At 43.7% G+C, this 70,689-nt stretch overlaps 7 protein-coding genes across 8 annotated transcripts; 5 read left to right on the plus strand and 2 right to left on the minus strand.

The window, feature by feature from the left end:
- Positions 1–7,420: 7,420 nt before the first annotated feature.
- LOC133911700 (alanine--glyoxylate aminotransferase 2 homolog 1, mitochondrial) lies at positions 7,421–10,539 on the plus strand. Its single transcript, XM_062354069.1, has 9 exons — positions 7,421–7,746; positions 8,060–8,290; positions 8,365–8,535; positions 8,908–9,051; positions 9,177–9,356; positions 9,449–9,674; positions 9,849–9,962; positions 10,051–10,137; positions 10,220–10,539. Exons 1-9 carry the CDS (start codon positions 7,504–7,506, stop codon positions 10,261–10,263), a joined length of 1,440 nt encoding a protein of 479 aa, XP_062210053.1. The 5' UTR covers positions 7,421–7,503; the 3' UTR covers positions 10,264–10,539.
- Positions 10,540–11,094: 555 nt separating this feature from the next.
- Positions 11,095–16,349, plus strand: LOC133911701 (nuclear pore complex protein NUP96). 2 transcript variants are annotated; one of them, XM_062354071.1, is made up of 6 exons: positions 11,095–11,575; positions 12,016–14,650; positions 14,780–14,903; positions 15,142–15,287; positions 15,360–15,457; positions 15,807–16,349. In XM_062354071.1, the coding sequence occupies exons 2-6, from the start codon at positions 12,185–12,187 to the stop codon at positions 15,997–15,999; spliced, it is 3,027 nt and encodes a 1,008-aa protein (XP_062210055.1). In that variant the 5' UTR covers positions 11,095–11,575; positions 12,016–12,184; the 3' UTR covers positions 16,000–16,349. The 2 variants fall into 2 exon arrangements, with proteins under 2 accessions (XP_062210055.1, XP_062210054.1); XM_062354070.1 differs by having other exon boundaries at positions 12,093–14,650.
- Positions 16,350–25,169: 8,820 nt separating this feature from the next.
- LOC133910446 (uncharacterized) lies at positions 25,170–26,363 on the plus strand. The gene is made up of 2 exons (XM_062352841.1): positions 25,170–25,709; positions 25,890–26,363. The coding sequence occupies exons 1-2, from the start codon at positions 25,170–25,172 to the stop codon at positions 26,361–26,363; spliced, it is 1,014 nt and encodes a 337-aa protein (XP_062208825.1).
- Positions 26,364–26,918: 555 nt separating this feature from the next.
- On the plus strand, positions 26,919–28,178 carry LOC133910447 (ATP-dependent DNA helicase PIF1-like). Its single transcript, XM_062352843.1, has one exon. It carries the CDS (start codon positions 26,919–26,921, stop codon positions 28,176–28,178), a length of 1,260 nt encoding a protein of 419 aa, XP_062208827.1.
- A 5,199-nt stretch (positions 28,179–33,377) lies between these two features.
- Positions 33,378–33,996, plus strand: LOC133911702 (uncharacterized). The gene has a single exon (XM_062354072.1). The coding sequence runs from the start codon at positions 33,488–33,490 to the stop codon at positions 33,755–33,757; it is 270 nt and encodes an 89-aa protein (XP_062210056.1). The 5' UTR covers positions 33,378–33,487; the 3' UTR covers positions 33,758–33,996.
- Positions 33,997–42,683: 8,687 nt separating this feature from the next.
- On the minus strand, positions 42,684–45,963 carry LOC133910448 (putative MO25-like protein At5g47540). The gene is made up of 11 exons (XM_062352844.1): positions 45,811–45,963; positions 44,950–45,117; positions 44,709–44,827; positions 44,437–44,511; positions 44,110–44,203; positions 43,820–43,879; positions 43,567–43,635; positions 43,298–43,396; positions 43,024–43,068; positions 42,836–42,938; positions 42,684–42,751 (listed from the first exon to the last, which is right to left on the minus strand). The coding sequence occupies exons 1-11, from the start codon at positions 45,961–45,963 to the stop codon at positions 42,684–42,686; spliced, it is 1,053 nt and encodes a 350-aa protein (XP_062208828.1).
- A 2,721-nt stretch (positions 45,964–48,684) lies between these two features.
- Positions 48,685–49,212, minus strand: LOC133910449 (vegetative cell wall protein gp1-like). Its single transcript, XM_062352845.1, has one exon. It carries the CDS (start codon positions 49,210–49,212, stop codon positions 48,685–48,687), a length of 528 nt encoding a protein of 175 aa, XP_062208829.1.
- Positions 49,213–70,689: the final 21,477 nt, after the last annotated feature.

The raw sequence follows: 70,689 nt of genomic DNA on the forward strand, positions 1-70,689 counted from the left end.
AGACATGGTGGCGTCGCATCGGATCGCCGCTCCCTACGAGTTAGTTGAAATCGCAATCCAGAGACAATATGCTTGGGGTTTCATATTTGGAGACAAGATGCTCTGACGAGGCGATGAAATTAGACTACGGCTTTCTCGGCTAAATTTCAGTCGAGCTAGACTCGATTAGACATCTGAAGGCGCCAAATTGTTGAGTGGCTCTTAGGTCAAGCCGTCTTGTTTTAACGACACGAGGTCCCGTCATACAAAAGTGACATGCTTTTCATCCTTGTAAACAAAATTATGAAAAGTGCATTTCATTAGTCGCGTTCCATTTTTGTCCTGCTTGCTCACGTTTTGGCTGTGTGGTTTTTCACATATTTGTACTGTATCAACACCTGCTCAAATCACAACAACTGTGCAGGAGCATCCGGGCCTTCGTTCTCAACATCAAGTTGGATCTCAAGGGCTGTACACTACAGATAATGCATCCAAAACCTTCCATCCACCAGGACAGATTATCCTAATGCATCAGTAGCGATTACTCCCGCGCTTCAAGACATTGGCGCATATAAAACCGCACGCTTGGAAATGGCTCACTCGCAGTTCCAAGAGCTGTGCAGGAGAACGTGCACAGGCTGGCCGTTTCTGCACCAAGACTCCAAGATTTCTAGCTTGAGAGGAGGGAGAGGCTCAGTCTGCATCGAAACGATGCACACAAAATAAAAGTGCGGTGTTTGTTTATGAGTTCCGAAACCCTGGATGGAAGGGATTCAGTCCAGGGTCATGCAGCATGGAAAGCAGATCTGAAAATCCGCCCAGGGTGTCTGCAGGAGGAAACAGGGTTGGAAATGGTTTGGGAGCGATTTGAGGAGGGAGCAAACTTTCTGTCTGCGATGTGAAGGGCGCTCGGCGGGTAGGCGGCCAGGCCGGTGCCCACATAATGAGGAGCAGTGTCCTGGAACGCCCTAGAAATGTGCTTCACTTGTCTTGTCAGGTCAACCGACGAGCTCCAAGCAACTATACTAAGACTATCGATGCGCAAATAGTGCAAAGGATTCGTCCCTCAAGTCCTCAACGTTTCCGGCGGCTAAACTTTCTAGGCAGCGCGCAGCGGTGCAGGGGGCCGGCGGTGGTATGGTACGTGCTCGGTGCGGCCCAGCCGTCGCTGTCAGTGCAGCAAGAACCTGCCGTTGGATCGGACACCAAGATCCGAGTGGCGAATCCCAGCTTCTGTAGGGACTGGCCGGCCGGGCAGGCACGCGTTGCTGATAAGATGGCCCTCGCCTCATCTCCAACAATCACACGCGCCTCCTGCGTTGCACTGGACCACTACAGCGACTGGACTCTCGGGCAGCACCACCGCAGACCGCGCGTAAGAAGAACCACCAGCTTCCATGGGCTCACCGCGGCAACAGATCGCAAAAACGAAATGGCGCCACGAACTTTTCACGGTGCCCTACTGTGGCGTTCGGTCCTCCTCGATGTGCCCCGGCAGCGCGAGACACCGAAGGACGACGCCCTGTTTCTGGAACGATCGGAAGCGCGAGCTGCTAGTCGGCAAGAACGAGCGATACCGCGGCGCAGTGGCGGAAACTAAGCGCGGGCGCCACCCGCGCGCGTCGTTATGTAACTATGTAAGGGGCCTGACGCCTGCGCGCATTGCGCGGTGAGCATGTGTGTCCAATCGCTGCCGGATCTAGTCCCCCGCGCCGGCGACGCGACTGGCCCGCTGCCGCGCCCGGCCGGCGCTCGACATGGCCCTAGGCAAGGGGGCGGCCTGAACTCCGCGCGGGCCGGGCGCAGACCCCACAATCACTTGGTGCAACGCGGTGGAACAGCACACCATATTCATTGGGCCGGAGTGTGTGTACCAAAGTAGCCCAGTTCTAATGCATGACCGGCCGGCGACAAGCGCCCGCCGCCCGCCGTGACGGGACCGTGATTAACTAGCGAACGAGCGTCGACGCCCGACCCGGCATGTTCATGTAGAGGGAAGGGATTTATTCTCGTATGAATTTCTTTCGGAGAGTCTATAGACTATAATAGAAGCCTAACGTGCCTGTTGCTAGTGGAGTCGAAGGTTTTGTGAATTTCTTCAGTAAAGCTTTGTAAATCTTTTCAGTAAGATGTGTGTATAGGTTTTAAGTATAGAGATGTATGTAGTTGTGAGCACGTGTTGATGTGATGTGAGTTGAAATAATACAACTTGTACCCAGTGTTAAGGCTGAAAAAATGGTAAGTAGCCTTGGCAAGCAACAGCCGAGAGACTTTTTTATTTTTATATTTCAAAAATAAAAAAATTACAAAAGTAGACGTACATTTGAAAAAAAACTACAAAAATAGGTTATTATCACCCGAACGGGCGACACCTTTTAAAAAATAAAGATGTTGCTCTTTCAATGGGCGACAGGTGGCGACGGAGAGGCTGGGTGTTGGGGAGGCTGCGCGAGGAGATACAAGGTCGGGCGTGTGACAGAGAGAATTGGGCTGGCCTAATGGGTGAGTTGGGATGGCCTTGGGCTAATATTTTGGACGGCCTGTGGGCACCCGCGGGTGAAACTAAAAATTCAAACCTGATCCGACCCATTTTCGGTACTCGACCCGTCAAACATGTAGGCGAAAATCTAGACCCGAACTTGGACCCGTCGGGTGCATAACTTGTGAGTACTCGGATCCACGGGTCCAATTGCCATCCCTAGGTAGAGAGGTCTTTGCCAGACAACAATAGGAACAAGATCCGGACTCGACGGAGCTTGAGGCGATGGGGAAGTCCAGGACACCAAGAGTTCCTGAAAGGGATATACATCTTCGTTGAAGACCACATGATGGCTGATGATGACTCGATGGGTAGAAGGATCATAACAGTGGTACCCTTCGGTGTTTGGTGGATAACCTAGAAAAACGCACGCGACCGAACATGGAGCAAGCTTGTGTGGTGTGGTGGCAGATGTGTTCGGATAACAGCGGTAGCCAAACACGTGAAGTTCATTGTATGAGGGAGGACTACCAAAGAGGAGTTAATGTGGAGTGGTGAATTGTCGTCGACGATAGGGGCAATAATTGATTAGCAATGTGGCGGTGGACAGGGCTTCAGGCCATAACAGTAGGGTAACGGAGGCATGGTAGAGAAGGGAGCGCATACTATCATTGATAGTCTGAATGATGCATTCTATGCCTCCATTTTGCTAGGATGAATAAGGGCAAGTTAGGCATTCTGCGCGTCCATTTTGCTGGCACGATAGGCATTGTTGTAGAACTCCTTTCCATTGTCAGTTTGGAAGCTATGGATTGAGTGATCAAACTGAGTGTGCACAAAAATATGGAACGATATAATTGTAGGAACAACATCACCCTTGCGATGCAAAGGAAAGGTCCAATCATAGTGAGTACAATCATCAAGTACGACCAAATAGTAGAGAAGGCTGGAGTTGCAAGCCACTGGAAATGTCCATACATCACTTTGTACAAGATCAAAGGCCGCAACGGCAATATTATCGGACAAGGAATACGGCTGATGAACATGTTTGCTAATGTGGCAAGCATGACAAGAATGAATAGACGATTTATTACAAGTAAAAGGAAAGGTGCTTATAATGCGTGAAAGAGAAGGGCGACGTGATTATGCCAAAGATTAATAGAAACTACATGGAAGCTATGATCGAGTTGAGGAATCATTGCTGGATTGAAGGGGTAAAGGTCACCGGTGCTGTCACAGCGGAGTAGAGTCGCCTTGTTGCGAAGATCTTTAATAGAGAAACCATTGGCATCAAATTTGATGGAAACATTGTTATCTTTGGCAAAGGAATGAACAGAAATGAGATTCTTGACGAGTCCTGGGGAGACAAGGACATGGCGAAGATACAAAGGAACAAGAGTATTGTTGAATGAAAAGGTGCTAGTAAGAGTGACGGGGAGATGTGAACCATTGCCAACAATAATTCGAGAGGAGGTAAGAGGTGCAGAAGAAGAGAGTATACCAGCATCCAAAGTCATATGAGAAGTTGCGCCGGTGTCAAAGAACCAGTCACCACCTTGGTAAGGAGCAGTGATGGACATGTCGTGCAACACGGAGTGGAGAGACAGATTGTAGACAGAGGCACTGGACATAGCATGTGACGGAGGAGTTGTCGTAGGGAAGTGTGCAACAGTTATGGCCGATGGCGGCATCAGGCTCGGGCGTGGCCTGAGAAGGCCGGAGCCAGGCGCACTCCAAGGCGGTACATACCATGTCTGGACAACACCCGTCCATGGCTACAGGCCTATTGAAAGTGCATCTAGGCCCCCGTTGTGGTTTTGATGATCGATGATAAGTGATTAAGGGACTGATGCGTTCAATTGAGTATATGAACAGGTGAAAGTCCAAATGATGTAAGGGCAATGACATTGGCGACCCTCAGAAAAGAAGAAAGAAAACGACAAGTGACTATTCTTTGGGATACACTCTTTCATCTTTAGTTGAGTGTAGGAAAAGGGATGCAATATGGCATTGCTCAGACATGTCTCGATGCTCAAAGTGTCCATATCTTGTGCTTAGATGAGAGACACAAGTCACAACATGAACACCGATTTGAAAAAGACTAAAATTTACTTAATCGGAAGTTCCGATGAGGTTGGATTGTCTGATATTCTACATCTTGGGGTTCTCGGGTTCCTATTTTTTCCTTTTATTTTGTTTTAATCGAAAGTTCCAATATAGGTTGGACTATCCATTTCTTTCAAACATAGGGTTCTCGGGTTCCTGGTTTTTCAATTTAATCGGAAGTTCTGATATTTTGGTCAGAAGTTCTGATTTGGGTCAGACTATCCGATTTTCCCAAACACAGGGTTCTCGGGTTGGATTTATTTTATTAATCGAAAGTTCCGATTATTTGTGTCGGAAGTTCCGATATGTGAAATCTTCCAGTTCTGGTTTAGATAAAGTTGGTCGATGTTGTTATTTTTTGAACACTGAAAGTTCCAATCGGGGGTATCAAAAGTTCCGATGTGATCTGAGTTTGACCATAATGGCAAGTTTTTGGGGATTCTCTATATATACCCCATCAGTTGTTTTTAGAAGGGTTGTTGTTGTTGATACTACTCTTGAGAAAAACATTCCTAGAGCCAAAACTTCACATCATCTCCCTAGCTTTTGATACATCTTGTGGAAGGGATTTGAGTTAGAGATCAAGTGCAAGTGAACTAGGGTCGACCTTTGAGCACTTGAGTTCGTCTCCAAACTTTGCTTCATACGCATTTATTACTCTTAGAGATTGAGGTCTCCTAGACAGCTAGGAGTTGATCACGAGCCACCAATTCATTTATGGTGCGTCATGAGAAGTTTGTGAAGGCTGGATTTCACCTCCGAAATGGAAGGAATACCAAGTGGAGCTGAGGAGTACTTTGTGCACCCTCGAGAGAAAAATAGTTAAAAGAGACTCAGCTCAAGTTCGATCGAGTCCCTCAATGGAGACATAGGATCCCCTCAAGAATTTGAACTTCGGAAAACAATTCGATGCATCTCCCCTCTTTGGTTATTTCTTATATTTTTATGTGATTTTGAACAATTCGTTTATTATCTTGAGTTATACTTTGTGTTTGCTAGTTCTATATTAAATTGAGTAGCATTATACCCTGCTTCAACTAGCAATTTGTAGTTTAACTCATCTTTGCTTGAAGATCTAACTAGAGTTTAAATTCAGTTGATTTGGAAGTTCCGATAGTTCAACCGGAACTTTCGGTTATAGTCGAAATATCCGATCATATATCGGAATATCCGACCAGCTTCCGCATTTCTATTTTTATTATTTGAAAAAGCGTCTATTCATCTCCCTCTAGGCCGCTATCTCGACCCTTCACCCGACATCCATGATGGAGGCTGCGGCGGAGGAGAACGACTTTGCTCGCTGCCAGAGGATGTGGACGAGTGAATAGGCTTGGTGGGCTTCTTCTTCTTCTTGCTGCAATCAAAGGAGGTTGATGGCGCGGACAAGGTGGAAGAGGATGACATGGACCCGTTCTAACTACTGGCATATAGAGCCGAGGCGGTAGCCATTTTGGTAGTGTGAGCGAGCCGGTTCTCTTCTTGCAGAAGGTAAGAGCACACCTGAAGGAAAGACATTGGAGGGTCTTTGAGGTTGATGTTGCTGATGGCGTTGCTGAAGTTGTTGTTTAGTATGGGAAGGGTGTTGATGACGAGCGCCTAATCAGTGACTAGAGAGCCGACGTCACGAAGCGTGTTGGCCATCATTTTGAGATGAGTGCAGTACTGCATGATGGTTATGGAGCCTTGGAATAGGCTGTGAAATTCTTGTTGTGTGTAGACAATGCGTTGGAGGCGAATGCCCGAGGAAGAGGTTGCCGATTGTCGTCCATACACAATAGGCGTTGACTGCCAGCTTGAGAATGATGACGAGAATGTTAGATGACACCATGGAGTAGAGCCAAGAAACGATGCAAAAATCGTTTTGGATCCACTCGGCGTCTGCAAATTTGGTGGCGGCATCGACAGATTCATCGACGTGATCAAGAAGATCAAACCGGCGGAAAGTAATATCAAAGAATGTGCTCCATGCAGAATAGTTGGACTCCACGAGATCGAGCTGCACGTGCACATGATTTTTGATGTTGATGAGTTGAATTGTGGCGGCTGGAAGAGTGATTCGATCAGTAGCGACAAAGGGATTGGAGGAGGAGCTGGACACCATTGGCATTGGAAGCAGCGGAAGGGTAGAATCGAGTAGTAACTGATACCATGAAAGAGATGTGTTTGAAAATCGACAACTAAACCATTTTATTGATGGTGTATAAATAGAGTACAAAGTTTACAAACGGTCAAGCCTAAAGTCTAGGATCTAGCTGAAGAATAGCTATTGTGGTTTGTCTATGCTGTCGTGGTCAGTCAAGAAGACAACTACGTGGAGAGAAGCTAGGCTTGAGCCGTTGCTTCAACACACTCCATGCATATGTACAGAGCAATACCTGGTCACGAACTCACAATTGCAGATCCCGGTGTCTGTTTGGTGAAGCAAAATCCAAAGCCTGCACCCTACGGTAAGGTAGACACGCCTCTGACGACGCGTGCAAACGCTTCAGGAAAGGTGTAATTCGCGAGAGTGTGTGTGGAAGAGAAAGGCGTACTGAGGTCTAAGGCTACACGTAAAAGGTTTTCGAGAAGATCCTGAGCCGTATCGAGACCGTAACAATTTTTTAAAGAACATCCCAAGCCATGCTCCTCGAGGAGATCCACCGCGCCAATATCCTGCACCACCAACCGGGTTCTCCGTGACGTGGACCCACATGTCAGTGACGGGTTCCACGCCGTTCCACGTCGCTATGACAAAGATCCCACGAGATGCACGCGTCCCTATCGGAATCCTGACCTCTGCCACGTCACTGCCACTGCGGCGGCCCCTCCACGCACTAATCCTCCCACCCTCCCGTGCCAATCCCACTCCCAGTCTCCTTCTCATCTAACCAACCAGCCCAAGCGAATTTTATTCTGCTCGATCCGACGATTCCTGGTTGTTCCGCTGCGCCTGACCCATGGCCGCGTCATTGCTTCGCCGTGGCGCCGTAACCAGCCGCCGGCGGTGTCCGGGGGACGTGCTGTGGAGGCTGGTCTCGTCGGAGGCGGCGCCCGAGGGGGCCCCGTCGCGGCCGCCGCCGCCGGAGATGCCGCCGTTCGAGCACCGGCCCCGTCCGTACGCCGGGATGGGGGCCGCTGAGATCCTCGAGAAGAGGAAGAAGTTCCTGGGCTCGTCGCTCTTCCACTACTACAAGAAACCGGTACGGCTCCCTCAGATTTGATCATATCCGTGGCTCCTCTCTCTCTTTTTTTTTTCCGGTCGCGAACGGTTGTGATTATGCGTGTGATGAAATGTTCCAGAAAATGTGGGGTTTTTGGAGAACAACTGTTTATGACATAGCAGTGTCCTCGCTTGCGTGATACGATGCTTTTAGCTTCATCATGTAGGACTTGAATGGAACTAAAAATGATAAGAAATCTGGCACTAGGACAACCACTCTGTAATCTTACACCATAAACAATGAAACGATGCACGTGATGTCTGAATATTTTCCATTTTAATTGTATTCGCAGCTGAACATTGTCGAAGGGAAGATGCAGTATCTGTATGATGAGCATGGGAAGAGATACCTCGATTGCTTCGGAGGGATCGTGACAGTGTCATGTGGCCACTGCCATCCGGATATTGTGAATGCTGTGGTGGAGCAGACCAAGTTGCTTCAACACACAACCACCATATACCTGCATCAAGCCATCGTCGAGTTTGCAGAAGCACTTGCCTCCAAAATGCCAGGCAATCTCAAGGTAAAAAGTACTGCTCTGGTGCAATCTTATGGATTTGTACAAGTAAGACCATTTCATATTTTGGGATGCCACAGGTTGTGTATTTTGTCAATTCTGGGACTGAAGCGAATGAATTGGCAATGTTGATGGCTCGGCTGTACAGTGGGAATCTCAGTATGATTGCACTCAGAAATGCATATCACGGTGGAAGTGCTGGAACGATAGGACTGACTGGTTTGCAGACGTGGAAGTACCCGATTCCTCAGGTTTGTGTTTGATTGCTACTACTGCATTATTAATTAGTGCACGCATACGCAGGCTTAATGATGGTGTGCAAATAAAATTGACTTCATCATAGCACCATTTTAGATCAAAGGTCATCGTATGGCTTGTCTCACTAGGTTAAGCTTACCTTTCTTGTGTGAAGTTGTGCTGTTATAAAGAAAACGAGAAGTTTACAGGATATTATTTGCACAGTTTTGTTTCATAGTCCATGTTGTTGCAGAAGCTGATTCAGGTATATGGTGGTTGTGTGTTGAAGCAACTTGGTCTGCTCATTGTCTCCCTAATACCGAGCAAAATAATCTCTATTTGTGTTTTAGATCTAAATGATCATAGCCTCATCAAAAGTTTTGTAGGGTGAAATACATCATGTCATGAACCCTGATCCTTACCGGGGAACTTTCGGGTCAGACGCTTCAGCTTACGCCAAGGAAGTCGAGGAACATATAACTTATGGAAGCTCAGGAAGGCTTGCAGGTTTCATTGCAGAAACTTTTCAGGTCTGAATTTTGAACAGCCCATATCACAAAATATTATAGTGATTTGAAACAAAGATGTCTTTTAGCATCACTCCAAAATAACTTACCCATGTAGCAATCTTATTGATACATTGTCGTGGCTGTAGGGTGTTGGAGGTGCTATTGAACTAGCTCCTGGATACCTAAAGTTAGCTTATGATATTGTGCGGAAGGCTGGCGGCGTATGTATAGCTGATGAAGTCCAGAGTGGTTTTGGTCGTACTGGAAGTCATTACTGGGGATTCCAGACACAAGGGGTCATTCCTGACATCGTAACAATGGCAAAGGTCTCTTTAAGTACTCTAACATGCAAGCATGTCCTTGTAGACCCTGGGAAAAATACTGATGTGATGGTTTCTTTTTATTTCCAATGTTTCAGGGAATTGGCAATGGTCTACCATTGGGGGCTGTTGTAACGACTCCTGAGATTGCAAGTGTGTTAGCTCAAAAAATCCAATTTAACACATTTGGTGGAAATCCAGTTTGTTCTGCTGGTGGATTGGCTGTGCTTAAGGTTCTTGACAAGGAGAAACGCCAGGCACATTGTGCTGATGTCGGATCTCACTTGGTGGAGCGTCTAAAATCGCTTCAGCAAAAGCATGAAAGTGAGCGCCTATTTTAGATCATTTAATCTACCGAGCACTTTTACATTCGAACTGACTCAGAATAATCAGTAGTTCTCTGGGGATGTCTTTCTCTGGCCTAAACTTTTCAGTTAACTATCTTTTCTTAAACTCTTAATTTATCTAATTTATCTACTTTGGTCTTACTGTTGTCAGTCATAGGAGATGTTAGAGGAAGGGGACTGATGCTTGGTGTGGAACTCGTTACTGACAGAAATGAGAAGACCCCTGCCAAGGCGGAAACTACTGAACTGTTTGAGAAACTCAAAGGTGCTGTCTCTCATTCTCTCCCTCCATGATTGTACATTGATCTCTACATATGCCCTGACAATTTTGCTTCATAATCCTTGCTAACCAGATCTCGGAGTCCTAGTTGGGAAAGGTGGTCTGCATGGTAGCGTCTTCAGAATAAAACCACCAATGTGCTTTTCAAAGGACGATGCAGGTTTGAACAGTCTGAGATCTAAACAGAATCTTCCATTACTGCGTCGCGCATACAGACTAATAAAACATGCTGCTTATTACAGACTTCTTGGTGGAAGCCATGGACTACGCAATGTCAGGGCTCTGAGAGACATGCTCCAAATTCTGAGACCTCTTCTGCGTCGAGATATCATCGCACGCTGTGCAAGATGCATGCCATGGTACTGAATGGCAGACAGTTTCATGGGCGTGTTCCCGGGTGATGTGTTTCTGTCATGGTCATATAGAATCCCCCAGGAATAAATGGATTATTAAGGGGGAGAAAACATAAGAGATTCAGAATGTAATTTCTAGCTTTGCCTGCTGTTTGTACAAGAATCCTGTGATCCATTTGCACGTGTGCATTTTCCAGCATTTACACCAACAGCATAATCTCGCAAATTATAATTTTCTTTGGGATGGCCAGCTAACAGGTCCGGTGATCCAATCTAGGGCTGTCAAAAAAAGCAAGCTCGCGAGCTACTCCGGTTCAACTCGTTTCGATTCGAGCTCGATTCAATATCAAAACGAGCCAAACTCGAGTCTGGGCCAAAGACTAGAAAAGGAGAGATTATCCTCAAGCCTAACTAAGTGATCACATCACAACAACCAACCATGGCAACAAGACCGAGTGCTTGACTCAGAGTCAAGCTCGAGCCCATCCCCGAGCTTGGCTGCCATTGTAGCCTCACTCGAACTCGTGTCGATCTTTTGTTGAGCTCGACCCGACAGACAAGTTTGCTTGAGCTCAGCTTGTTGACAACCCTAATCCGATCTTTCATAGAACTACTCTGATAAGCAGGGGCGGGCCAGGCCCACGATTGGTTTTGTAGCGCCAGGCTGGCCCAATGGTCCCATACAGCACTTCCGCCCGCAGCCATGTAATGATGATAGCTAACCTGTTAAGAGAAGAGCAGTCAGCCCAACCCCTGAATATTCGCAGGCCCATCCTCCCTGCTCGGACCCTCGGCGCTCCCGCTGTTCGCGACTCGTATCGGGCAAGGGCAGCATCTCTGCTCGGCTGCTACCCCGCCGCCTCCTCCGTCCTCCCCGTCCCTTAAACCCTAGATCGGGTCCCGCCGCCGCCGCCGCAGTGAGACCCTGGGCGCTGGCCACCATTGCTTCCTTGGCACCTCCTTCCGTGGCTGGGATCGGCCCCAAAACTGGCCGAGACAAGCACTGGGCTGCCTCAGAGTCTCCCTCGGTAAACACCGACCGCGCCGCACCTCAGCTCCCACTCGATTCGGCCGCTCCGTAGCCGCCGCGAGCCTCCTCCTTCCACCGAAGAAGAAGAGCGGCAGCCGCCAGACTCTGGTGGTTCCACCGAAGAACGGCAGCCAGCCAGTCACACTTTCCCCGCCGACGTGTCGATTGGATTGGATTGGTGATCCATCCCAATTTAGGGTTGTTTTCTTTCGTTGGTACGGAACCCTAACTTGCTTGGATGCAATTTGTTCTGGGAGATAGATCTCTTACCTGCTTTGTGAGCTATCGAATCCAAATTTTCCAAAAAGGAAGAAGGATTGGGTGTTCAACTGAGCACCCATGCCCAACGCTAAGTTCGCCCCTGCCTCTTAGAAAAGTTTAGCAACTAAAGGTAGCTGTGTTGAGCGAGAAAAACCCTGTATGAGCTTAATATTTGTGATATTCTTCTTGACCCGGAGCTTTCGAAGCCAATTTATGAGTTTGATCCTAATATTAGAGATGATATTTGTCTAGTTAGAATGCATTTTTTCATGGGCGTTTGTGTATTTCACTTTTATATTGTTGTTGTGTTAGTGGTTATGTATATAGCTTAACTGCAATCTATCAAGACTTCTACCTTGTCATTAGTAAGCACCCCCCCTTGCTCCATTTCTAGGTCTGCCACTGACGTTAAGTCCACCCCGTCATATGCGTTGTCTCAACTCACCATGAAGTATGTTTCCTGTGGAGCAGGGCTAGCTGCATATGGAGCTATGATGTCCACTGTGCCAAGGCAGGGATCCCTCGCTCGCTGCTGCTGACTCTGGGTTACCTCACTGCTGTCCATGGCTGCCGGTGCTGTGTTCCCTGTGCTGCGTTCCCTTGATTATTTTGCGAGGCCATCGATCAATGAGTTGGTTGAGCAGGAGGCGGCTGATCCTGGCTTCTGCAGCAGGGTTCCGGATTTTGTTATTGGGAGGACAGGATATGGGCAGGTTAGATTCCTTGGCAACACCGATGTGAGGGGGTTGGACCTGAATGAAATCATCAGGTTTGACCGGCATTCCGTGGTGGTCTATAAGGACGAGGCTGATAAGCCGTCAGTAGGGCATGGTCTTAATAAAGCAGCAGAAGTTACGTTGGTGCTGGATTTGAAGAGACTTCCAGAGCCCAGTCTACTTGTTGAGGTGCTAAGGTGTCGAGCTAAGAAGCAAGGTGCTAGGTTCCTTTCGTTCAATCCAGCAAATGGCAAATGGAAATTCGAGGTTGATCATTTCAGTAGATTTGGACTTGTGGACGAGGAGGAAGAGGATGCTGTAATGGATGAGACAGCTGTTCGGCAGCCGATTGCTGAAGTAAGAGACCCACCTTCAAATGGTTATGAACTTGAGCTCTCACATTCATTACCTGCTCATCTTGGGCTTGACCCCGCAAAGATGCAAGAAATAAGGATGGCGATGTTTTCCAATGAGGAAGTCGATGAAGATATGGAGGATGGTTTCCCATCTGATCACAGGTACCTTAGCAGAGAAAGGATGAATGTGGATTCACCCACCTCAAGTGCTAAAGGTTCGAGGTTGAGGTCTGTCTCTCCTTTGCACGCATCTTCCCAGAAGGTCGGTAGGAGATCTGGTATGCTTGCTAATGCTAGGAAAGAACCACAGGCACTACTGGAATACAGTGTAAATTCTTCAGAGCTTGGTCCATCTTCGCAGGGTATTCTTATGTCTGGGCAAAACAAGGGATTTCCAGTGAGAATGACCAAGGTGGAAGGCTTTAAGATGCCAGCTGAGCAAGAATCTCCTGTTGCTGGAAACATATACACCAATTGTGTAGTGGATGCTGCTTTATTTATGGGTAGATCGTTTCGTGTTGGTTGGGGACCAAATGGCATACTTGTTCATTCGGGTAGTCTGGTCAATAGTCCCGGAACTGGTCTATCTTCCGTTATTCACTTAGAGAAAGTTGCAGGTGATAAAGTTGTGCGTGATGAGAAAAACAAAGTTAAGGAGGACCTAGCAGAACTATGTTTCTCTGATCCTATGGACCTCCATAGGAGTCTTGATCATCAATTTCTGGAGACTGAGTCTGACTCTTTTAAATTAAAGCTTCAGAAAGTTGTGGCAAATCGTTTGGTTTTACCAGATATCTGCAGGTCTTATATTGACATCATTGAAAGGCAGCTTGAGGTCAGCGATTTATCTATGTCTTCCCGTGTGCTGTTAATGCATCAAGTTACAGTCTGGGAGTTAGTTAGGGTCTTGTTCTCTGAAAGAGCAGCTGCTAACCAGTTAGAGCCTGTTGGCGATGATGATCAGGAAGGCATGCTTCTGGACAAGAAAGAAGGCTCTGTCAACATAGACCTTGAAGCACTCCCTTTGGTTAGGAGAGCAGACTTTAGCAACTGGTTACAGGACAGTGTTTGTCATCGGGTACAAGAGGAGGTGGGCTCCTTAAGTGAGGCCAGGTACTTGGAACATATTCTTCTTCTTTTGACTGGTCGACAATTAGACACAGCCACAGAAGTTGCAGCTTCCAGGGGTGATGTACGGTTGGCAATCTTGCTAAGTCAGGCAGGTGGATCAATGTTAAATCGATCTGACCTTGCTCAGCAACTGGATCTGTGGAAAATGAATGGTCTGGATTTTGATTATATTGAGGAAGACAGGCTAAAGGTATATGAGTTGCTTGCTGGCAGCGTACAGGCTGCTTTACTAGATTCACCAATTGACTGGAAAAGGTACCTCGGTTTGATCATGTGGTATCAATTATCACCTGATACACCCCTCGATATTATCATTCGCTTTTACCAGCAACTCCTTGGTGAGGGCAAAGTTCCTTATCCTGTACCTGTATATATTGATGAAGGACCTCTTGATGAAGCACTTAAGTGGTCCCCAGGTGACCGTTTTGACATCTCTTTTTACCTAATGCTCCTTCATGCCAATCAAGGTGAGAAGTTTGGGCTGCTAAAAACTATGTTCAGTGCATTCTCATCTTCATACGATCCCTTGGACTACCATATGATCTGGCATCAGCGTTCTATTTTGGAAGCTATTGGTGCTTTCAGTTCAAATGACCTTCACTTGCTAGATTTGAGTTTTGTTTATCAATTACTTGGTCTTGGGAAGTGCCATTGGGCTATCTATGTCATTCTACATATGCCGCATCTTGATGACGCCCCATACATCCATGAGAAGTTAATAAGGGAAATTTTATCACAGTATTGTGACTCATGGAGTAAAGATGATGCTCAGAGGCAATATATTGTAGAACTTGGTATACCAGAAGAATGGATGCATGAAGCTCTGGTAAGTATAAATTTCTTTGCTTTTTACAGATGATGTGATACACATATTTGCTCAATATGTGACCCCTAATAAGCATCATATTTTAAACCTTACACCTCAACAATGTTTAGTAATGAGCTGTATATACAGGCTCTTTATCATGAATACTATGGAGATCAGCAGGGCGCACTGGAGAATTTTATTCAGTGTGGCAATTGGAGGAAGGCTCATACTATTTTCATGACTTCTGTTGCTCATTCCATGTTTCTTTCATGTAAGTTTTTCATTCAACGAATTAAACAAATAATTTAATGATAGCCTTGATTCAATGTATCGCCTGTCCTCTGCATTAATATACAGCTATACCTAATAGTCAAAAAACTTATCTGGTTAAGCTTCATCATGTTTGATGATGGTGTCTTGTCGATTCTCTGCTGCTTTTGTTCATAAACATGGCAACCTTCACATTGTGACAGAAGTATGTGATCACTTTTTCTCAATACATGTTTCAGCAAAACATCAGGAGATCTGGGACATCACAAGTGCTTTGGAGAATCACAAGTCTGAAATTGCTGACTGGGACCTTGGTGCTGGGATATACATAGATTATTACATCCTAAAGAACTCACTGCAACAAGAAAGTGCCATGGATGATTCAGTAAGAACTTGTTCATCAAAACAAAAGCATTTCTTTGAAGATCTGTGAATGACAGCAGCCTTTATCTTTCAGGATCCACTTGAGAAGAAAAATGAGTCATGCAGAAGTTTCTTTGGCTGTTTAAATGATTCATTGCTAGTTTGGGGAAGCAAACTACCTGTTGAGGCGAGGTAAGATTTGATCCTTGAATGTTACTGATCCATTATGTGAAGTAATCAAGGACCAATCTTTGGTTGAAATTGTTTCCTTCCATATCTTGTTTCAACTGAACTGGTCCCTATTTGAACATGATCTAGTGTTGATAAGTCGCATGCAATTAGGGAAAAACTTCAATTGCACCTGGATTGTATAACCTTGTGCAAATCCAAGCTACCAGAAGAAGTTCATTGTCAATATATTATTGATACAAAGTTATGCTGATTTGCTCCCTTTAGGACTAATCAACATACATTTGCGTTTATTCAGATATTATTCAGATTATTTTCTCTCTGGGCTTGTTTAAGTTCTTGAGTGCGGCAGGGCATGCTACTCGAAGATGGCAGAGGACCTATGCGATCTTCTAGTGAACTCCCCTGGTGAGGGTTTGGCGCCGGATCTCCACATGGACTGCTTTCAGACGATGTTGAATGCTCCTGTCCCTGATGACCACAAGTCATCATACCTGCAGGAGGCAGTCTCTGTTTTCACCGAGATACTGTGCAGTGATTCATGATGCAAGACCCATGGCTCTGTTCCTGTACGATTTCTGGGATCTCCCTTGATTGATCGGCAGTGTTTAAACCGCATGGCAGTCCCAATCGTCCCTGGAATCTGGGGGCACTAGAGCTCGAAGCCTGTAATACACTGAAGGAATTTGCACGTCTCATGTGTAGTACAATTGTATAACCTGCTGTTGTCCCAAAGAATTGTCGTACTCTGCAAACTCCTGAAGAATTGTCGCAGGATAGATTTTGTAAACTGTTCACTCGTGAGGTGTACCCATCAACTTTGTCCGCAGTTCGCTCCACCCGTGTCCGGTGTGTACTGAAGAGTGACGAATTCATCTGAATTTTGTTTGTCCCAGGTTGAGTGGTGTTGTTGCTATGGTGTGCACGCCACTCGATGATCATGCGGTTCGAGTGGACCAAAACTGGTTTTGCGGGACCCTGTGAATGAATCTGTTGTTTGATTTGCGATGGCAAGTGGTTCAGTGGCCTAATACCGTGGACGGATGGCGACGGAAAGTAACACTGCCCACATTTTCTCTTCTGGTTTTCCAGTACGCAGTTCGCGTCTCAATTTGCGTTTCCTCGTCGAAGGCCGCATTTTTGTGGAATTAGTTAGCACTGCATATGCTTCTTTTGTTCTGCAATTCAGCTGGTAAACCACGTTGTTTCTGCAAACGGGTTAGCTCGAGAAATCGTCCTTGGTGTCACAAGCAAGATATGCAGCTTAAATTGCTGGGTAGCCCAGTTCCCCAAGGAAACAAAAATGATAAGACGATGACTCAGCCTAGGGCCTAGGCCTGGAATTCTGGATGCATCTATTTATCCGGCTAAACCGCGCTTTATCAAAGAAAATCTCCATCAAATGCTCTAAAATAAAATAAATAACGTGCGTTGTGATGGAAGCACAAGGGATGCACGCTATCATCTAGAAAGGCCAGAATCATAAATAAATCACGCAAATGTGCTTACTGCTCACGGACGAACCAAACAAGCGGACTGTCACACCTCAAAATTTCAATTTTAGGATGTGAACGTTTCCAAATAATAGAATAACATTTTATTATTTATTTAAAAGTCTTTTCTAATTTTGGCATTTTAAAAAGAGTTTATTTTTTATGATAAAATATTTTATTTGGTTTCAAAGCTTTCCAAAATGCCTCTATGAAATTTTCCTAGATTTATTTAAGTGTAATTACTATTTAATTGGATTTTATTTTTGCTTTGTTTTTTAAAAACACTTTAATTTCTAAAACCCTAAAATCCTTTGGGCCCAAACCCTCATTCTATGCCAAGCCCGAACTCTAAACCCAGCCCATCTAAATCTCTACTCCTTTAAACCGGCACTTTCGTCGTGCGTTGTCGGGCCCAAAAAAAACCTAAAAGCCCGTCGGGCCCAACGCTCAGGCCAAAACCTTGAGACCCCCGAGCCGCAGCAGCCGTCACGCTCGAGCTACCGATCTCCTCGCGCCGCAGCCGCCCGCCGACCGCCCACGCACGCCGCCCGCGTCCCCTTCTGGTTGCAGCTTCCACGCATGACGCTTGCGTCGTCTGCAAGCCATGGCCTCCATGCTCTCCCACGCCATGGCCGCCGCCAGAGCCGCCGCGAACTCACTTGCCATGGCCCACGCAATGTCAATCCCTACCCTCCGTCTCCCCCTCGCAACTCCGGAGTTCCGCTGGTGGTGCTCGACGGCGGGGCGGAACAAGGCGAGGGGGTGGTTCTATGGTCAAATAACTGCCATGGACACAACACGTCTCCAGCTCCTGCAGCAACTGCTCGTCTCCGTGGCAACCGCCGAACAATATGCATTACAAAAAGGTTTGCCCGCTCCTTCCATTCTGCTACTAAAACCTGTTTCCACTCTTACACCTGTTTGTCGTGGAGAGTAGGCGGGAGGAGATTTCTTCCATTCTGCTACTAAAATTGGTATGATTGCTTGCTCCTTAATTTCCCCCTTTTGTATGATTAGCACGCTTTTAGTCTCCAGCATCAAATTTGCTTAACCTTTTGGAAATCCTCATATTTTGCTGAAAACCCTAGCGTCATGTTTTGCTGTTTACCAACATGAACCAGTCTTCAGATGAATTGATAGTGAGGAAATGCTTGTCATTTGGATTTGGACCTGTTAGCTTAATGTATTACTACTGCACATACTTGCATCATGAGTTGAAAATCATTGGTTCAAAACTCTTATGTTTGCTCACGTGAGTTTGATTATTTTTGCATATTATGTTTGTATTAGCTTGATTACATATCAGTGGTCTAATGAGATAAAAATTTTCACTCAGAAATGCAATGAACATGTATTTACAGAAAAATCAAACTAAAGAAACCTTTGGAAATGAATTGAAACGTGTAAATATAAAATAGTGTGGCAAGATTATCATTGATTAGTTTTGCATATTATGTTTGTACTTAGCTTAATCAAATGCCAAATTCTTGAAAAAGAGTTGGACAGTTGTCCTTGTTGCAGTTTTAGATTACACATCAGTGGTCTAACAAGATAAAATTTTACACTCAGAAATGCAATGAATTGAAACGTGTAAATATAAAATACTGTGGCAAGATTATCATTTAGGATCACTTACAAAGCAGATCCTTTCTTTTATACTTAAGCCATCATCCATAGCTGCAACTTTCAAAGTTAGTCTGAATGCTACAAGAAAAATGTTCAGCCCCAGCTAATTGAACAAAACTTACCAACTCAGCTGATTGCTTTGAGGTACATGAAGCTGGCAAATTCATAGTCAGGTAAATTGTGCTCTTCAATCCAATAGATATGGCACTTTTGTCAGCTGTAAAAGCTGGCATATTTGTGGTGCAAGCTGCAGGAAATACTGGTCCTTCCCCTAAGAGCATGTCTTCCTACAGTCACAACTGCACATAATTACCTTTTTATAGTTGTAACTTGTGTTAATTAATTGTAAATACAGCTGGAACAGATGGTGATTGTATGTACACTCTAATTGCTGCACCTCATGCACTGAAAAACAATACAGCAGCCAGTCCTACTGAAATGTCCCTCGGGGAGTGCCAAGATTCAAGTGACCTAGATGAAGATTTGATAAGAGGAAAGATTATCATTGATTAGTTTTGCATATTATGTTTGTACTTAGCTTAATCAAATGCCAAATTCTTGAAAAAGAGTTGGACAGTTGTCCTTGTTGCAGTTTTAGATTACACATCAGTGGTCTAACAAGATAAAATTTTATACTAAAAAATGCAATGAATTGAAACGTGTAAATATAAAATACTGTGGCAAGATAATTTACCAACTCAGCTGATTGCTTTGAGGTACATGAAGCTGGCAAATTCATAGTCAGGTACATTGTGCTCAATAAATAAACATTGTTATGTCAAATGTAGCTACATTCATAGTCAGACAATTTATTCCACTACTGTCTGCTGCTAGCACACAACAAGCCATTTCGTTTTTGTTCCCAATTATTTTGTTACAAAAATGAAGCAAGTTGATGTCATAATTTGATGTTATTTTATCATGGTTCGGTTTTTACTAAACTGAGGCTGTAGAAATTCACTTGCCTCACATAATTGGTTATGCTGTGTTTTTCTGGGATGTAAAAACAACTAACAAATCATTTGAACTGTGTGTACAAGTTCACTTGCCTTACAAAATTGTTTGCACTAATGCAATTCATTTCAGTTTGTCGAGGAGGAGGGGAGAAGGATAGCGACCGAGCTTGGTTGCCCGTTGCTTTGAAATCATTTGAACGTGTCAGTTCGTTTCAGTCACAGGTAAATTATTCTCCCAAGCAAGCTGTCTAGATCACCACTGTTATTCACGATTCAGACTGTAGGATGATGATCACCTAATGATGATCATGTATCTGATGATGCTTTGGATGCGTGTATGCTTACTGATATGGCAATGTTGTCATGATATGCTTTTGCTTGCTTGTACTATCGCTGTTGGTTTTAGGAGATCAAATAGTATCATGTGCTCTCTGAACAGTACTCAGTGCTGAAGCAAACCGAAAAAAAGCATCACCATATTCAGATTTGTTATGTTCTGGGCTTTGAGATTGACAATTCTGCGTTGGTCCTGTTTCGATTAACTTTCTAATTGTAGTTGTGTGTGTATGCTTGACTGATTGTGCGTGTGTACAACACTGCTGTTAAAGGACCGTGCTTCTTTTTTAAACACAGTAGCTGCTAAATTTCTTCCTGTTAGATTTCTTCTTTGTAAGTTCCAGGATAGCTGCCATTACATTTTAAAGCAATTCTTGTATGTCAGAGCTCATCTGAGATGTACAACGAAGTTCAGCTGGTTACTTGGTTGTAGTGTGCTACCAAGTTTGAACTTAGAATCTTAGATAATTTTGGACGATTGTATATTGAGTCTTTTTCCCCTAAATACTTCTGGAATGTGATACCCTAGATGCTAATCCACATTTATCTTCTGTAAGCACACAATAGCCCTTATCATAACTTTTCCATCTATTTTCTGTTATAAAATATATGAAGCAAAGTGAGGTAATAATTATGATGTTAGTTCCATAATGATATGGTAACAGTGAATCGAGTTTGTACAAAATTCACTTTCCTTACAACAATCTTTAATTTGTGATATTAATATAATCGACTTGCTTAATTTTGTGTGCTAACAGACTTGCTAAAAAAAGTTGTTGACAACTTTAGCCATTCTCTGCAGCAACGCTTCGGCTCCTCTTTCATTTTATTGGTCAAGGGCTGCTGACAATTTTAGCTGTCTCAAGGTATGCATCCACCTGATTCTAACTCAACCTTGTCACAAGCATTGCCTTGATGCTTTCTCAGCTGAGACATTGATCTTGTGTGATTTACCTGAAATGAAAGTGATTCTGAAAGATATGTTATCTATGAACGATATACTATTTTAAAACACATTGTTCTTCCTTTCTTTTGCTTGCTTGTACTATCGCTGTTGGTTTTAGGAGATCAAATAGTATCATGTGCTCTCTGAACAGTACTCAGTGCTGAATCAAACCGAAAAAAGCATCACCATATTCAGATTTGTTATGTTTTGAGCTTTGAGATTGACAATTCTGCGTTGGTCCTGTTTCGATTAACTTTCTAATTGTGTGTGTATGCTTGACTGATTGTGCGTGTGTACAACACTGCTGTTAAAGGACCGTGCTTCTTTTTTAAACACAGTAGCTACTAGATTTCTTCCCGTTAGATTTCTTCTTTGTAAGTTCCAGGATAGCTGCCATTACATTTTAAAGCAATTCTTGTTTGCAAATTTAATCTATGACAATTTTCTCTACAATGTGTGAGCATATGTACAATGTGTGTCAGTTGTTTTTTTAAAGAGACGTTGAGACTTTGTTTCCAACCAAATATATTTTATCACTTTTTCACTTTCCAAAGTCATCAACTTGTACAGCTAGCTCAATGGCGCCGGTTAATGTTACCCGAAAGAGAACTTTCGCAAACTTTTTCCATCGCCCAGTGGTTTCTAGGTGAGTTCAAATTCACCGGTCAAATTTAAACTAAATGATTTGTTAAGAAATAAAGATAAAATATATTTTTATGATACAAATTCAAATTATTCGATGATATTGATATTTTGGACTTGGAGACATCATGGAGTGTCGTTGTTACGATAGATGTCAAGTTCCCTGTCCAGCCTCGTTATGGTGATAGCCAACACTTTATCCTCATGGATATCTGTGTAAGTCACTTGTATTAATTGATTCATATAGAGAATAAAAATAGTGTAATAAGAAATTTTCATCACTACATAACATTGGTTGTTATTAAATTTTAAAGGGGTCCAAAATGGAAGCAATTGCATCGAACAACAACGTTGAAAGATTCAATGCTTTACTTGCTGAAGGATGTGTTTATACCTTACATGAAGTAAGATTCGATCCTAACTGGGAGGAGGCGTTGCAATTTCAAAATATTAAACATCGATATGAGTGTGTCTTGAACAATCGCACTAGGGTTGAGCCGTATATCATGTCTATTCAGTTTCCGCTCTACCCAAAGCACCTTATGCCATTCCCTGAAGTGTATCGCCGTCCTAATAAGACTTTTGTAGGTAAGTTTCAAGCCTTCCATTTTAGACTTATAAAAAAGTAAAGAAAAATTGAATTTACACAAAAAAACCTGACCAAGAATAATGGTGCAGATATAGCTGAAGTAGTTGTGCATTGGGCGGCAATTGAGCACATTGGTTGTAGCCTCTATAGAGAGGTCACACTCATGGACACAAGGTACCTTTGAGTTATGTTAATAATTTTGTTAGTACAAAAAGGTGCATCAAGATAAAAAATGCTATAACATAATATGCAGAAAAATAACTAAAAATTTTCTATGTTTAAAGGTGCAACTTGATTGTTGTTGGGGTTTGGTCCCACCATTTGACCCGACATGCGTGTAGCTGGTCATTGGCTAATGCTAACAATGACATAGTCTTGTTAACTATGCTTCAAAATAACAGGAGACATGGTAATTGGTTTCTTATTAACCAAGGCATACTTAACCATTATACTTGTTAAGTTACTTCATTAACAACAAATTTTCAAATCAGGGTGCTTGGAGACTTCAGAGCATACAACTTTTAAATTCAACCCAAGTCATTGCGCTACACGTGCACTGCAGTGTGAGTAATACATGCACAAATATTCTCACTAAGAAATTAAGAAATATATACAGTTTCGTCAAATATTAATTGAAACAATCCTATTCGGACATGCAGGCGTGCGAGGATCGGTGATCACAGGATCTATGGATCCCCGTTTTGTTAACAGATTTCTTGAGAATAGATGGGCGTACCTAGCAACCGTGGTTTGAGTGTGATGGCTACAAGTACTAATAGTTCTTAGAAGACTACTATAGCTAGACATTATTCACACATGTTAATGTGTCTATCGGTTATCAAGTTTTTAGTTTCATTGTGATTTTTGTGTTGTTTAAGTAATTATACCAATGGATACTGGCAACTACCTTTCTCATCATGGTGTTTTTATGTCTGTAATATATCCTACTACCTTTCTCGTTATGGTGTTTTTATGTCTATAATATATCCTATACGTTTGTAATGATGTCTTGTAATTATGATGTTTTTATATGTCTGTAATATATCTTATTTCTAGACTACTTTTCAATGGATATGTATTTGGGACTGAAATTAAAAAGTGCTTTGAGATGGTTCAAAGTATGTTGAGATGGTCCAAAGTATGTGAAAATTCTCAATGCATAACTTACTCTTTAATATGCCATACCTAAATAAACAATTAAGCATAACTATGTGAACAAAAACAGAAGTATGTAATTTAATATTTTCTGTTTATAACCTAATAAATCTAGCACTGTAAGATACGTTTCTGAAATATTTTCTAAACTATTAAATTGTAAAATAATATTAGGGTATATATATCACATTACCAACAAATTGCCAAAATGTCGGAAGACCGAAACCAGTCAAGAAGAAAAGGAAAAGAAGGTATGCATTTTAACACGACTAATTGTAATGTTAGCTATATAGCCCATGCTACAACGTTAAACTAATATAATAAAAACATATGTGCTACTCTCATTTTAATTTTTTTTATATATAGTTATAGATGGACACCGCACAAGAAAGAGATCTTGCAACAACTATATGCCACATAGATCTTCTGGAATTTCTATTCAAGAACCATCATATGCTTCATGTGATAGTTCATCAAACGATGAAGATGGGACACATCGACTACCATCCTCGTTTTTAATTCCAACCCAAAGTACCCTCACATCAGAGGGGCTATTACGAGGCGAAGGCTCTAATGGTACAAGCTTAGTATGAATTGTAGTAATGCTACTAGCTTAAATATGCCTTTGAATATGTGGGAAACATAACCTTGATTTCATGGCAAATCTAGCCATTGCTACACTAGAGCAGCAACGACAGACACAGTCAAAACAAACAAACACTCATGGGAGGACAGTGGACCGTGCAGAAGCAAGGCAACAACGTGATAGAGCACGCCGTGCAAGCATGACGCCCGAGCAAGTTGCAAGCAGACGGGCTTGTGCTCGGCAACGTTATGCAAATATGACGCCTGAGCAGAGGCATGCAAGGCGAGATAAACAGAACCAACGAAACATGGCAAGACGAAGCACTCCCCGTGCAAATTGTGTCATGGGTACAAGTATTACCGATGCAACAAATGGCTCTGTGGTTGGCTCCAACAATATTGATACTACAGAAGCTATCTATCAGAACCTACCAGATAGCACTCATATGTTGAAACCTCAGCCAAACTGTCACTATTGTGGTGCGAGGAGGTTCGAATATGAGTCATTGGGATTTTGTTTCAAGGATGGGAAAGTCAAACTGGAGATGCCAGAACCACCTGAAGAGCTTCGACTGCTGTACACAAGTGGGGATCCTGAATCACAACATTTTCAGGACAGCATTAGATTTTTCAATGGTCATTTCTCATTCACCACACTCTATTGTGATTATGACAAGGAACTCGCAAATGCAAGAGATGGAGTGTACACATTTAAAGCTCATGGACAAATGTACCACAATATACACTCATTCGGACAACAAGATGATGACCCGAGCCATTTGCAACTATACTTCTATGATGACAATCCTTCCTTATCACATCGTTTTCGACGCGCCCGAGATGAAACATATAGAGCAAGAGATAGGAGTGTCATTAGAAGTTTGGTGGGCATCCTAAGAGACAACCCTTACTCTGAAACATTCAGGAGCCTAGGACAAGTTGAAGATATGGACGAATATTGTATTGTGCTAAACATTGAATACAAACTAGACCAGAGAGTATATAACATGACATTAACATCAGAGGTGGCTGCTGTGTGGGTCGAGGGGAGCGAGTTGCACAAATATTTTGATTGCAGCATAACTCTCTTTGCTAATAATGACACATATTATTCAATCAGACCTCATCATGGGTGCTATGACCCTTTGTCATATCCTCTCCTTTTCCCGAGTGGGGAGCTTGGTTGGCATCCAGAGATACCAAAATAAGGTGTTGATATTAGACAGATACGAAGGTCTCAGTCCATAAATCCCGATAACCCAGATTAGTTAAGTGATATATAGTTGCATTACATCCATTTTCTCATGGTACTTATCAATCTTCTACTAATTAACTGATCATGTATACTCTTTTCTTGATAGACACTAATAGCACGTTGTGCGTCACGATGCGCGAATATTATTGCTACAAGTTCCAGATGCGCCGTGGAATGTTCAACACCATCTTGCATGGGAAGCGCCTATTCCAGCAATTTGCAGTTGATACCTATATAAAGCTTAAAACATCGCGTCTGAACTATATTCTGCACAACCAATCAAGAATACGTGCAGATCTTTACCAGGGCTTAGTGGATAGTGTATCTGCAGGGGAGAATCAAGCGAGTGCAATGGGCAAAAGATGGGTCCTTCCAGCGTCATTTATTGGTGGCCCGAGGGATATGAGACGACAATACATGGATGCTATGGCCTTGGTGCAGAAGTACGGTAAACCAGACATCTTCCTCACCATGACTTGCAACCCTAACTGGGAAGAAATACTTAGGGAGCTTGAACCTGGCCAGACACCACAAGACCGTCCTGATCTTGTTGTGCGAGTATTTAGAGCTAAATTAGATGATCTCAAGTTTCAGCTCTTCCATAATCACATCCTTGGAGTTGTTGCGGCGCATGTCCATGTCACCGAGTTCCAGAAAAGGGGTCTACCGCATGTACACTTCCTCCTTATCATGAAGTCAGGCTATAAGCTTACATGTCCAGAATAGTACAACACTGTCATTTCCGCAGAGCTTCCAACCAAGGAAAGGTATCCTGAGCTTCATGAAATGGTTGTCAAACATATGATGCATGGTCCCTGTGGTTCGTTAAATCCTGGTAATGTATGTATGAAGAATCAAAATCGCACATGCAAGAGCTATTATCCACGCCAGTTTACTGATACAACTCTCCAAGGCAAGGACTCTTACCCCATCTACAAAAGACGGGATGATGGGCAAAAGGTACATGTAAGAGGGCATGTCTTGGACAACAGATGGGTTGTACCATATAATCCTAAGCTACTAAGGAGGTATGACTGCCACATCAACGCCGAGGTTTGTTCAAGCATTAAGACTGTCAAGTACCTTTACAAATACATCTACAAGGGTCATGACAGGGCATATGTTTCTACCAATGATGCCAATGGCAATAATGAGATTAATGAGATCGATGATTACAGGGAAGCTAGATGGGTAGCCCCACAGGAGGCATTGTGGAGAATCTTTGCCTTCGATCTTAGTGGGATCTTCCCCCCAGTGCTCCAGCTGCAACTTCATCTCCCTGGCATGCATCTCGTGTCCTACAGGGATAACGCGGATGCACGTTAGGTTTTGGACCAACAAGGTGCCTCTGAGACCATGTTAACTGGGTATTTTAAGGCGAATTGTGAGTTCCCGTGGGCACGAAGCATACTATATAGGGAATTCCCAGAATATGCAGTTTGGAACCCTACATTAAAGAAATGGAAGAAGAGAAAACAACGCACACAGGTTGGAAGGATCATCTCAGTGCATCCTACGGAGGGAGAAAGATACTATCTAAGGGTACTACTAAACCACATGGCAGGTGCTACTTCATATGAAAATCTAAGGACATTTGATGGTGTTGTCTACCCTACCTTCCGAGAAGCTGCTGAGAAAAGAGGTCTTATTAAGTCAGACAATAACATCGATGATTGCCTAACAGAGGCTGAAATATTCCATATGCCATCATCTCTCCGAAGGCTGTTTGCCACAATATTGGTTTTCTGCGAACCCAACGATGTCTGTGGGATATGGAACAAGCACCTAGAGGCAATGTCCGAAGACTTCCGATGAGACCAAATGAACTCACATGTAGTTGAACAAATGGTTTTGTTGGATATTAGAAATATGCTACAGTCAATGGGTAAAGACATATCATCATTCCCTCTTCCTGAGATCGAAGTGGAGCATGACACCATGTATGGAGAGGTAAGGGAAATATTTAAAGAGAGATCTATAGAGGTAGACCATGAATTTGCCTCGGCCGTGTCATCTCTCAATCGTGAACAACGGTATACTTATGACAAAATATTATTCTATGTTGACAGCGGTAATGGAACTGCATTCTTTGTTGATGGTCCTGGAGGGACCGGAAAGACATTCCTATACAAAGCTTTGCTAGCGAAGGTCCGTAGTGAGGGAAAAATAGCTGTTGCTACTGCAACATCTGGTGTTGCTGCCTCAATCCTGCCTGGAGGCAGGACTGCACACTCAAGATTTAAGATATCACTGGGCATACAAGAAGGAGGAGTGTGTAACTTTACAAAGCAGAGTGAGACTGCGAAACTTCTTCGAATGGCTTCACTTATATTATGGGATGAGGTCTCTATGACAAAAAGGCAAGCAATTGAGGCACTTGATAAAAGCCTGAGAGACATCATGGAAAAGCCTGATCTACCATTTGGAGGAAAAACGATTGTTTTTGGAGGCGACTTCAGGCAGGTCCTTCCAGTTGTGCGAAAGGGTACAAGAGCACAAATAATAAATGCAACATTACTCAAATCTTACCTATGGGAAAACATGCAAAAGCTGAGGCTTGTTCGTAATATGAGGGCTCAATCAGATCCATGGTTCTCTAAATACCTACTACGTATCGGGAATGGCACTGAAGAAACTGTGAAAGATGACTATGTAAAGATACCCGACGAGATATGTGTGCCTTACACTAGTGCAGAATCTAACATTGATAATCTTATTGATAGAGTGTTTCCTATGTTAGCAACACACATATCCAATTCAGACTACATCACATCTCGCGCTATTTTGTCAACAAGGAATGAGAACGTCGATGACATAAACATGAGACTTATCGAACGATTTCCTGGTGATGAGATGGTCTATCACAGCTATGATCTTGCAATTGATGATCCAAACAACTACTACCCTCCCGAATTCTTGAATTCTCTAACCCCAAATGGATTACCACCGCACATTCTCAAGCTAAAGGTCAATTGCCCTGTGATTTTGCTCAGAAATCTAGATCCAGCTAATGGTTTGTGTAATGGGACAAGGTTGATAGTCCAAGCATTTCAAAGGAACACTGTCGATGCAAAAATTGTGCTAGGTCAACATGCTGGAAAAAAGAGTATTCCTACCAAGGATACCTTTGTGCCCATCTGATGATGAAATGTTCCCCTTTAAGTTTAAGAGGAATCAATTTCCTATCAGAGTGAGCTTCGCAATGACGATCAATAAAGCACAAGGACAAATGATCCCTCATGTTGGAATCTTTCTACCTAATCCAGTATTCTCTCATGGTTAGCTCTATGTCGCCCTGTCGCGAGCAACTGCTAGGAGAAATATCAAAATACTTGCTGCATCGGAAAATGATGCTAGCGTAGATTCAGCCTGCACACTAACCAAAAATATTGTCTACAAAGAAGTCCTCACCTCGTAAATACATATCATGTTCGACACAAAACAATTTATTTGTTTCTATGCCTATGTAATCTATGAATGATATACTATTTTAATCACATTATTCTTCTTTTCTTTCATGCTATCGAAAAAATAAAACACACGTTCGAAAATATTTATACCATAGCAATGCACGGGTACCTTACTAGTCTAACTCAACGCAACACTCAATCCTCACCCCTCTCTCTGCTTGGGCCGAAGCCCAACCCCTCTCTTGACCCGCATTCTCTCCCTCCTCTCTCTGCCATACTGGGCCCACCCGTCATCACCCTCCTCCCGCCTCTCCCTAACCGCCGCCGAGCACGATCTCCGCACGCGCCCCACGTTGCCCGCTCCGTCTCCCCTCTATTTAGGCCAGCTTTGTGCATAGCCATGCGGTTCCGCACCCCATCTCGTCGCTCTTGTCGTCCCTCCAAACCTGAAGCGATCGCCGCAGATCCTTGTCTCGGTCGCGCGCCACCGCGCCGGATCCCTGTCCTCGGTGAGCCCCGCACCGTACCCTCGCGTCCAGAGCACCGCGCTAAGGTTAGGAGCTTGCCCACCTGGTCGCCTACGCCCCTTGTCCACCAGAACACCACCGCGACGGCCATCTCCGCCGACCACCATTAAGCTCCGTCGCGCCGCCTCCTTGCTACACCTCCGACCAAGCCGAACTCGGCTACGGATTCCTCGAGGCCATGCGATGCCGAGGCGCCTCCTCCCCGACAACCCCGACCACTGCGACCCCTCTACTGTCGGCCGCAGTGAGCCGCCGCCCGCCATCCTCGCCAGCACGTTCATATTTGCGCACCACTGCCAAGGGAGAGCACATCCACATGTCCACCGCGGCACAGGGAGCCTCGTCTGCACCACCACCTCGAACCCCCGAGCCGTGAATCGCCGGTGACGCCGAGAGCCCACCGTCAGCCATCGTCGATCCCCTGTGCTCTCTGTTGGTATACGCCAAATTGCAGAATCCCCCCTCTATTTTCTTTCTTTCCTATTTCTTTTAATTCATGTTTAGGATTCTTTGAAGCAAGCCCCTGGATTTTGTGTTTATTCTGTTCTAGTCCATTCATTCAATTCTAATAGAATTAATACGTTCAAATCTTGTTCAATGAATTTCATCTAGAATCTAATGCTATTTTGTAAATTCATCTAAATTTGGTAAGCTTCCAACAAATTATTCTTGTTCATGTCTAATAATTAATTGGTCACATGGTACTATATAATTCTAGATGTTATTTTAATAGTTGGATGCATATCATATGACTTCGATGGGTAGAGCTCACATATTGTTGCGCATCAGATATGAATTCAATATGAAAATAATATTTATAAAATTATATAAGACCTCATATGTTAATATTCTCAGACATCTTTTTACATCCATCTCCAATAAAACCCTAGTTTCCATCGTCTTCATGTTAAATCCACTCAATCATTTCTTTCTTCTTCAAAAGCCACAATTCTTTGTTCTTTTCTCTGATTTGCAAATTGGGTTTTATTTTATATTTATTTAGTTTTGCATTTTTTTGCGCGAGTAGAGTACGATATGTCTAGAAGAATCGATGATATACAAAGTTAAAACCTCGAGATATTTCATGACCTAGTTTACAAAGATCACTGAGAAACATCAAGACAAGTGTCCTTGACCACTTTGATCATATTGTATGAAAGTGTGTCTTCTACTTGTTAAATTGCATGCTTGTCAATATGAATCTCATGTTTAGAGTTTACTAGTACTTTTCAGATTATCCTTTCACCTGTGTTAGAGTTGGGATGTAAAGGGTAGACTTGCTTAGCCATGTTGTCAAGTCAGGTGGTTTAAATATTAATCTGTTTAATGATCTATGTAACATGAACCGGTTGGGTAATCTTTTTTACCAACATGGATCATACGGGATCTAGATAGGTGAGTTTGGTTCGTATGAATGTTGTGTGTGCATTAGGTAATGTGTGAGTACCTGTTTTAGATCCTAAGGACCGGTTCATAGGCATGTAACCCGACACAACAGCGCGACCACGAGGTTTATATGTGTATGACCTGACCAATTAATTAGATGTTCTTCTTATTCTGTACACACCAGTTAGCTGATGAGTGGCACAAGAGTGGGCCTTTGCAGTGGATTGAATCCCTGTTAGCGGTGAAATCTTAGTGGGTGTAAATAGATTTGGAGACACTTTGTAAATGCATTGTAGTGAGATCCTAGCTCTACACCCCAAAAGTGTGAAGCAACACAGGAATCACGACTCGTGGGTAAAGTGTGCGACCTCTACAGAGTGTAAAAATAATATATTAGTCGTGCTCACGGTTAAGAGTGAGCTTAGACTTCTTCATGATTAGTGGGGATCGATCTTGGATGGTTGGTTCTGGTAGTCGGGTGATGATAACTCGATGAGTTGGTAGACGAATATAGGATATCTGGTTAGTTTTGGTAATCAAATGGAATCCAATGTGCTGTATTTTGTAAAGTCTTGATGTCACACATAGTAAATATGACTACTAAGTCTTTTTGAGTTCTATAATAGGATGGCATAGATGCAGTAAAACTGAGTTACGCCTTTCTTGTCTTAAGCCCTTATGTTATATTTTCTCACACTTGCGGTGTACGATATATACTCGTACTTGCTATTTTCAATAATAAATGATGCTCAATTAGAGAAGACTACGTGAAGATCAAGAAAGCTAAAGACTATAATGAAGACGGAATGTCCTAGGTAGCGTTGTCCTTAGTTGATTTCTTGTGATGCGCCCTGAAGCTTTCGTTGGTTGTTTAAAACTCTGGTATTTATTTCAATAAAATTGTTTTTATACGATATAGTATTGTTTATCACTAATGATGTCACTACATATATGATAAAACTGATCCTGTTATATATGTAGTTTACATCTGATTTAGTCTTATAAAATCAAATATGACATGGATACCACAGAAACACACACAGGGTAGCACGAGCCCCTATGGGAAGAAGATATATACCATGAGCCCATGATTTCACCCCGTGAAGTAAGAGGTGCACAGTTTTTCTATGAGAGGAGGTACACAACTAATAAAATATGCAGTCGAACCTTGTTCCCATACACCTGGCACTAGAGCTAGGCCAAATTTGGGTGGCCTGTGGCATGATGATTTGGCACGGCCCATGGCACGTCACGAGAAAATTTGGGCTGGGCTGGCACGACACGGATACGCGAGCTGTGTTGTGCCTAGGGTCTGGGCACGGTGGGTGGCCCGACCTGGCCCAAATATTGGGTCGTGCCTGGGTCGACATGGCACAAAAATAGCCCATCGGCATGCAAACAGCCCATTGGACAGTCGGCACACAAACAGCCTGTCGACACGTAAACGACCTGTTGGCTCGTTGGAACCCACTCACCAATTGGCTCAGCAGCAGATGCATCTCGCTGCCTTAGCTTGCCTCAACCCAAATCATTTTGAACATGCCTAGCCTAGGACGTACTTTTTCCACAGGTTGGCGGACATACGAGACGACGTGTGGAGCCTCGGTTCGCGTGCGGTTAAAGCTGGCAGCAACGCCAGGCCAGGCCAGGCATGTTCGCGTCTCATGCACGTCGTGTCGAGTCATGTTGGCGCAATAACATGAATGCGCAGTGGCGGTAAAATTCCAGCTTATTTGCCCACGTGCGCTGTAAAGACAATGAGCTCTGAGCTCTCGTGCACTCGCAGACTCGCTTGTGGGCTATTGGGTGCCCCGCGTGCACGCCTTTCGAAACCCCAACACCTACCACAGCGAGACGTGGAGGTGGAGCCAACCCTCTGTCTGCCCATACCCGATTGCCACCCACTAGCACTGTACGCACCCCTGTGGCCCTGCGACAGTTGATGCTCACGAAGCCTGCTAGACCAACAGAGAGAGAGGGAGAGGGAGAGAGAGGGAGAGGGGAGGGGATCGATTCGGTGAGGTTGTTGAGGAAGAGATAAGGCTCGCTCCGTGGATGTGACTGTGAGAAAATAGATAAAACTCTGGACATGAGAATCGAGCCGACGGAGCCAAAATTGGATTGGAGACCAAATTCGGGTTCGGACATATTAGTGCAGGTTGGTGGCTTCAACCGACACTAAAAAGGACTATCAGTGTCGGTTCGTGCTTGAAATTGGCACTGAAGTATCAGTGTCGGTTTTAGCCATGAATCGGCATTGATAGTCCTTTTCAATACCGGTTCTTAGCGACTTACTCGTTTTTCGCGTGCGAGAGATTAAGATCTGACATTGATACTTGATTAAGGATGCAGAGATCGGATCGTGCCGGTGCTTGGCCCGACCCAAAGGGGTCTGGTGTGCCATTAGGATGTATTTGGGCCTCGCGGGAGACGAGTCTGGCTAGCCCGGCACAGCACGACGTGCTGATCGTGCCAGGGAAGCGTAGCCCGACATGGTCCGAGGCCTGACCAAAGTCCCACCTCTGCCTAGCACCAAATACTGTAGCGATTTACTGTTTATATTATTATTATAGTGCTAAATCTTATCCATCTGTTTGATATTTATATCAAAGGGCTCACCACGTTTTGAAGTCACCGTGACTTCATTTCAGTTCGTTCAGGACTAGCGTGGTGTGCTACAAGTACGGGGACATGTAACGCGACTGTTTACTTCACATCATAGGATCTAGAAGTGTCACAAGGAATGTGTAGCGATATTTGATTTTTTTACCACTCTAATAAGATAAAAAAATTAAATATTCCGGCCAACGGAATTGAAATCGAGAGGAGACCACAGAAAAGACTGCAGGATCGCAAATTCGCAAGTCGCATTAACAAACAGGCGGCGCCCACTAAAGAAAACCAGCGATGACAAACCGGCGGACGCGACAGCAGAATTAACAAGAAAGAGAATCGCGAGAGACTTATCCGAACGGAGGCGATGGCCACCGATCGGAGCTATTTAAATACCTCGCGTTACCGAAGGCCCCCTCATCATCAAAGTATCCAAAGCAGAGCAGAGCAACACCGGCGTTTTTCCAACTGAGATCAGTAGTAAGACTAGTGCTGTCGGCGGATCCCAACTGCCATGGAGGACATAGCGTTGCTCGTGTCCGAGGAGTCCGAGAAGAGGATGAGGCGAGGAGCCCCCGGCGCCGATGACGGAGGCAGCGAGGCGGCCGAGAGCAGCAGCGGCAGGAGGAACTTCGGCGCCGTGGCGAAGGTGTGGGGGTCGTGGGTGGAGTCCGCCTCCGCCGCGGCGTCCGGGGTGAGGGTCAACGTCGCGGTGCAGCTCAGGGAGCTGGAGCCCAAGACCGGCCTCGGCCTGGCCGCATTCGACGGCTTCTTCTCCGCTTAATCGTGCTCCTGTTTCTTGATATTTGATTCGGAGGAAGTTTATGTATGTCTCTTCCGCCGAGTAATTACGCCTAATCCCCAAATGGTACTTTTGTCTCAATCCGATCAAAAAGAAACATAGATTAAGATGAAGACGGACGGTTCAGTTAGCGAGCATGGGAAGGCTTGTGGAGGTTTAGGGTGTAACGTGTACATTAACGCTGTGCCTTACTATGAAATCTAAGAGAACTACTTGCTCCATGGATTTGTTGTGGTGCCAGTGTCATTACTTTTCGTGATCGGGATCGGGGATTCAGGTGATTAGTTCTGTTATTCCAAGGCTTCAGGTGCTTAATTTCACTTGCTGGGATCGTACTAAATGGTTCAAAAATATAGAGCTGTATTCTCATTTTAGAGGGGGAAAAACAACGTACATCTGAATTAATTCACACGAACCTGGAATCACTTTTGGCAAGACCATCACAAACATGCCGTGCCATCATTGATGGTCGTGATATTTTGAAATAAGGCATGATCAGAAGAATAGGTAATGGTGAACACACTTTTATCTGGGAACACAACTGGCTATCTATGTGCAAAAGAACGATTTCCCCCGGAACGAGTGTGATTTGATCGAACCATCTACCGGAACCTGGAAGAAGAATGCTTTAGAAAGATTTTTTTTCTAGATATTGATAAGGAAATAATCCTCAATATACCTCTTAGTGGGTGTTCTGTAGCTGATTCTTGGGCCTGGCACTATGAGAAGAGGGGCATTTTTTCAGTAAGATCAGCATACAAGATGCTAGTATTGATCAAGAAACAAATAGAGGATTGGCTATATGGCCGTGCTAGCAACTCTAGCACTTCGTTTACTGCTAATTCTTGGCGATCCTTGTGGGGAATCAAAGTTCCATCCAAGATTAAAGTTTTTACATGGAGACTTGCACATGATTCAATTCCTACAGAATCTGTGAAGAAACATAAGCACATCAATAAATCAGAGCAATGTATTTTATGTGGCTCTGCAGAAGATACTTGGGCCCATGCTTTGCTGCGTTGTACTATGGCGAAGTGTGTGTGGACATTAGTTGGTGAGGAAATTGCAGAACTGATTGCTTTAGTACACATCAAAGAACCTCGGGATTGGATATTCTTCATGACAGAAAACCTGGATGCAAAACGTTTTATCAAACTGCTTGTGTTGTGACATGTTGGGCAATCTGGTATGCAAGGAGGAAGGCTATTTATGACCAAGTGTTTCAAAGTCCACTCTCAACTTTCCATTGTATAATTCATACTTATCTCAATTGGATGAAGCGGATGTATCTGATCAGATATTTTTAGATGTAATCATGTGATCAATTATCGAGAATTATATCTATTAGGAAAGAGTGTCTTACTAATAGACATGTCCTCTCATCATGTTCATTCAACATGTATAAATATGTAAACATTATCATCAATGAATACAAGAATCACTCTCTATTATCCACTTTCTGTCTCTTATTAATTTTCTACTGTAATACGCTATCAGTCACATTCACTCTCCATTCGAGCAACAATCACCAAGAGAAGGATGAATCGATTTGGCAGACACACGGCGAGAGTGCTTCATATCCAACACAGAAGGGATACGACATACGCATGCTTCTCCGGCGACCGCACGAAGGTGATGCCCATCAACGCACAAACAAAATAACGATATTCGTTTTGGACAACTACACGAAGATGACAACATAGTGGCCTCAGGCCATCATCAAAGGAGCCTAATGCCTCAATCATGGCATACAAGTTTACCGCGCATACAGAGGACTTGCCTCGATTGCTCGTGAGGAAGTCGCCGTTCTTCAGTAACTTTCACATGCTACATCGTTTGGATGCCATTGGAGGTGTCGACGTCGACGTCGTCCTCGAACTCATGGCGACACGCCTGCATCAGTGCTAAACATCGTAGCGCGACCTCCATCCTAGAAACGGCTGACGGCTCTTCGACCCTCGGCCTCCCCTCCGACGGTGCCTAAGCGGGCCAGTGTGCGCACGGATATGTGGGAAAAGGGGCCTTCAGATCTCTTCGTGTGCCCGTAAGATGGGGAGGGGGAACAACACCCCCATGGGGGGCGACCCCACTAGCGCCCGACGGCTCTCCGAAGATGACCCCCCAAAGCGACACGACGACGAGCCTTCATCGGAGCCACTCACCACAGTGGAACGACCTCCGTCTCGACGAACTCGGCTGCATGGCAGTCCACGACAGCCACTCTACCTTTGACAAGCGGTGCTTCGGCCAACAGCGTCCACCTACGGCGATGGTGGCCCTAAGCGGCAGGTGGCGGCACTCATGGAGCATTAGTGCCTCCCTTCGCACATCGTGGTGCGGACCCCCATCACTAGTGGCGATGCTCAACATGGCGCGATGAGGCGCCCGCTTCAACGCCTCATGCCCATGGCCTTGATTCGTCGGTCCGCAACACCCACTTATGATCGGTGGCTAATGACTCTTTGGCTATGCGACGATAGTCATTAGTCGGCACCTACCCTCTTGATACAGTCACACCAGTGGCGGCTCCCCCTCATGGTGGCGCGTGACGAGTTGTACAACCTCTTAGATCTAGTGCCCCCACCTCCTTGGCATTGGTGGCTGGTGGAGGCCCCTCCCGAGGTCACGCGAACCGCCTAGCGGCGGCGCCACAGTGGGCAGTTAGGGTTAAACTGCCGGATGCCTTCTCTTTTATATGGGGCTAGGCGGGAGCCCGAATGGGCCATGGGCCAAAAGGCCAATTGGGCTCAGACCCAAGTTGTTTAGCCTTTGTGAATGAAAAAAAAAACTTCAACGGCTGGCTATTTCCAATTAGGCCCCTTGGGTCCTAACAAATAGCTCATATAAATAGTACTATGTGCATTATTTTAATTATAGCCCCTGTAATTATTTATAATTGTACCAGTTTATATACTTTTATGAATAAGCATTTCTAGACCCAATGAGTGCTAAATTTGCAACATGTTCAATGTTTTGCGTCACCGCATTCCCAAAAGCATGTCTTTACCTTTCCATACTTTTAAATTATTGTAATTTACTTTTATATTGCAATTAGTCTCCGCACTCATATTTTGATTGAATCCCAAAATTGCTTCATAAAAGCACAAAACACTTAATTAAAAGCAAATTTTCATGCAAAATCAAATTAAGTGACCTCAATTTAATATTTGTGAAACACAAAGTAATGGAACTATGTCATCTACTGCATATTTGCATATCCACCATTACTATAGGGTCTACATTTTGTTATCTTGACTTAATGATTACCTTCAACGTATTTTTTCAAATATTGTACTTAGTATAATACAGTGTAATAGGAACATAGTCATCTTCTGACAAATATCAAATTATACCTCCTACTACTACGAGATCTACACCATTTTTTGTCACTATCTAAAACGTGTTAGCTACACAAAATGAGGTCTACACTATGTAATTTAAGTCACAACTTAACTCTACATATTTTGTATCATTATTACAGCATTACCATGATTCTTCAATTTACTAAAAGAGTAAATTCATTCAATCATTGGTCATTTCTATAGGACAAAAGGTCCAACGTCGAGTTCGACAGACTTGAGTTAGATGAAAGTAGCTATCTAACTTGAGTAATGGATATGAAAATAAGTCTATCGTCTCGAGATCTAATAATGGTGATTAATCTTCCTCAAGAAAGAGATCCGCCTTTTTAGATCAAATCAAGTATGAGGCCCTATACTTCATAAGCCACCATCTTCATCCAAATTTAAAATCTAAAAACTTGATGTAAATGAATTCATATGATCTATGGAACTCGCTCGAAGAGTGTTATGAATAGCAAAAGACAATCATCCTATTTGAAGCACAACGCGAGTGATCCAATATTCGCCTCCAGGACTTTAAGTTCATTAGAGAATACAACCATGTTATTCACAAGATCTGCTCTGGGTTGCTATTTTTTGACAAAGCTCCCACAGATATGGAGAAAATTGAAAAAACTTTGTCTACAATGCTTCATATCCATAGGGTATTGTAACAATAATATCATGCTAGGAACTATCAGTACTATTATGAATTAATTCACACTTTACTTCAGGCTAAAAAGCATGATAAATTTCTTTTCAAGAATCATCACCAGCGCCCTACAGGCACTGCTCTTTTACCTGAAGTTAATTCTAATATTCATAATACCATAAAGTTCAACGAAATCAAACACCACCCCAAGAACTTCAAAAGGCAACAAGAAGCACAATAAAAAATAGATTTTTCATGGACCCAACAAGGGGAAGGACATTTCCAATAACAACAAAAACAAATCTAAAATTCGTCATAAATGTGATTTCTACAGCCACACAACTAAGAAATACCACACCCCTAGACACTTGATTGATCTTTATCTCAAGTCCATTGCACGAAGCCAACCACTTCAAGGCAAAAGATTTGAAGTACATTTCAATATTTAACCTGACACCACCAAGAATGCCAATTTTCCCCAAAGTGTTCCTCTAGAACCAACAACATGATCGTGAAATTTACTTCCAACGACTTGTTCGGAGACCTTAATTAGTCTCCTAATTAATTAGATATTATTATATCTATGTCCTATATAATGTTGTAATAGATTGTTGTCATCTTATACTATATTGTATAATTCAATAATATATCAGCACATTGATACTCAATAAAGTATGTAAATATTCTATAAATGTGATAAGAACTTCATATTAAATTCTTTATTTCTGTATATAGATTTCTACGCGAGTCAATCCGATGGAGGAAGAAATATGCCTAGTGGACATATGCACCATAAATTCTATACTTAGGAAAATCAAAATATTTCTAAACTCTTACTAAGAGATAAGAAAATATTTTGACAACGGTTGGACGCGATGCAATTATTTTTTACTCTGACCGTGCCATAATTAATCTCCTTATAGGTACCCAAGTCATAATCAATAATGCTTTATTATACCCCGATTCAACCTGTATCTTACTAAGTTATAGAAATATCCATCAAAATAGTTTACATATCAAAACTCATAATGACAACAAAGAGGAATTTCTCTTTTTTAATCAAAATAACATATATGATAATCTTCCCTATATACCATCTAGATTGTACTATACATACATCAAATCACGTATCACATATTGCATACAAAATAATTTTTCTATTGATCACATCAAGACATGTCATGATTGTCTTGATCACTCTACCTTAGAGCTGACGAGAAAATTATTAATAATTCTATTGGTCACAGTAATAATTCTCAATATCTTCAAATTTGTATACACCGCATGTGTCATAGAAAATTTATTTTTAGGTCTCTCTTACCTTAAAATCATAACGCGCCACCCAGTTTCTTGAACACATTCAAAAACATATAGGAGGCTCTATTCAGCAATTTAATAGACCATATAGATACTTTATAATACTGATTGATCCATCTATAAAATAGTCCTACATGTGTTCCTTATACATAAGACACCACACTTATACCAAACTCATTGCTCAAATAATTAAAACTAGAGTAAATTATCTTGGACGCAGGATAAAATCCATTCATATGGATAATATAGTTCCTTAACATGTATTCAATTATTATTTGGTTTTGGACATTACTGCATTAAATAAGCTATGTGCACATTCATAATGATATAGCTGAATCTCTTATCAAGATAATCAAATCATTTGCATGACCAACCATAGAATTGTAATTTGTCAACATCTTATTGATGACATACGGTTTTACACACTGCATCATTAAACCAAATTTATCCAACTGTAATCATACGACTCCCTCCGTTATAGTTAATACGTGAAAATTTAGCCTCAGCTAAGTATTTCCTATCTATGAATTGGTTACATTCTGCACGTACCAATATCACCATCCTACAACATACATCAAATAGTATTGAGCATCTATATGAGGTATAATTATTCGTCAATCATATAATACCTTGAGTTCCTCAGACGGGACTTATTCATTGCCCGTGTATTTATAACATTTTGAGGATAATTTTTGGTATTAGAGGGAGATTAATACTACAAAGAATGACATAAATCATAATAGAATGTCATACACACTCATATTTCGTCATCATATCCACGTACCAAAAATCTAAATCCTTATTTAGAACAACTTGTATTTGCAACATATTGTAAATAATTTGCCAGAAGCGTTTACTCGTCATAAAAGATGTCATCAAATCCGATTTTCACTATTTATGTGCTAGAAAAAATGGAGGTATCTAACAAAACCACTCAACTCTCAAACTAAAATAAGAGAGAAAGAAATATGTTCACAAGGGATACAATTTTTTGCAAGCATTCTTGAAAAGAGGGGAGAACATCCTCCAAGACAGTAAATGCAAATTAACATCAAGTTGATAGACACCTTATGTATATTCACTATCTAAATGCCTATGGATATTCAGCATCCAAATGCGTAGCAAAAATGTTTACATAAATTCAAGCACTAGATAATGGGAACACCCTAACTCTATTGTTTGGGAAGTACACAGAGTTAAATAGGATAATATTTCCATGAACTCTATTGATTTCATAGAATACATCAATATCAAATACTACAAATTGTCGACATATATTTCTCCTCAAATAGTTGTACACCTTTAATTGGATCCAAAGTCCTAAGCAGAGTGCTTCAACACTCAACTTGGTCAAACCAAAGGTGGTAATTAAGGAGAATCGCTTTCGCTCAATAACACAATATCTTCCGTACAAAAGCAAAATGGATTTTCATTCCATAAGGTGGTGAAATAGCAAGACTTATAGTACAAGAGTTCATACATATACCTGTCATCAATTACGATGCCACATACCCTATAGTATGGTGGAGATTATGTTCTCATATTCAATATTATTGGCAAATCAAATGGATTGGATAGATTCGGACATATAGGTTCCTAATGGACTTCGTATTCTGAATCTAAATATATATTGCAATATATATTGTGTACAGCTTAAAGTCACTCTATGATTTCAATCAATTAAGTTGATTATGGTACAACTGATTAAATGAGTTTCTTTTACAAAAGTGTTATTCCAACTACAACGATTGTATATGTATGTTCAATGAAATCCCAATTAGATTTTGTATCATCTCCAAACTATACATAACAAAATATGTTATTACCTTAAGACGAAATTTGAGATTAATGATTTGGGTAAAACCAAATTTCGCTTGAGCCATGATTTGGGTAAAACACTTATAGTCACTCAATCCCTAAATATGAATCAAGATTAATTCATACATTGGGTTGACGATGAAAACATATTGAACCTAAAGTTCAATATCTTAGTGCCATCAAAGCGCTCATGTATCTTGCAAATTGCAACATGACTGATATTGTATTTGCAGATAACTTGCTAGCTTAAATAGCGCAGCTCTAACAACGTCTTTAGGCGGGAGTCAAAGAGAATATCCAAATATATCTTTATGGCACCAAAAATCTAGATTTTTCTATCAGAAAAGTCAAGATATAGCCACAATGGGATATTCAGACACTGGTTATACAATTGACCTTGTTGAAGATTTGGTGGTGCTACCCGAAGACTTATTCCTATAACATCAGATCAAAGACTAATTTTATAATAATATAGCATTCTCATAGGAGTCATCAAAACATATTTCAGAGATTATTTCTACCTATCATTCTGAAACATCACACATATGTGTATGGTTTCGTAAATGATAAACTACATACAACTATCATGTGGTATTGATTTTATTAAATCACTAACCATTATTTATGAAGATAATTCATATATGTTATATCATTTTCTCCTTACATTTTTCCATTAGATTTTAAAGAGTTTTAATAGCATATCAATATATTATTTTCTCCTCATATTTTTCGATTTGGTTTTAGATGAGTTTCCAATAAGAAGTTTATAAATAAAATAATTGATTAAGAGAGAGTGTTATGAATAGACACCTTTTAGATGTAACCATGTGATCAATTATCAAAAGTTGTGCCTATTAGAAATATATTCTCTCATCATGTCATTTAACATGTATAAATATATAAACATTATCATCAATGAATACAAGAATCACTCTCTATTTTCTACTTTCTATCTCCCATCAATTTTCTACTGCAATACTTCTCAATCTAAAAAGGTGAACTCCCCCAAGTGATCCCTCCCTCGGTGGGTATGATGAAGTTTAATGTTGATGGGCAGTCAATCGAGTGGGTAACAAGGGAGCAGTTGGAATGGTATGCAGGGGCCAGCGAGGCAAGTTTGTTGCTGCTAGTGCTGTGGTATGGGAATGTCTCACTGATCCTCCTACACTGGAAGCTTTGGCCTGTAATGAAGCTATGTGTTTAGCGGAAGATTGCAACTTGGCCACATTTCGTGTGGCCTCAGATTGCCTAGAGGTAATCGATAGCTTAAAAGATAAATCGAAGGGCAAGTATGTGGCTGTACTTGAAGAAATTAGGTGTAGACAGAGAAACTTCCGTCATTTGGAGTTCTGTCATGAGGTAGGAAATCAAATACTGATGCTCTTAATCTAGCTAGATTAGCTTGTTCTTTGAGTTCAGGTCGTCATGTATGGATGCTTGGACCTCCATGCATCATTGATGTACAAGCTAATGTTTAAGTCATCAATAAAATTCCTGCCCTTGCCTCGAAAAGAAAAACAGAGCACACGAAGAACGCGCGTGTAGCGCAGTGGTAGAGGTGCAGCTGTGCACGCTACCCGCTCGGGTTTTTCCCCGGTAGGGTGCACACGAGTACACGACACAGGCAGGCAAGCTCACCAAACGGCAAGAAATGAATCAGAGTAGCAGGAGAGAGCAAGTTTATGCGCGGCGGAGCTGGAAGACAGCAGCTTCACAGTCGATTATGAAACGAACACAAGGAGAGGCTAGCTACTTTTGCATGTCGACTTGTCCCATTTATCTACTGCATCGCCAGCGCTAGAATCTCAGAGATGACCTTGGCCTTGTCGGTCTCGAACTTCGCATCCTCTGCCATCGAGCAACGATCAAGCCTCTTAGTTAGATGGTTTACTGGGGACAGTAAAAAATAATTAAGGTGCAAATTATATTTACCTTTGTCTAGAGTGAAGTCTCCCAAGAACCTCAGCAGCTTGCTTCTGTTGGTGCGCAGTATACTCACGATCTCAGGAGGCTTGTTCTGATTGGCGGCAAACAGCTGATCGATGTATAGGAAGACAAAAAAACATTGTTTATTTGTTGGACGAAGGAAATAAAAATTTACGGTAGTATATAGTATGTACCTTGAAGACATGGAAAGCCTCTACTTGAATAACCTTGCTTTGATCCTGGTAATGCGAAAAATAACAGGTCAGATAAGCATATATAGAAGCCTCTAATGGTATCCTGCAACCACATTACTGCCCCCCGAGTATCATTTCTGAACTGGGAGAGCACATTCAGGTGGTAATTAACGTGTACATTCCATTCAAACAGAGTACTGATAATGCTGAAGGGCACATACATAGCACGATTACGGTTGACCAGTACAGTTTAAATGCAGAAACAGTATCTTACCCTTAGAAGGTTCATTAGAACCATGAGGTGCTCCTTTGAAATAACATAGCGCGCCATCACTGCTGTGTTTGACCTTTCCAGAAGAATGTCTCCCAAGAGCTAAAATACAAACCATGTGCGTAGGACAAATGAGCTCTAATAAGCTCAACCGATCATCTCAGAGTTAAATCGAATGCATGAATAATGAAGTAAGACAAGGCAGAAATTCATGAATGCTGATCAAATGAAAGGAAATAGATAATGCTGAAGGACAAGGAGAAAAAACGTACCTGAATGGATTGCCTTCGGATGATATAGTTGGAAGATGATATCAATTTCGAGTTGAATTCCGCAAAGAACTGATACATGATTTGCAATTAGAAATCACGAAGGAGTTAAAAAAGAAAGTTCACAGGTATTATCAATTGAGCCGCAAAGATACAGAGATACTGGTTATGTCACATATGCACTTTGTCTTGTATGCGAGAAATATAGCCAACGATAATAATTTCTTCAGTTAAAATAATCAGATAAAAAACTCACCCAATCATAATTCTTGGAAAAGAATTCAGCAGCAGTTGATTTATGCCGTGTCACAAGCTCCTGTTGCAGGTAAACAAAGAACAGTTACCATCACCCACAAACTACAACAAGAAATTTCATGAGAGAATGTACAATTATGTTTTCATAGCCATGTTTGTGAAACCAACAATCGAAATATTTTGATATAGTTGTTAACGATTCTCGGGAAAGAAAGGAGGAAAACATAAAAAACAATGTTGTGCATAGAACATGAGGCTCTCTCCTTTCAGCTCAAATGGCATGCAACTCACCTTAAAAGTCTTGAAGGCATCTGATTGTATGTTGAAGTCCGGAAATTGTATGTAATCAAAGAATTTCCTAACATGCGGAGAGCCTAAAACGTACCTGCAAAGTAATGACGAAAAACTAGTAATAAAATGGAATGAAAGGATCCAACCTTGGAAGCAATGCTAATAATCTACGAGAGAATAAAATGATATATATTTTTTATGTTAAAAGATTTATGAAAGGAAAGGTTAGGCACGTAAATGAAAATAACATGTCATTTGATAACCACGTCGTAGGGCGTTATTTTTTCTCATTATGCTACAGGATAGCAATACAGATCATGCCCATACCTTGCAACAACTTGGTGGCGTATGCAGTCTCTTATTAGAGTACTATAATGTATCGCAATGTCCAGGTTATCGTACCTTCACACAAGTGGCATAAATCTCTTGTGGTTAGTTCTAAAAACAATAAAAATCCACAATTTCAAACCATGGCCAAATATAAAGTCTCTAAACGAAGAACAATGAGAATAGTATAGTTGTCCATTGACAATAAGTGCACATGAAAAAGAAAAAAAATCTTCAAAGAGGTCATTGGGATATGGCCGCCAATTACTTACCCAGACATCAAAATATCCAGAAGATCTAGGTTAGCTTCCAAGTAAACGGAGGCAACCAACCTTGAACCAACTTTTTGCCTTTGCAAATTTGCAATAACTTGAGTAACATCTTTTTGTGTCTGCATAAAAGATGATAGGTTTAGAGGTACTCGGATATCTATAATATAATGCTATTATATATTGCTGCAGTCCATATATATATATATATATATATATATATATATATGGAATCTTGACGTACTTCCAAGTCCAAGTATGGAAGGCAAACAATTAGTAGACGAAAAGTGTCGGTTTTCTCCTTAAAGAACTCCTTGGTCAATTGCATGCAGGCTTCTTCAACAGGATCTGCCTCACCATCACCATAGAGAATGCATTTCATCTCCTTGATACTTTTGCTTAGGTCTGCCATCTGCAAGCCAATCCGAGCATGGATTTAATCCTAAATTGGGGGAGTTGGTTCAAAATTTTGATAGTAAAATTGCTGCTATTTTATACTTAGGTTTTTGCTTATTTCACTAACACGGGTACGGTCATAAACAACATAATGACTAACAAATTCTTTGTTGCTTGAGTCTGCGTCAAGGTTGAATCCTGCAATCATCCTCAATCAATTTAAAAGAGATGCATTAAGATATCTTTAGTGAATGGTACATTGTACTAGGTTATTGATTCTGTAACGTTATATGTTACTCGGTCTCAGCCTTTCATGCATGCAACGTTTGCATATAATCATCGTGGCACACAATAATCTAACTGCAACTTTTCTAGAGGCATAGCAAGATCGAACATTTACAATTCGATCACATGGTGATGAAAACCGAAGAAACACACACGAAAATCTCGATTTTTCTATCCATTGCTAGGAACTGTAGAAAAATCTCAGCATAGTCCTTATGTACATGTTAGCGTGAGAAGTGTCTCCTTATAAACAACCCGATCAAATCAAAGAACAGATCACATGAACGGCCGGTCTTCAATATCAAACTACCAGAGGCGATTCAGAAAGAGTAAAAACATTCTCTAAGGTGATTTCACATTCTGAACACTTTTGAGGAAGTGGACAAGAACTACAAGAAAAGGGCGCGAAAAAGCGTGGTGTCACCTTCCGCTCACGCTTGCCGCCGCCGCAGCCTTCCCGGTTGTTGGCGACGTAGGCGAGGAGCTCCCGCACGTGCCGCACCACCTCCAGGGGATCCCTACTACGCTTCGGCCGGGCCACCACCGCGGTCGCGCACGGCCACAGGCACCATGTCATCTCGATCGACCTATCCGGGGATCGGGCTCGCCCGGCCGGCCGCTAGATTCCTCGCGCCGGCGAGACTCCCGTGGCGCTGATGGCGACGTAGGGCCCACAGGGGCTAGAAGGCGGCTTCGATCATCGTTTCTAGTTCTTTTATTTCGCGCGGATCAGATTAAAACTCGAGGACAGACGTACCGATCGACGAACCCGACCAGGCGATCCGCCGCGCCTCAACCCTCTGGCTGTCCGGCGAGCCAACCGCGGCGAAACTCGAGGAGAAGCGCCGATCGATGAAACACGACACGGGTTTGGGAAAGGAGGAATGAGTAGAGAGGCCGCAGCCCTGTGAGCTTCTGACACCAGGGGAGACAACGCGAAGCTAGAGGAGGCGGCTGCGGCGGCGAGAGGCTAGCTAGGGCAGGCGAAACGGAGACGACGATTGAGGCGAGCGAAGGGCAGGGAGAGGGCGATAGATCGATCGATCGATGGATGGGGTTGTGGCCGGCGCAGCTTCCAGATCCGGATGGACGTTCCTGATGGGCTCGAAGCGATCGGACGCGTGCATGCATGCGGCCATGCAAGCCGGTAAATACTATACTCAGCGGCGTCTTCTCTCTCTCCTCGGACTCGTATTTCTGATCGAGTCGGGTTCCATGACCTGCTGCATCGATCTCTGCAGATACACCCTGTGTTCATATCATCATGATCCATTCATGTCACGTGTACTCGTCTTTGCGATACCTTTCTTGATTCGAGGCATGCAATGCAAGCGACTATGAGACGAAGATGAGATCCCAGTCACGATGCCCGCGCGATCAGCAGATCGGGAAGTGGCCGGCCGTAACCCGGTGTGATTCGGGCTTATCGTTTGGTCTGGCCTTTTCCCGAGTTGGGCTTATTCGTGCTTGCTTGTTCGCTGGCCCATGTCTTTTCTGTCTTGAGGCCTGGCTGCGTCTTCAACGGCCGAGTTAATAGCTCACATAAAAAGAAAAGGAAAATAAGAGTGGCTAATTTTCAATCGAGTGAAAGTGTTTTATTCGACAACAATAACTGTTAGATGAAGATCTAATGATTTATAAAAAACCGATTCACAAGTGAACAATATTTTTCTATAGTAGAGATATATACAATTTCGTAATGTATGTTGAATAAAAACTCCTGACTGAGTATAAATCAAAGGATAGACGTACGATCGGACGGATAACATGTTGAGTGTAACAAAGCTATGATTTCAATCAATTAAAACGTAGTAAATTTGGGGAAATAAACAGAAGCCCTTCTAGCCACTAACATTTTTTTTTAAAACCGTGAATGAGGGAGGGAAAGAAGAGGAAAAGGAAGAGAGAGCCAAGCTGATATGGGCTAGTCTCTTGGGTCTCGCCTTTTCCAAGTTAGGTCAAGTGCTTGTTTCTTTGGATGGCCTGTGCGCTCTTCTCGTTTCTTTTAGGCCTGGCCTGCGTACTCGCCGCTACATGACTGGTTCCTTCCGGCTTCGCTAACCCATATTGTTTCGGCTCAAAAGTCAAAATCATGGAGAGTTACCTTTATGATAGCATATTGGCACTGAACCAAAAACATATACGTCATTGAGAATTTTTTAATAATATTTTATTTACAAGTTTTACTTGTATTTAAACATTGATTTACTTGACTACTTGAATATTGCATTTATTTACTTGTACACGTCTCCTAAATTTTAGGTGTCTGAAAATGCCAAAGTTTTCAGTCAACGCCGCCACCGTTGCCGTTGCGTATGCCATGGTAGTCGAGGTTTAGGGTTTGGGGAGGGGAGGGGAGGTGATATTTGAGGTCGTCGGTGTGCTTCTCGAGCTAAAAGGGATGCTCGGGGAAGCAGACTGGCTAGGTGGTGGTGGCAGAAGCAGGGCGGTGGAGGAAGGCCAGAGGACGGTGTCAGTGGTGGGGGAGGCAAGTATGTGGCCCGCGTGAAGATAGGTTAGTGCAGTGGTGGGCATGAATTCAGTGGCAAGAGAGCCGTCAGAGATTGAGGACAGGGACGAGCAATGGGACGAAGGAAGAAGACGATGTTCTGACTGTCCGATTGAGATCATGTGGTTGACGCTTGTCAACTGAGAAAACACTTGGTTTCAGGCAACTGAAAAATAGCAACACTCTTGCTTGTATCCACCAACCAAGTGAAACTCACGATCCTAGTGTCTTTTTTCTACCGATCTCCTGCCCAGCCTTTTCCTTTCCTGCTCTGCTTTAGGTTAGCACTCACCCATTTTCACTTGCCACCTCATCACCTCTACCTTTCATGCGAGCCCTAATCTGAAACGAGGTCGTTCGAATTTTGCCGTCGGCAGAGAAGGAGAGGGTTGGTCGGTGAAAACAACACAAATGGTTGTAAGATATGTAGAATGGAGGCCAACACGTGGTTGTAATATATAATACAGCTAATCTGTTTAAATAGTACCGCGCAGCGTCGATGTTCGATCGAAAGACGATAGTAGTAAAGGAAAAGTTAACAGAGAAGTACAATACATATGATATTATTCATGCATGTGCGTAATCAGAAACACAAAAATCAAACTGGTACTGCAAACAAAAACAAGATGAACACGAGAATGCTGTAAACATACTAATGAAAATAACTAACGAGGAGCTTCTCTGCAGCTAAGCAACACTTATTCTATATGGATGCGTGCATGGTTTCAACTTGTCAACTGCGTGCATGATGAACCATGCATGCATGCATGCCGCGCGTTTGCTTCATCATTACTTGGGCGTGAAGGACAGGAGCTTCCATTGTTGCGTCCCAATGATGCCCCAGACCATGACGTCGTATACGTACTTCGCCTTCTTGCCACCGGATACCGTGATCACCAGACGGTAGTAGTACCCGCCGTTGTACGGCTGGGTCTCGCCGCTGACGACGTTCACGAGCGTCATCTTCAGGTCCGTCGTGCTGAGCGCGTAGATGCGCACGGCGAACTGAGCGACCTGCTGGATCGCCGGATCGTTCACGTTCGCCACGGGCGTCCAGTTGGACGCCGGCGGCGGCGGCGGAGGAGGGCTAGCCGCCGGTGGCGGTGGAGACGGCAGCGGAGATGGAGGAGGGCTAGCCACCGGTGGCGGTGGCGACGACGGTGGAGGAGGAGGCGGGATTGCCTCCGGTGGCGGTGGCGACGGAGGAGGCGGGCTTTCCGGTAGTGGGCTCGGTACGGGCGCCGTGTAGTTTTGGGCGTTGGCGATGGCAAGGAAGGTGACGAGCACGAGAGGAAGTACAAGGGCGGGCCTGATCATGTCGTCAGCTGGGTGTGTCCGGCTTCTTAGCTTGTGGACGTGTGTGCTCTGCTGATGGCTAGAGCGTGTGCTTGTGAGTTGTGAGAAAGCTAGGGAATTGTTGGTGCCGCAAAGCTGTACGTGTCCTGTGCGGCCTATTTATAGTGCAGCACTGCGTGCAGCTTCAGATCTGGGAGGTCGGCAGTCGGCACTGGTTCGTACGCACTCGATCCAGCGAAGAGCACTTGCTGCGTATAGTATATGCAGGAAGCGTTAGTGCCAGCGCTAGCTGTATTGGGAAAACAAGTCAAGGTTGACTCATTACTTGCGCGAATATAGCAAGAATGCAGGACGTAAGTAAAAGAGTCTCTCACGTGTCACGTCCGGTTGCATGTGAAGTACGTACTGGGAGATGCCTACTTGTTTTGTCGTTAATCGCCCTGCGGTCTAAGTACATACGCAATACTTGTTTGTGGCGATCAATATTGGTGCACGAATCAGCTGTTTCCACAAATTTTGACTTGCAGCACATCACTTGCGAAGCTGCGATCGATCCCGTGTCCAATAAAAAAATATTTTTTTATTACACGTATCGAAAATTTGTTTCTGATAATATTTCCGTATATTAAACAAGAGATACTATCAAGATCAAGGATCAAGCGCGACCAAGATCAAGGATCAAGCACGACGTGATGTAGAAAAGCCGGGCCCTCAATTGAGTAATAATCTACATCTTGTGTAGATATTATTATATATTAGTATCTACAAGTAATATGGCTAAATCTATTACAATCAAGTAAATTAGATATAGACTAATTTAGGATTGAAATGGTCGAGTCTCTCAATTGTTAGGGTCTTAGTGTCGCTTGCCTGGAGATGCGTTGGATTAGTTTTTCCTCCCTCCGAGGATCTAAGTCCCCACCTTATATGGGGTCAAGATACTGGCTTGGTTCTAGCTGTAGTTGATAGGGAGTCGTTTAACTTGTCGTCTGAGGCAAAGCAGATGAATTCGACCTGGATACTAGTTGTACTCGAGTCGGGTAACCGTTCGAGGCCTTCCTACTATATGCCTTCTAGATGTCTGGTGTATCAAGATCCCCAGATTTGGTTCCGCAAATATCCGAAGTAGCTGAATACGGGTACAATGTACCCTGTCTGAATACGGTGTACTCCTTATATGTATATATCATATATTTATATATTTGACAATAGCTCCCTAACTCTGCTCAGTATGGAGAGTTTCTATAAGTGCCCACTCGAGTGCCACCAAGTATGGGCTTGGTCGAGTAAGGTGGATCAAACTTGTAGTCAAAAAAATTGAGCAGGACATGTTCTGTTTCAAGTATCGAGTGAGAATGCAATTAGGTCAAATGCCTTTCCGTTGTCTGCAGTCGAGACTTAAAAAGGCTTAAGACTCGACTTATCGACACCCGACTTTGCGTAGAGTTAAAAGAGAATTCCAAAATTTGAATCGTTGGGTATAGGGGCATTTAATATGTGCAGATAGGCGTGCAAAGATTCGCACAACACCATCATCCTGTCTTTCTTGCCAATCGAGGCGCCATAGACACGAGAGTGGTTACTAAAGAGATCTTTAGCTCAGACTATTTACCTGTACAAACATGAACTATAGCAATCTTTCCTCTCACTCGTCGTCAGCCTTCTCACACAAACCTCCATATTTCTCTGCCCAAGCTTGTGCCACCAAAAAGTAAACTTAGATCCATGAATCCCGGTTCCCTTGTGAAGACAACCGCTCCTACATCGCCAGAGAAGAAACCTGCTGCAAAGACCGCCGACGCCTCACCGAGGCTCCTAACTAAATCCTGGTTGATTTCGTCGATGCAAGAATCAAGGTTAAAGGAGCTTGAAGCCGAAAGAATAGTTCCTCCTCACGCGCTAGCAAATTGGAGGCCGACGTCAGGTGAGGAATTCCTTTCTTGTTAGTTTGACCACGAGATTATGATTTTTGAATCATTTTTCCATTGCGGATTCAATCTTCCCCTTTCTAAGTTTCTCCTTTCCGTACTTGATTTTTACCAAATTGGGCTCCAGCATCTGAATCCGAATTCGATCACTATATTGAGTGTTTTTGTCCATCTGTGTGAAGTTTTCCTTGGTATTGAGCTGAGTCTGAATTTATCTAGTATTTTTATCATCTGAAGAGGAACAATAAGAACAAGTGTGTCGGAGGTTGCAGCTTCCAGCTGCAGGTTGGAACGAAGAATTCATATATCCCAATTGCGTTGGTCTCCTCCTGGCAAAAAGATTGGAAGAAACATTAGTTCTACGTCTCTAACCCCGATCTAGTCCATTCTCTCTTAGCTTATAAGGCCTTAACCCCCACACGAATCCATCCTAGTCGAAAAAGCACCATGAGTCTGACCATACTGCCTACTATGTCAATGAGATTGGTGAGTTAAGGCAGAGTGGCTTAACAGGGTGGCATGTGACCAAAGACTTCATCAGCCGAAGGTTGAGCCCCTTAAAAGCGCGGGATCATTTTGCCTGGGAGTACACTAGAGATAAAGATAACTCCAAAGATGCAGCCAAATGTAAGATTTAGTTAGTATTTTGCTGCTTTTATTACCGCAGTCGAGCCCTTTCGCATCCTTGTCTCTACATGACATAATTGCTCGATTGAGCAAGCTCTTATCTGAAGAAGCTCAAGAATGCTCTATTCAGCCATACTCCCCGCGAATCCTCGACCTCAGGTGGGAATTTCACTGACTAAGGAAGTAGCGCTGATTATTGCTTACTCGTCTTGATTTGACCTTTTGATTCTAGGTCCTAGTCTTTCATCAAGAGCACATCCTCATGACTGAGGCCCTTGATCTTGGTGGCACTTCCTCTTCTGGCGCCGACGACAAGGGGAAAACATCAGTCGATCTTGAGGCCGAAGGGTCTCTTCGATCCAAGAGATCGTCTTTGCTATATGATCTGGTGCCCCTCGAGCGCATACGGAGAAGAAGCCAATTGGTATTGACATCGAGTTGTCAGATGATTATTTAGCTACTACTCTGACTATCAAGCACTTACCCACTAATGCCTAGTCTGATTGGGTGGCATTTCTTGCAGGAGACCACCAGATCTCCTACTCGATCGCCCCCTAAAGCAATTAAAAAAGGTAACTCGAGCTGTCTCCCCTACATTAGTCATTCTTCTAAGTATTTACTTGATAAGTCTAGAATGATGATAAATCATTATGGGTTGGCTTTTTGCAGGCAATGGATGCATTGGCTTCATCTGGACCCAAGGTCAACCCTTTAACACAACCGATCCAACCAGACAGTATGATGAAGAAGAAGGTTACCATCAAGAAGCAGAAGTCGAACATAATCTCGCGCATAACGGTCGCCAAAATGTTTAATTCGAATGGTTATCTTGTCTTGCAGCCTTCCTTTCCCTTCCTAACCCTATCGATTTTAGGTTGCTGAGTCTGAAAAAATTGAAGGAACATACGATAGGTGGTTTAGCCAGTCAAGTGGTTATGGATTCCATCATTGCGTCGCCTTCGCCTCCTCGAGTAGAGCAACCTTTAGTGGATGCTTCTGAACCAAGCTCGAAGCTCAGTGCACCTGAGGCTCTCACGAGTCTGCTAACTATTGATCCTTGGGTGTCGCTTGAGGATCTCTTCAAGGCTGCAAGTATTCAATTAGCAATCGTTAGAGCTAACCATCAGAAGGCCCTTGAGGAAAAGGATGCTCTGCAGGTCTCTCAACTTGAGAGGATTGAAGGCCAATTCACCCAGAGATCACCAATATGTGACTCAAACAATGGGCAACTGACAATAATTGTTTTTTGTTTGCTTTTTTAGTCCTTGAATCCAAATTGCAGATCTAGCTCGAGGCTGTTGCTAACTCGATCAAGATCCACAAGAAGGAGGCTGAACAACGAGAAGAACTCAGAAATGCTTTGATGGCAACAAAAACTGAGTGAGATGCTGCGATTACAGAGCTTCAAAAGCTGAGAGAGCAAACCCTCGACCTCATGAACCAATCAACTTTCATTAGCACCGAAACAATACTTGGTCTCCTCAAGAGCTATGACCCCAACCTTAACACATCAGTAGTAACAGAGGGGTTCAGATGCTCGGTACAGATGGCAGCAGAGATTATGAACAACCTTAAGCCTTGATCCCTACCTTCATCAAATCCTTAGGACTCAACCTACCTGACGATAAAGATGAGGACAATTCCTTTAGTTGATGGTATGTGGTTCATGATTTGAAACACTTGAGAGTTTGATTTGTGGTTTGGGGATGTATGTGAACCTTATTATTCATTTGTTTGTCTAAAATGCTATTTCCTGCTATTTTCTTATCGATGAAATAGAGTTAGCATAAGTAGATGCAAATATTGATTAGTAAATGTTGTGACCATCCTCGAGTTTAGTTGACCGTATATCCGTTGACACCTGAAAGCTCAACCAAACATGTTGTTAAATCAAGCTTCTTTTTAAAAACTTGGCATTCATTGAAGTCATGCTAATTGAATTGATGGATGGGACACCACTTCCTGCCACCACAACTCTGGCCCTTGTTGTGTCCAGTGTTGCATGACTTGCTCCTCTCAACTGCGGCTACGGTCATGTTTGGACCCTTATGCTTGTCACCGAACTTGCCCTTCTTTTCTTCGTCTTCGAAGACTCAGGTTTGTCCTTGCCAGATTGAGGGTTTTTGGTGTGAGCTTGAGCCTTAGAACGCTTTGCAAACTTTTCAGCCAACTCGAAGAGCTCCTTGAACATCTGGATCTTTTGGGTAGCTAGCTTCCTCACTAGATCTTTGTCTTTGACGCCTCTCTTGAAGGCAATAATGACCGACCTGTTAGAGATATTTGGGATCATGTTACGCCTATCACTGAACTTGTGGATGAAGTCCTAGGGAAATTCATCCTTGCTCTGATTCAGCTGATGAAGATTGTCTTCCATCCCCGGGAGCTCAAAAGTGCCCTGGAAATTGGCTGAACTGAGCCTTCAACTCAGCCCATGATCTGATTAAATTGAAGCAGATTCAATAACTAGGACCTTGTAGATCCACCAAGGGCGGTTAGCAGGTAATTGACCATCACCTTGTTTTCATCGCCAGCTGCTCCAATGATAGTGTTATAGATCTGTAACCACTCCTTAGGGTTGAGCTTCATATCGTACTTCTAGATCGAACCCGCTTTGAACATCTCGGGTCATCGTATCGACTGGAGCTTGGGTGCGAAGGCTTCACAACCTCTATCGAATTCTTCAAGAGGTAATGGTAGAGGACTATCACGTCCATTCCTTCAAACAGGGGAGTCACGTCGACCATGCCGTCCTGGAGATCTGCGATCATTATAACGATGATCATCTTCACGACGCTCCTCACGGTTGTTATTGATAACCTCCTAAAAGTCGCTTCTATCATGTGGGATGAGAATTTTTAGGCTTTCCTGGTTTTTGCGCCTATGGATAGGGCAATTGCAGTTCAGAGCTGCACTCGAGCTTAACCACCCGAGCTTCCTACCTGTGACCCCTCGACTCGGGGGTGTCCGCACCCGTGGCTCCTCGAACCTTGGCCCTATGGGGTGGGGTGCCTAGAGTCGCTTGGATTGTTTACTCGAGTGGTTTGGATATGAGCTGCATCAAGTAAAGTCTTCAGCTGGTTGACCATTGGCATTAAGGGATTCACCGGATTCAACTCTGGTAAGGATCCTAGAATCAGATGAGCTCCCTATATGTTGGCCTCTGGAGTACTAAAGACACCAAGACTGAGGCTCGGTTGCGGTCGAGCCGATGTTGCCCCATGATGGCTGTCTTGAGAGGGTTCATTCCTCTATCTGGGAACTGCTGCTTATGAGGGCATCACTCGACCAAGAGGTGTCCGCTCGACAATTCATCGTCGAATATCAAGGTTCATTGGAATCTTTGCAGCCTGTCGATGATGAGTGGTATCAGGGGCACGCAAGGCTCTAGCTGCAAATGTTTTACCATGGGTAGTGGCTGCTGCTGCGGGATCCACAAGGATTTCCCCTCCGTTGTCTACCATGGTGTTTGAATCTACCGTGTTCGGGTCAGCTAGTGTTGCTCTGACTCCTCTGACCATAAAGAAGAATCGATCTGTTCGGCTGCTCTGACTGTCGATGGAGTTGTCATCACCACTTTCATGACTATCATCGTCGTTGTCAGTGTCCATGAGCTGAAGAATATTAGGCTCTTGGGGATCCCAGTCGAGGTGTCTCACCTCACGGTATCCGTCCAATGGGCTGGATTTGATGATACCGGTGTGGATCAGTTCACCTTGAGCGTCTTGACGGTATGCCATGGTTCCGAAGATGATCTTGGACCTAACAGGAGGTGATGTGAAGATGGTCGGCATCGACTTGAAGTGGTCATATAAGCCATCATCAGAGAATCCAACTCGAGCGTGTACTCGAGACATGATCGATCCTAAAAAGCAGATGAAGGCCCCTACCTGGTGCACCAATTGTTGAAGATTTGTTCCCCACAATATGTCCATAAAATGAACAAGGGGTACCTTCGAGATCAGAGATCAAGCATAAAATAATACACGTGATGTAAACTGGTTCGGACCCCTGATTGGAGTAATACCCTACATTCTGTGTGGATGTTATTGTATATTGATATCTCAAGTACAAGCGATGTGGCTAAACCTATTACAATCATGTAAATTGGATCTAGACTAATCTAGGGTTGAAGTCGCTGAGTCTCTCAATTGCTAAGGTCTTGATATCGCTTGCCTCGAGATGCGTTGGATTAGGTTTTTCCCCCTCTGAGGATCTGAGTCCCCACCTCATATGGGGTCGAGATACCGCCTTAGTTCCAGTCGTATTCGATAGGGAGTCCTTCAACTTGTTGGCCAAGGCAAAACAGATGAATCCGATCTGGACACTAGTCGTACTTGAGTCAGGTAACCGTTCGAGGTCTTCCTAGTATATGCCTTCTAGATGTCTGGGTGTATCAGTATCTATAGATTCGATTCCACAATATTCGGAGTAGCTAAATACGGGTACAGTATACCCTATCTGAGTATGGTGTACTCTTTATATGTATATACCCTATAGTTACATATTCGACAACACGCTTTCTAATCTTCAGGCACTCGATTTCAGGCGTATGTGTGAACGCATGCGAGTTTAGGGGAGGGGTTAGGGTTCAGGGTTTACCGGTGACTTCGGGGGTTAGAGGGAGGCTAGGGTGATAGCCGGACCGACAGTGGGTTGTGGCGTGGCAGTGTGGCGAGGTGGCGATGGCACCGAGTGGCAAGCGAGTGGTGGGCGGGGGAGCTCAAAAATGGATTAGTTAGTGCGGCAACGACAGATCCAGCTATGGGGATGTCGCCAGAGACGGAAGGAGGTGGACGGCGTGAGGGCAGAATGGTTGGGACAAAGCAAGAAGAAGACCAGTGCATTGGAGATGAGATGTAGAAGAAATGATGTTGACTATCGGTTGAAGATTGGGTGGCTCATATTTGTCGCCTAGAAAAAAAGAAAAAACAGAAGTCTGACAAATTGCATCCGACTTTTTATTAACATTAAGCTAGAGCCCTGCTCATTAATTTAAGGAGAAAGCATGCAAGTTTACATAGGTACTATACATAGGAAACAAATTATCTATGTGTTTGTCGCCATTAAAAACTAAGGTATCACTGGGCTACCGCAAGCCATGCGTCACAGCCCGGTCTCCTCCTTGATCAGACCAACAACTTGCAGAGGTTGTTGCGTTTTTCCTTCAAAGGCCTATATGTTTCGTTCTTTCCGTATGTTGTGGTCTAGAACTATCAAATAGGAGGGTTATCTCTTTTTCCTTTTTTTCTATTCTTTTTCCTCTTCCATGCTAAAGAAATGGACTTGGTGCTCCCAACCTCCGAGGTGCGCCCAGGGGTTGGATCTGCCCCATGTATATGTTCCATGCGGTGTACATCAAGATGGAGGTTGTGATTCTTCTTTGGTCCTGCGGCAGAGGCGAGAGCGAGGCTGCCCAACTGTCAGTCACTATGATCCCAGGGGTTGGCACAGTAACAGCGTTGTTTGTCCACGATCGCATCTTCTCCCAAACTTCTCTAGCAAATCTGCAATGTAAACACAGGTGCGCTGCCGTCTCTTGTTCTTGGTTGCACAAGGCGCATATTGCATTGCACGGTCAGTTTCTGGTCGCCAGCTTCTCGGCGGTTAGGATCTTGCTTTGAATAAGTTACCACGCGAAGAATCTGTGCTTCCCTTGAGCGCGGGCCTTCCAGATTGCCTTGCCATCAAAGGTACTGAAAGATCGGTTGAATTGCATCATGTAAGCCCATTTGGACGTGTATGCTCCATGAGCTGTCCACTTCCAAACGATCTCATCAGGATGGTCCCAGAGCTGCACTTGCTGAACCATGTCCCACAAGTTCACGAATTCCGCCATTTGTTCTGCTGTAGACATTTTTAGACAATGGAAATGTTCTGCTGTAGACATAAGCCATAGGCCCCGGGTCCAGCTTTGGTGTTCAAGGTGAGTTCTGTATTCTTTCGCCATGCAAGCTTGAATAGGCTCGGTGCAATGTCCATTGGTGCCTGGCCATAGAGCCAGCTTGAATGCCAAAATTTTGCCCCTCGGCCATCACCAAGGATTACGTTTGTGCTTGCACGAAAGAGTTGTCTATCCAATGAATCACATGGCGGTGCCGTGCCTACCCAAGGCCGATCGGGCTCAGTCGACTCGTACCAGAGCCATCTGAGTTGAATGGCTCTGCTGAAACAATCAAGGTCGAGGATTCCGAAGAGAAAAACTTGATTGATTTATACGCCATTTACCACCGCGGCGCGTGGAGGTTCGGAACAATGTTTTTTTTTTCTCCGGGTAAACGAAAGCTCCATGATCTAGCAAAGCCGCAGTTGAATAATTGCCCCAGTTGGATTTAGAAAAAAGCGGCCACACACACGACAGCATCTCCAAGACGGTCATGCATACGTTCCAAAGTCTACGTACGTACTGCTGGGCTGGACGACGGAGTGCCGCGTGGCGACGACTTGTTCCTGCAGGTCAGCGGCCAAAATTTTCCCAGAAATGCGCTCCACCTTTGGATCTGACAGCTACGCACTATGTGTGTACATGTTGGAGTCGAGTACTACATTTGCCAGTTACCCTGGGATTCCAATTGTATTCAAGTACAAGTGCATGCAGTTCAAACCACTTTCTACTTGAGCTGATGAAGAGATGATTGTTTAGCAGCGTCATATTGTCGGCAACCACGTTCGAGCAATTTAAGTGTACGCGATCTAGACTGGTCAGAAGTCAGAACAGATAGATTTGTTTTGGAGAGAGTCAGAGCAGAGAGATGAGACGAAGAGGATGAGCATTCCCTGCAGAACAGAAGAAACTGGGGTATGTTCACGACTCTGTCACTTGCCGCGCGTGTCGACTGTCGCGTGCCTAGTTCTCTCCATAGGCCATCCAACTCTGTCTAATACCTCCACACGTACTGAAGGAGGATCACTTCACAAGTCACAAATACATGCGCCGGAGGGCTCGCCGGGGGTGGCGGCGGCGGAGGAGGAGGAGGAGGGCTAACCGCTAGGGGAGGTGGCGCCGGTGAGCTTGCCACTAGTGGGCTTGGTGCCAGCGCAACGATCGTGCGCTATCACTAGCTTTTTGTCGGTCTTGCCATGGATAGCTGCCTACTAGGTAGCTAATGTATATCTATGTTTTTTTCTGAGATATTGAAAATTGTTTTAGCCTCTGCATCGTGAAATATTAATTAACATATAGTCTATCACTAAATCTGCATCTATTCTTGACGAAGAAATGTATTGTCACCGCCTCTTATATTTGGCATGTCATGTGATGGCAAGAACGTGTGTAGAAATAGGATGTGTTCGAGAGTCCCACGCACAGCCCCTATTTATAGTGGGAGGAGATTACCATACGTTTAAATAGCACATGTTTACAGCTAGCAGATCGAGGAAGTGGTCAAGTTCAGAGTTGTTGACCAAACAGAACGGTTTGTTTTAATAAAACTATTGCTCTTTTATTTCTGGTCATAGGGATCGATGCAGTCTCTCCACGCCCAACACTTTGACGATTAGTTTTTTGGATTATGAAATAGGCGAAAGATATTAAAAGTATAATGATATTAAGCTACTTTTGATAGCAAACCTACCAACAAATATAAGTTCTTAATTAGTGTAACAGTGGTTTAAGTTAAAAATCATTGAATTTAAGTGATTTTGTATACTCTGAAGGGTTGTATATATATACTCCTAACTTAAAAGACGAATTTGCTTGCTAATCGTTTTAAGTTAATGATCACATGCTTAGTACGTAAGATGTTCCTGAGAAAGGTTCTTTCTGGATTCTCATGCACGGAGGATAGATAACACTATCACAGAATTAATAAAAATAAATGGAGTATCATAAATAGTTTCTTAGAACCTGTAACTGCAAATACTCCTAGACGTTTGCTAAGATAGATATATATGTAATATGACTATTATCATAAATAGTTTTTTTTAAGATCTGTCTGTATCTATATGATAGGTACAACCGGATATTTTTTAAAAATCATATGTAGTTAAAGACTCGAGTATTGTTTTAAATTTAACCCTTTGCTTTTTGGCTTCCCAAACAGATTAACCACTCGTCTCCCCTCGCTCGTTGAAGCTAAAGCAACGAGAAGTTCATCTCCATCACTCTCCTTATTGTCATCCAAACCCCTTCCGCAAAGGTTGGCTAGGGTTTGTTTTCACGTCGGAGGAGCAAGATCTGACCGCCGAATCTCCTTACCTACACTGAGTGAGTAACATAGGGTTTGCATCGCAATTTTGTTAGGGTTTGCTTCGATCTTTATAACTAATGGTAATGTGGTGTTTGTGTGTTCTAGATCTGCAATGTCTTTGTTCACTGCTATCAAGCGCTAGGAGGATTGGGTTGTTCTCATGACTGCTTCCACGGTGCGGATGCTTGGAGTCAATTTCGGTCGTGTGGACTATGTGTTCTTCACCGCTGTGAAGGGCACAACCATGGATCCAATTTTTGCTGTGAATCGCGTTCTACATTTTGTTCTTTCAGATAGAAATTTCTCTATTAGTGTTCCGTCACAATGGTGATATTTTCATAAACTACAAGACTGGTTTGAACAACCATTTCTTACTTAACCATGGCTGGCGATTTGGCAGCAATGTAGTTTGATTCTGGCACATGACTGAGTTAGTCAAGATGGAGCCTGATCCGGATGACAACGACGTGATGATAATTGGGTTGACATTATGGTAAAAAAAACGGCGGCTAAGATGATGTCAATCATCTCATCCTTCTGGAAGATAGCGTCGTCAATAATATCAACCATCTCATCCTTCTGGTACACAATGTCAATGATGTCAATCATTTCATCTTTCTGGAAGATGGCGTCGTCAATGATGGCAATCATCTCGTCCTTCTGGAAAATAACGTCAATGATATGTCAATCATTTCATTCTTCTAGAAGACTGCACGATACAATTAGGGATTGTGTATGGCTAGGTTTATGTTCTGAATAATGTTTGCTGTTGAGATGGTCTATGTAGAACAATGTGTTCTTATATATTATATATTTGTGTTCTTATATCCGTGTTATATAAAAGCGTGGTGTTCTAATTTGTGATGTGTATTTATATGACTGTGATGTTCTTATGTATATCATAAAGTGTGATCGATGTATGTCATATCAAGAGGACAGACATGTAGCAAAATAGTTGGGGGGGGGGGGGAGGGTATGTCACAATCCCAATAGACAAGCACTCTATTAACGCACCAATTAGCACTCAATTCAACCCAATCGGTAGTTCACAATAACAATCAAGTCACCACTCAATCTAGGTATAATGGGAGAAGAGGAATTTAGGTTGGGAAGAGCAATTAGACTGGGAAGAGCATAAGGGGACTAGGTGTAGAGGAACACAACAGAGAGGTTGGGGAATCGGAGAAGAAGAGGTCTAGGGAGGAAGAGAGAGAGAGAGAGAGAGAGAGAGAGAGAGAGAGAGAGAGAGAGAGAGAGTCCTATTTCATCTTCGATGCCTTTAGCTGTTTGCCTTGCTCCCCTTCTGTAGATAACACACCGAGTGTTAGGCCCACTTGACAGGTAGGAGGACCGAGGCCGTGACATTCTTCCCTCCATGAGATTCGGCTTGCACTCAAGCCGATAGTGCGAAAAACTTGCAAAGCTACCGTCCTTGGAAATCCAATCCCGGCCACCATGCTCTTGCAAAACATCTAGATCATGATGCTCCTGATCATCACACTTCCACTACTTCCTGCCTTCCTGCTCCACCATGCATCATGTCTCCGGTCACAAGCCGTAGCCAAAACCCGATTGAGCCTTCCTCTATCATACACAAATGAGCCCCTTCGAGCGAATGAAGCTTGTCTGCATCTCCATATTGTCAACCCATGATTTGTGGCAGCAAGCTTCAGACCAAGTTGCATCCATTCACTCAATCAAAGCACCAGCGAAGTTTGAATCTGAGAAATTGCACAATTTCTTAACCGTTTTTCTTGGATCTTCCATGGTCACATCAATGATAACAAGAATACCAAAATCTTTAGAGTTCAGATTTTCATTCTTTGCACCATTGGGATCCTCATTTGATTGGTTGGGTTGAATAGTCTGGAGAACACAACCAAAAGCAAAGTTGTTTCCCACTGAAGGATCATTACCTATTGCCTTGAAGGTGAGAAAAAGTGCAAGTACTGACTCTGTGCTACCATCTCCATTATGCATCATGGTATTCAGAATCACATCTTTTGTGAAACCCTTCGGCACCAGTTGTCCCACCAAGGAGGCAGATGGTTCAGCCTTCCCATTAGCAACTAGTGTGGACTAGCCAGTGGCATCGATGTTCCTCAAGGGCTGCACTGGTGGATCAGAACTAGTAGCTTCAAAGCTCGTCACCTGGATCTCAGCGAACTAAAAGGACTGCTGCATCACGCATAGCCCCGTCATTGGATGAGACAGCACTATATACAACACCGTTGGTTGCAGTGTCTAGAATGTCCAGTCCATGACCATGCCGACGGGCACAACAACGCAACAACCTAGCTTAATTGTCTCGGTTGTCACTTCACCTAGGTTTAGGAGCTTGCGTGTGTCCTTGCAGATGATGGTTAGCATCTGGGACATCATGCCTGGCTCCCTCCAGAGCACGGCAGGCCGCGTGCACAGAATGGCCAACACGTCTCAGACGACGCAGTTGAAGTCCACCATGGTGCAAATGGTGTCCTTCTTCCACTACTTTTGCACCATCAATATCAGCACCACGCCACTTTGGTGCCGCCACTTGATGAAGAATGAGATGATGTGATGGGCAAAGTAGAGGTAGCAGTTGCCACAGTAGTTGCCATTGGAGTACACATTCGATTCCTTGGTCTACTTGCTGCTTGAAGCGCACTCCAGTGCCAGATACCTGAACGCTCGAGCCATGTGCATTGTTGTTGGACATCATCTTGTCCAACCCGAAGTCCACAACCATGATATCGCGTGAGCAAGGCTTGATCACATGCTCGTGCTCACGTTGCTCCTGTGGCTCGTCAATCTAGTGGTCGTCATCATCATGCACAAGATGAGGAACCAGCTCATGTCCAACAAGAACGACAGAGACAATGTTCGTGAAGTTCAAACCGCGATGAGGAATTTCATTGAGCAGCCTCGGTGCGGTGTGTCGTTTTGCGTGGATGAGCAGAACGAGGTGGCTGACCATGTCTGCACCAAGGACGATGGAGAGGACGTTGCCACTGGTGGAGATGCGACACTAACCACCTTCCTTGTCCACCGTGACGCTGTTCATCTCCGTGGGATTCATACGCATGAGGAGACAAGGTGGTGGCTCCCCAGGAAGTGAGCGCTGGTGGAGACCATGAGCACGCACACACCCGCATAGCTCCGCACAGCCAATCTAGCATTATGTGACAGCTATCCCGCTTATTCAACATTGACATCACTGTAGAAGAGAACGATGGCCACAATGTGGGTGGCAATCGCGAAGGGTGATGGCGAATCTTCCCTGGATGACAAGATGCCACAGAGGAAGAAGAGAGTGGTGCGGTCGTCACCGCTGGTGACAAGGTAGTTCTGGATGGTGCGGGCATAGTCGGAGAAACACATAGCCTCCCTCACGTCATGCAGTGGAGAATTTATCGTTTCAGTGGCTAACTTGTTAATCAAGAATGATGCTGCCTCCTCTGATTCAGAGAGGTCCTAGAGCATGGAGGGGACGACATGTAAGTGGGCGGTGGTGTCGGGCACCTGCTCGAGTGGCGTCTTGTTGAGATGGCTGTGCAGCTCATCGGCGAAAATGAGTTCAGCGCATCTCGGTGGGACCTCCAGCGCACTGGTCTTAGCTGCCAACGAGGGAGTCAACACCAGTGTCGCCACCCTCTCTGCAATCTCCTCCTTGGTCGATGCCAAAACAGTGGTGGTGCCGATGTTGGCGTAGTTGTGGATGTAGGTGCGACTATCAACACCGACGTCGAGGAGGACACAATAGCGACCGTTGAGGTGGTTGTCGATGCAGAGGTGGACTCTGATGTCGAGGTGGATGCCATAATGATCGTAGGTGTGGTGGCTGACGCCAGCACAACAGCATTGGTCACCAACGCAGTGGTGGATGCCACCGCAAACACAGCAGCAAGGCATGCGGATGCGGAAGTAGAAGTTGATGTAGACACCGATGTGGATGTCGATGCAGTAGCGTTCGCTAATGCTAGAACGGATGCCGACGCACCGACATAGGGGCGGACGCTGACGCCGTGGCAAACACCGAAACATCAACAAGGTCGCCGATGGGATGCATGAACTGGACAACCAACGAGCAGCGATCGTCATAGACGTTGTGCCTTTGGGTGGCACACCGAGCTTGCTTGGCTTCGAGACCCGTCTGGAACCAGACAAGAGCTTTCACCCACCACGCGCTCACCAGTGTGAGCACCTGTACCGCTGTCACCCCGTAGACGTCGTAGACTTGATGAAGCACACCGTCGGTCATCGGATAAAGCACGTGGCTCACGCAGTCGTGTAGCCTGGCTACAACGAAGCCTCCCCGCCAGCCCAGCATTTCACTGAACAATTGGTGCACGCTTCCACCTCAAATGTGTCCTCCAACGAAATACATGGTCGTCGCACCACAACTTCGAGGATCGACAGCTGTGATACCAATTGTCACAATCCCAATAGACAAGCACCCGATCCACACACCAATTAGGACTCAATTCAACCCAATCGGTAGTTCACAACAATACTTGACACTACTCAATCCAGGTACAATGGGAGAAGAGGAATTTAAGATGGACGAGCAATAAGACTCGGAAGAGGAAAATGGGGCTGGGTGTAGAGGAACAATAGGGAAGTTGGGGAATCGGAGAAGAAGAGGACCAGGGAGGAAGAGAGACATGAGGAAGAGAGAGAGATAATTCTATTTTATCTTCGATGCCTTTAGCTGTTTGCCTTGCTCCCCTTTTGTAGATAACACACCGAGTGTCGAGCCCACTTGATAGGCAGGAGGGCCAAGGCGGTGATAGGGCCACATATGATTTTTCAAAACAATCTGTCTATGACACTTTATACAGATGGATTTCAACAAAACTGTCTCTAACTATCCGTGTTTAGCTATATTACAAACGTATGTCTTATTTAGATATGTATGTATGTAGCTCTATTACAGACGGAGTTGTAACCGTTTCTAATAAGCTCGATATTATAGGTATTTTTATATAAATAAAACCTATAATCGTATATGATAAAATTTAAAATATAATATATCTATGATAATCCGTTCTGAGTAGCGTAAGGACTTAACAAAGCTTCCAGGGCCTTTCGCAACTTGCAGCTGAAGATACCAGGTCAGCTGGGACGATGTGTTTCGCCTTTCGAGACTAACTGCATGCACGTTCTACTTCGAGTGTGATCTAGTAGGGTAAGTTTGTTCTGTCAGAATCTAGGGGTCAGTTCTTTAGGTTTCCTTTGGTTGTTTCAAGGTAAATATATAACCGGCCAGTGCAAAAACAAAGCAACGCGGGACATCAAAACCAATGCGCATGCACGCCAAAAATCTACGGCCAACTATCACTTGCTCGGTCAGGTCAATGTGCATTGTCGTTTCTCCAAAAATGCACCACACCATATGATACTTAATTACCAGGACATATGATAATATATATACGTCCAGTTCCTCCCCGCCGATCAGGGATTACTACAGGGTGTTGTGATTAATCTCTTCACTGTAGAACCGCTATAGGCAGTTGTTGTCCATACACTTATTGTAAAGGTATGTCTTTCCAACGGACACCTTCTATTCTGTATAAATCAACAATGATATTAATAAAATGATAGTCTGATGAAAATGTGCAGTCGGAGAAAATACAGTTTTGTGTTAGGGCTTGGGTGGAATAAATATAAGAAACTTCAGCTGATTACAGTAACTTACAGTACTACCTTCTAGGATAATTGCACCTGGATACTGAAAAGGAGGAGATGCTCATCGGTGAAAAGTAAATCGAAATGATTAAAATGTACGTATGGTGGCGCCAGGAAACCGAAGTCGCCGTTTGAAAACTTCGATGAAATCTTCACATACTACTCCGTAACGGTAGAATGCAGCATGCATGACTAATCTAGACTCAACTCAAGAAGCAGTACAGGTAAATTCAGAATACTGGACGATCGATGGATGTCGTACGTACCAAGGGCAGCATGCTAGCTTTCCAAGTCGTCAGGCCGGCAGAAGGCACGCACCTGGGCCTCTTTGGTTCGAACCCCGGCTCCGCTGCCTGTGAGTTGATTGAGATGTATTACAAAATTGCCTGGTCAGACACTTGTGAACTGTGATCCTGTGGCGTTTGCTTGAAGTCTGGGCCTGGCTGAGGAGTTACGCTAGATACGGACGAGCCTGGCGGTCGATTTTGTACACCTGGACTGGCAAGAAACCAGCATCACAACCAAACGCGGTACAGTAGAAGGTCCGGTGTTATAGAAATATTTTTTCTTTACATATTATGTATCTCTCTTTTCTCTTGACTATACGTGTCAACTGTTGAATTAAAAAATAACGATATAGATCAGAGTCTCATAAAAATCTAATGGAGAAAATTTTTATAAAATTTACTTCCGTTCAGACAACCCTAGATTGCTCCAGGCCCAGGCATATTTGTCCAGGTTCGAACCAGAAGGCGAGAGTTCTCATCGTCGGTTGTACTGAACGATCGCGATGCGAGTACGTCGTAGCGGTCGATGTACAACTGGATGACGACGCCCATTGACTCGGCTCCATAGGGAAAACCGCTCTGATCACTCAATGCCGTACTCCAAACTCCGTACGTAGTCCGTAGTGAAGAGAGCAAGGATCAATAGGAGTCTTTCGCCAATGGCCACGGCCGGGCCAACTGACTCGTTGGCCGCTTCGCGCGCCGGACGGCTAATCGTACGTGCGCCCCGACCCAGGAACCTCGCCGTCCAGTCATCGCGATTCGATCTGCCTATCGACGTTTTTGTTGATCACTAGTACTAGTATTTTCCAGGGCAGCCTTCGAGGGTTTTGTCCTCTTCTTGCGAGTAAAACTAAGCTGGTATGCATGCAAATGCAATCGTGAAGCTAAAACTTAAATGATGGTGTCAAATACATAATTCAAAGTAAATATTGATTTTAGAGCTTAATTTATATTAGTATATATAAGACTAAAATAAAATAATTACTACTAAAATTTTGATTTATCCGGTGCCAATCACCAGGTACCTCTTCCCAGCTTCGCCCAGATGCAATGCGAGTCAACTCTCTTGGATCGCGAAATCTAGGTTGACTGCTGAGTAACATTGGTCGAAGACAAGTCTGTGAAAACAATTGGCGGGCGCTTATATATCTCGTCTCTTGTTTCGTACGGCCATCTCGAGGAGGCTAAGCTGTAAAACGTTTTTCTTTTGTTCGACTCCGTGGACTAGGTCGGCCTTTACACACCTATGTTACAACACTACTGTCTAAATTCATGCAAATTCGTACGAAATCCCCTACGCTCCAAGGGCGAAGACGTAAAAGAAAGACGTGTGCCTCGAAGCCACGTTTTTTATTTAACGATAAACAGTGTTTAAATTCAGCAACTCTTGTCACTAAGGTCTAGTATTCCTTGGTAAATAACAGGAACAGTGCTTCATCTACGTACAAAACTTACGTGAATTTGTACGACTGGCGTGGCAACCACGTGTTAACTTAGCAGCACATCGGGTTCCCTTAATTCACAGAGCACGGAGTATTTTTCACTGACACATCAGCTTTTAATAGCATTTTTATAAGTACTTTAAGTAGACAAAGCATTGCGCATTGCTGAATAAACAGCGGCCTCAATCAGCGGAGCCCAGTAACAACGCTACATTTCGGCCTATCGCCTCTTCTCGGCCGGCATGCGTCCAACCGCTCGAGCAACGGGCAATCGGTTCTTCTTCCCACGGGCGGGCGTAGTGGCCTCGTGGGGTGCGTCTAGGCCTCAGTCCTGGTGGGTGGGCGTACGTCGGAACGTTTTGGCCCATCAGCACGGGCGCTCGTCTCCGGGATCTCTCACAGCAAAACCGCAGGAAACTCTGAAACTTTCGCTTCTCGGCCGGTGGATCGCCCCGGCATACGTGCAGAACCGGCCGCACCGTTTGCTATCGTGGGAGATCGCACGTTCGCAGCTCGTAACGGTCGAGGAGGCAGCCGACTCGTTCGAGTCTTGCAGCAGCACTCGATGCAAGATTTCTCCACGCTCGTACGCATCATGCCGTAGATAAAGGGAGCTAGCAGCCGAACGACATGCCTATTCAGCTACTTATTCGTGCAGTACATAACTCGTGATAACCATAAAGGAAAAGGAACCTTAGGAGCGGCAATCAGGCGCCGGCGCCGGCGCCGCATACGCCATGGCTGCACGAGGTTTAAAGTTTGGAAAGGAGGTTTTTGGGTCACTAGTGTGAGTTTAGAGGTATGTCTGGGTAGCAGGCTGGCCTAACATAGAAGATGAGTAGGGGGTGGTAAGGACGCCGGTTTAGCGTGGAGGAGACGGATTTGGCAGCAAGAACGCCGCCGTAGATGGATGGAAGAGGACAGGAGATGGGGGAGCAAGTACAAAGGCAAGGACGGGAGGTGGGTGGAGGTTGAAGCTCACAACCGTTGCCTAAAAACCAAGCAAAAAAAACAAACGGTTGATAAGTAACATCCACCTTGTTACTTACAACGCTTGCAATACGATAGTGACTTGAAATTGTGTTAGTTTTGTAGGAAAAGGAAACGTATTACTTCCAAAATATGCATGCAGGCATCAGGCATATTAGTTGCTGCTTAATTGGAGCACATCAGGCCACTCGCGCGCACGGCTACAGCTGCGCGCTCTCGCTTCATCAGCAGCTAGCTGTGGATCTTCCTGAACCTGTGGAGCTTCCACGTGTCCTCGCGCGACACCGGCACGCCCTACACCAGGTGGTCGTACTCCGCGGCGCTCCCGTCGGGCTTGGCCGCGACCACCACGAGCCGGTAGTTGGTGCCGCCTCCGTCTCGCCGCGCACCACGTCCACGTACCTCAGGTCCTTGCGGTGCGCCAGGCCGTACACAAGGACCGCGAACTGCCCCGCCTGTTTGATCACCAGCGGCTCATGCACGTCCCTGACCGGCACCCACGCCGCGGCCGCGAGGAGGAGCACGGCTCCGAGCAAATGCAGCCGCGGCGATCGCATGGTGGAGGTTCCAACTAAGAGTTCAATGTGGGTGGCCACTGGCGAGTGGCGACCACCATCCGGTGAGTAAAAGTTACCGGACGCGCTTGAGCGAGGCGTGTTCCGGGGTTCGGCATGGCCAAGCCATGCATGCCATGCCGCGTGCTTTATAGCATAGAAAAAGGCTATCGCAATCTGGGTTAAAAAAATCGTTTGAGATTTGAAGTTTGCTACCGGTGATTTTTCAAAATTCACGAATACCATGAAAATCGCTCAAAAATTGATGAGAATTCACTAAAATTTACTCGATCAAATTTGTAAATTGGAGGAAAAAACCGACTGCATCGACGATTTGTTAACCGCTCAATTTGAACTGAAAACCGTTTGAATTCCATCGAAAATTGATCGCATTTCTCGCATTCCATTTGTGAACGAAAACCTCTCAAATTCGGTCAAAAGCCGTTTGGTTTTATCAAAAACCACTCAAGTTCAAGAAAAACAAAAAAAAATTCTCAATATTATAAAATCGATAACTAACTCATTTGAGCTTCAAATCAAGTGAAACAATTTTTTTTTACTTGTAACACGGTCTACATGATAAAAGTATTTATACTCATAACAAAGTTGTATATTTTCTGTGAGAAAATGTATTTGCTAAATATAGTTAAATACATAGTTAATTCTTTGCTAATCCAAAAATCATGAAACCAATTTTTTTAGTCTTCTTACATGATCATATATCTTTTAAAATTACATGAAATCGTGAAATAGTTATTGTAACATGCATGATTATGTAAATGTGTTGCAACTAGATTAATTTATAACTAACTCATCACATCTCCAAAATTAGTAACAACTTTATTAGTTTATTTATACTATTATTTATGTAGGAAAACAATGGTAGATATAAAAAGGTTAATTACAGTATTGTTTCTTAACATGTTCACTTTATGCTTGTAAACTTTGTAAAATCATGTAGAAATTAATAAAACTCTAAATGAAGTGAAACTATTTTTAAAAATCCTCCTAAGATACGTCATATATAAAAAATATGTATTTGCATGTTAAGCTTTTCCTTAACGTGATAGGCTAAATCATCATGTTCATACGATCTATTTTAGCATTTTTCTTTTTTTCAGACTTCATCTCCATGAAATACGATGCAAATGATATTATTTTTGAATTTTTTTACAAAAGATCTTAGAATTATCTCTAGTATTTTTAGAACTTTTTATGATTTTTTTTAATTTAAATTCGAAAACCAGTCGATTTCTACGTATGATGTAAATCGAATCGACCAATATTCACAAATACCAAACGGTTTCGACCATTTTTCAAACCCTGATCGCAATGCGTCCATCTGACGTCAGATATATCTGAATGCATCAGACCATAACGATCGGCACGCGTGGCATGGCCAGCTCAAATGGGCCGTGCCACTGGACGCGCCGGTGCCGGGAATGTTTTGGATTATTGGAATTTGGTTTTGTGGCGTAGAGACTGGAAAGTCACGTTGGGGGTCGCTGTCGGTCAGCACCACGGGCGCACCCACTATATGGACATAATTAATAGGTATACCCAATAGTTTTTGCAAAACAAAATCATAATTAGTAGGTATAATATATATATATATATATATATATATATATATATATATATATATATATATGACACCAATTCTATACTCTAGGATTATGTACTCGCACATGCAATATACCACCTAAATAAACACTTTATACTCTTTTATCATTTTTAGTATACTCTAATACTAATTCTAAGATACTCCAATATGAGTTGTATGAAAAAAAAAATTCAATGTTAGCCTTTCATTT

The sequence above is a fragment of the Phragmites australis genome, chromosome 3, assembly GCF_958298935.1.
Source record: "Phragmites australis chromosome 3, lpPhrAust1.1, whole genome shotgun sequence".
NCBI classification, from domain to species: Eukaryota; Viridiplantae; Streptophyta; class Magnoliopsida; order Poales; family Poaceae; genus Phragmites; species Phragmites australis.

What these genes read in the sequence shown, in the direction of transcription:
- LOC133911701 (XM_062354071.1), top strand. Translation starts at nt 12,185, where the DNA reads ATGGCTGCCGGTGCTGTGTTCCCTGTGCTGCGTTCCCTTGATTATTTT. An exon ending in AAAGTGCCATGGATGATTCA is followed by an intron (nt 15,288 to 15,359) that starts GTAAGAACTTGT and finishes TTTATCTTTCAG; the next exon opens with GATCCACTTGAGAAGAAAAA. An exon ending in AAACTACCTGTTGAGGCGAG is followed by an intron (nt 15,458 to 15,806) that starts GTAAGATTTGAT and finishes TGAGTGCGGCAG; the next exon opens with GGCATGCTACTCGAAGATGG.
- LOC133911700 (XM_062354069.1), top strand. Translation starts at nt 7,504, where the DNA reads ATGGCCGCGTCATTGCTTCGCCGTGGCGCCGTAACCAGCCGCCGGCGG. An exon ending in GGAAGTACCCGATTCCTCAG is followed by an intron (nt 8,536 to 8,907) that starts GTTTGTGTTTGA and finishes AAAGTTTTGTAG; the next exon opens with GGTGAAATACATCATGTCAT. An exon ending in TCATTGCAGAAACTTTTCAG is followed by an intron (nt 9,052 to 9,176) that starts GTCTGAATTTTG and finishes TCGTGGCTGTAG; the next exon opens with GGTGTTGGAGGTGCTATTGA.
- LOC133910448 (XM_062352844.1), bottom strand. Translation starts at nt 45,963, where the DNA reads ATGACATGGTGCCTGTGGCCGTGCGCGACCGCGGTGGTGGCCCGGCCG. An exon ending in TTCCATACTTGGACTTGGAA is followed by an intron (nt 44,828 to 44,949) that starts GTACGTCAAGAT and finishes TCTTTTATGCAG; the next exon opens with ACACAAAAAGATGTTACTCA. An exon ending in TTCTAATGAACCTTCTAAGG is followed by an intron (nt 43,069 to 43,297) that starts GTAAGATACTGT and finishes TCGCATTACCAG; the next exon opens with GATCAAAGCAAGGTTATTCA.
- LOC133911702 (XM_062354072.1), top strand. Translation starts at nt 33,488, where the DNA reads ATGGAGGACATAGCGTTGCTCGTGTCCGAGGAGTCCGAGAAGAGGATG.
- LOC133910449 (XM_062352845.1), bottom strand. Translation starts at nt 49,212, where the DNA reads ATGATCAGGCCCGCCCTTGTACTTCCTCTCGTGCTCGTCACCTTCCTT.
- LOC133910446 (XM_062352841.1), top strand. Translation starts at nt 25,170, where the DNA reads ATGCGCGAATATTATTGCTACAAGTTCCAGATGCGCCGTGGAATGTTC. An exon ending in AGAAAAGGGGTCTACCGCAT is followed by an intron (nt 25,710 to 25,889) that starts GTACACTTCCTC and finishes GTATGTATGAAG; the next exon opens with AATCAAAATCGCACATGCAA.
- LOC133910447 (XM_062352843.1), top strand. Translation starts at nt 26,919, where the DNA reads ATGGGTAAAGACATATCATCATTCCCTCTTCCTGAGATCGAAGTGGAG.